This window comes from Solea solea, chromosome 6 (genome assembly GCF_958295425.1).
Source record: "Solea solea chromosome 6, fSolSol10.1, whole genome shotgun sequence".
Taxonomy (NCBI): Eukaryota; Metazoa; Chordata; class Actinopteri; order Pleuronectiformes; family Soleidae; genus Solea; species Solea solea.
Genome location: NC_081139.1, coordinates 31,181,063 through 31,253,151, shown reverse-complemented (window position 1 = coordinate 31,253,151; position 72,089 = coordinate 31,181,063). Strand labels below are relative to the sequence as shown.

Below are 72,089 nucleotides of genomic sequence, written 5' to 3'. Positions count from 1 at the left end.
AAATATATTTCCCAGAATTTCGATTAGAATCAGACATTTACTTCATTCTTCAGTGTGAGCCAAACAGGTGTAATATCAAAACAAATATATTTTGAAGAACTGCAAAAGCTGTGAATTCAAATACAAATTCTTAGTATATACATATAGAAATATATGAACATTTTGTATTAAAAACAGGAGAGCTGTGTCAGAGAGGCCATCTATGAATGGCATCTAAATTCATATTGTCATATAATATTATTTCCCTATAGCCTTTGTTAGAGGTATGAAGGCTGAGTGTGTCATTTAAAGATAAGGTGCCATTGCATTCATTTGCTATTGTAATCAGAAACACACAGTAATATCATATCATATCAATGTGATTATTATTATTATTATTATTATTATTATTATTATTATTATTGTTTATTTATCAATTTATTTTTATTATTTTTTTACTACCAAGAGGATAAACTAAAACAGCAGTAAACTCCCTTTTATTCTTTTTTTTTTTTTTTTTTTTTAAACCTGTCCTGTCCAGTACCCAGGACATGTAATATGATTGACTGCATGCCTTTTGGTGTCGGACAGATTTGATATGTGCAGGACGAGTCTGGGATACTCGGAACTGCAGTATTTTTATTTATTCGTTTTATGATTATGTGTTGCGGGCAGCCGGACCGGACAGGGGGACAGGGAGTGGACTGACAAGGGGATGGGGAGTGAGCGGGGAGGAGGAAGGGAGGGGGAGTGAGAGAGAGAGAGGGAGAAAAAAGAAGAGAGAAAGAGATCGAGAGAGAGAGAGAGCAAGGTGGACAACAGTATAATACATGGGTTAGTACCATTAAATTGAAATTATATAAAGTAGACAGAACATACCTGATAAGACAGAACCTAGACAACTTAAGGATGACATTAGTGTGTTAGTAACAGGTTAATAACATTAAACAGTTGAAGTTATTTAGCGTATACAGAACATACTTTCAGATACAGTTTATATAGTAATTGTTAACGACCACATCAAGAGAGTATGTCCGGGCTTACAACAGTTATATCAGTTAAATTTAATTTATCTTAGCGTGTGCTGCCCTCACCCAGACCGCCAGTCCCAACACGGCCGGGGGGTGAGCAGGAACCGGGCGCTCAGGAGTGCACCCACGACCACCCCCCCCACCCCAGCCCACCGGTGAGTGATTTGGAGGTGTGTGTGTGTGTGTGGTGTGTGATACGATGTATGTTGGTATCTGGGGTGCAGTTAAAATGGCGGAGGGAAATGTGGCACGGGCGTCCCACTGTTAGCAGACAGTGGAGCCGTCGACGTGTCTCTCGCCCACCAGGCCCTAATGTCTAACATGCGATAAAATTAGGGGGAGAGTGGCAGATCATCGGGGGAACGGAGAGCGGCCCCATCATGTGATGATCCCACCCCCCGCCCCCCCATCAGTTTAGCCACACCCCCCCCAGTGCCCTAGATGTGTGTGTTTAGATGTATCATCTGCGGTGGGGGGGGGGGGGGGGGGGCGTAGGGGGTGGGCAAGAGTGCCCCCCCAAGTAGGTTGCCAGCTTCCTGACTGGCAGGGCCATATGCCCCATTCCCATCCACCCCCGACCAAGAAGGGAGCAACCCGTCCAGGCCAGGGACACGCCATGGCACCCCATGAGTGCCGCCGGGGCGGAGGACCAGATACCCCCACACCCGACCAGAAGGTAGGACCCCGGTGACCAGCCCCGACGAGGCAGGACCCACACCCAGGCCACCACGGCATTACCAACGGCAGCAATCCCCAGACCCCAGCCCCGCCCACAGCCCAGGAACAGTCCAGACCAGGCCCACGCTCCACCCCATCTCCCACCCCAAGGGTCCCCAAAGCAAGGCGCCCCCCCCGCGTGCCTCCCACCATGCCCCCCCCAAGGGACGGAGGACGTACAAGTCCGCCCCAGAGCGCAGCAGGAGCACAGCAGCGTGCACCGCCCCGCCACCCCGCAGGGCAGATCCCAGGGGGGATCACCCCCCCCCGCTAGGGGCCAACTCCACCCCCCAGCACCCCGCAGGCCCCATCGCACAGAGACCCAGAGCCCCTACCCCCACCCGCAGTGCGGCGCCAGCCCAGCCCCAGTCCACGGTCCACCACCCCCAACCCCCACGGGCCCCCCAGGCCAAGGTGGCAGCCCCCCCACAAATCCACCCCGACCCCCGTAGGGCAGACCCACAGCCACCGAGGGACGGTAGACCCAGGGCCACCAACCCACACAGACCACCAGATATCCCCAGCACCCCAGATGCACGGCCCGCAACACCACGGACCGACCAGGGAAGACACAGTCACCAACCCGCCCTAGGAAATATAATCAATTAGAGGTGTCCAGGTCAAATCAAATATAGGTAATTGTTTCTTTATGGAAGCAGACATTCTCTCCATAGAGATGTGATCTAAAATTAAATTTCTGTATTGGTTTAAACTTAAGTTTTTCTTGTTTTTCCAGTTCAGGAGGATAGTTTTCTTGGCGATGCTTAGGCTATTGATTAATATGTGTGATTTTTCCATGTTTATATGTATTCCGTTTAAATCACCCAGTATGCATAGCATGGGGGAAGGTGGTATGGTGTATTCGAGACATGCTGAGAGGTCCTCGCATACCCTACACCAGAAGTTATACACCGGTGTGCATAGCCATATAGCATGCATGTAGCTATCTGCTGTGTTTTCGTTGCAGTATGTGCAGATATTTGATTGTGAGAGCCCCATTCTGAACATCCTTTGTCCTGTGTAGTGTGTTCTGTGTAAGATTTTGTATTGTATTAGTTGTAGGTCTGGATTTTTTATCAATTTGAATGTGTTAGATGATATCTGTAACCAGAAATTTTCATCTAGGCTGATGGATAGGCCGCCTCCCATTTTGTGGCTGGTAAAGAGATTATACAATCATTTTTAGTCAATAGTGCATGTGTTTTAGACACCATTTTGGGAGACATAAGGTTTAGAAATTGTTTGATCATTGGAGGTAGTTCTAGATCCAATTTACTGGTTTTAAACCTCGACTGGATTACAGATTTTATTTGTAGATAATCAAAGGACGTGTTGCTGTTAATGCCATATTGTTCCACTAAGTTATGAAATGGAATGAATTTGTTATCTTGAAGAATTTGTTCCAGGTGCCTTATACCTTTTTCTTGCCATGATTTGAGTTTTAGTGTTGTTTTATTCCGTAGTATGTCTGGATTATTCCAGATTGGGGTATATTTACATGGGATATGCGAGGACCCAGTGAGTTTGATAAATTCCCACCAGGCAGACAAGGAGGTATTTATATTTATGCTTTTAAAGCACTGATGCCGTTTGATGGTTTTGCTTATAAATGGTAGATCGGAGATTTTAATTTCATTACAGAGTGTTTGTTCGATGTCTAGCCACAGACTGTCCATTGTTGGACATAGTGAAGCCTATTTGCAAGAAAGTAGTTGTGGAAGTTTGGAAGTTCCAGACCACCATAGGCTTTTGCTTTTTGGAGTGTTTTTAAACTGATGCGTGCTGGTTTGGTTTTCCAGAGGAATTTTGTGGTGGCAGAGTCTAAGGATTTAAACCAGATTGGTGAGGGTTTAGTTGGAATCATTGAGAAGAGGTAATTGATTTTTGGTAAGATCATCATTTTCATGGTGTTAACTCTTCCCATAAGTGATATAGGTAAGGAATTCCATCGTAGGAGGTCATCCTCTATTGATTTAAGTAGTGGGGTATAGTTTAATTGTGCTAGATCTGACAGCCTGGAGGAAAAATGTACACCCAAATATCTAATGTTTCCAGATTTCAGAGGGCAGGATGGTGATGATTTGAAGTCATGGTTGATTGGTAGGATGATCGATTTTGCCCAGTTTATCGAGTAATCTGATATGGCTGAGAATTTATTAAGAAGTGTAATAGTCTCAGAAAGAGAGCTTTGTGAGTTTTGGAGGAAAAGTAATACATCATCAGCATAGAGGCTTATTTTGTGATGTAGTTTTGTTGTTTGAATACCTTTGATATTTTTGTTTGTGCGAATAGCCGCTGCGAGTGGTTCAATAAAGATGGCAAAAAGCGATTGGGAGAGTGGACAGCCTTGTCTGGTGCCTCTCTGGAGAGTGAAGCTTGGAGAAGTTTGATCATTTGTTCTGACAGAGGCAATGGGAGAACTGTATAAAATTTTGATCCAGGAGATGAGTTCTTCTACGAATCCAAATTTTTCCATTGTGGCAATTAGGAATTTCCAGTTTACTCTATCAAATGCTTTTTCTGCATCTAGTGAAACCACTGCTGCTCTAAATTTATTGATTGTGCAGTAGTCTATTATATTTACTAATCTGCGTGTATTATTAGTTGAATGTCTATCCTTAATAAATCCTGTCTGATCTGGGTGGATTATGAAGGGGGTGATTTTTTCCAGTCTCCTTGCTAAGGCTTTGCAGATGATTTTAAGATCTGCATTTATGAGTGAGATGGGGCGATAGCTGGATGGGAGTGACGGGTCTTTCTCAGGTTTGAGGTGGAGACAGATATGTGCTGTATTTATGTGTGTGGGGAGAGTGTTACTTTCCTTGATTTTTATTATCATTTTATAGAATGCTGGTGCTAGTATGGACCAGAATGTTTTGTAGAATTCCACTGGGAATCCGTCTGGTCCTGGGGCTTTCCTGTTTGGCATATGGTGTAGGGCCTCATTTAGTTCAGCTATTGTGATATGGGACTCCATAGACTTAACCTGTTCATTATTAAGTTTTGGTAGATCTATGGAGTTTAAAAATGTGTTTATGTCTGTACTTGATGAGTTATTGTTTGATGAGTATAAGTTTTTATAGAAATCTCTAAAAATGTTGTTTATTTCTTCCGGTGCATGGGTTAGTTTACCGTCTGAGTCTTTTATAGAGTGGATAGTTGTTTTTTCTTTGTTTAATTTAAGTTGGTTAGCTAGGTATTTACTGGATTTATTGTTATGTTCAAAGTTTTCCAAGCGTAATCTCTCCAGTTGGAACTGCGTTTTCCTTTCTATTATTTTGTTTAATTCAAGTTTTAATTTTCTTACATTATTCAGCAAGTTCTCATCTTGGGATGCAGCATAGGCAGTCTCTAATGTTTTTATTTTATGTTGTAGTTCTAATTCCAGTAGGTTTTCTTTCTTCTTTTTAAACGAGGAGTATGAGATTATTCTACCCCTCATAACTGCTTTTGCTGCCTCCCAGAGGACATCTGGTTGTGTTCCTGGCAGGTCGTTTGTTTCTAGAAAAATTAACCACTCTTTTTCAAAGTATTTGATGAAATTTGGATCATCTAGTAATGATGTATTAAATCTCCAGTTTCTGATTGATGGTGTGATGGCCTTTTTAGTTATCTTTAGTGAAACTGGTGCATGGTCACTAATGGTGATAGGGTGAATCAAAGTGTCTGTGACGTCTGATAGAATTGAGCTGTTGGTGAGAAAGAAGTCAATTCTAGAGTAGGAATTGTGTACAGGTGAGAAGAAGGTGTATTCTTTATCAGCTGGATGACAGGAGCGCCAAGCATCACAAAGACCATAATCACTCATGTATTGTTTAAGTGTTTCTGTTGATTGCCAGTTCCGTGTTGTTCCTGCCTTACTGAGCCTATCAAGATCTGGGTTGAGTACCATGTTGAAGTCCCCTCCTATTATCAGTGTTGTGTCTAAGTGAGTGGACAGTGAGGAGAAGAAAGTGTGAAAAAAGGAGGGGTCATCAACATTAGGACCATATATGTTAGATATACAGAAGTTTGTATTATTGATTAATAAGTGAAGTATTATAAATCTACCTTCTGGGTCTATCATAGTGTTCTTATGTATGAAGTTTAATTTTCTATTGATCATGATGGCGACTCCTCTCTGTCTAGAGTTGTAGCTTGCGGTGTATATGTAGGGAAATTGTGATGAGGTGAGCTGGCAATCTGACTTAGCTAGGTGAGTCTCTAAGACAATGTCCGCTTGGAGACTATTTAGGTGGTTGAGGACTTTATGTTTTTTATGTTTCGAGCCAATTCCACGCACATTCCAAGTGACAAGCCTGAGTGTATTCATCTTATTAACCATATTTACTTATCTAGTGTAGCCTGTGTGTGTTTTCTGTGCATGTGCACAGGCTGATGTTTAACACAGGGTGTGTGTGCTCCCATGTAAGTATGTGTGTGTGTGTGTGTGCCTGTCTGACAGCCTATGTGCGAGTGCTGTTGTCTAGGATAGGGTATGTGTGTGCGTGTAAGCATGTGTGTGTGTGCATGTGTGCTTGTCTGACAGCCTATGTGCGAAACTACAGCCTGTATGTGGATGTGTGTGTGTGTCTACGCGCTTGTAACGTGTTTGTGTGTGTATTATGTGCATGTGTGTGTGTCTGTCTGTCTGATAAACTGCAATACTACAGCTTGTATGTGGATGTACATATGTGCGTGAGTTTACGCGTTCAGCATGTATATGCATGTATATGTGCGTGTGTGAGAGAGAGAGTGCATGCGTTTGTGCTGTTATATGCAGGGGCCTCGTTTTGATGTGGTCATTAATTAAAGGATACATGCTGTAGATTGTGACATAGTATACTCTAGAAATACATGAACATGGAAAAACATAAAAACATAAACGTGAAAAGCACATAGAGGGATACAGTGACAGAAATAACCAACCAAAGTCCAACAAAATTCTTACCGTCTTCTTTTTTACCTTGGTGTACGTTACGGAGATGTGCAGTGATTGTGAATTTAGTGGGGGATTAAATGAGGGAGCGGGGGAATAATGTGAGTGTGGATTTAATTATGGTTTTATTGTATTGATTTAATGTGGGCGATATATCGGTTTACTGTGTGTTTAGTAGAGCCAGTTGGGAACTGGTCGTTTACGCTGAAGTCGTTCCTCGCAGCTCCCTGCCTCGGCTCTTGACCAACTCCTTTTGTTTAAACTGTTCGAATTTGACAACAATCGGACGTGGTCGCTGGCCTTCCTGTCGTCTCCCTCCTAGACGATGGGCCCAGTGGAATGTAATGTTTTTGACGGTGTCTGCCGGGAGTTTGAGTTGTTTTATAATGAAGTTCTTAACTGTCGCTTCTGCGTCTTCTTCGTTTTTTTCCGGGATCCCAGAGAAAACTAGATTGTCTCTCATACTGCGTGCCTGTAGATCAGTAATTGAGTTCTTTATGTGAGTATTTTCGTCTCTGAGGCGCCTCGTTTCCTCAGTGAGCGTTTTAACCGACCCTTGAAGTGTGTTGTTTTCCGCCACGAGCTGGGACACCTGTTGCTGGCTGAACTCTAGAGATTCTCGCAGCGATTGGAATTCCTTGTGCAGAATCTCTACCAGAGAAAGTCGGCCATCGAAGGTGTCCAGCTTCGTATTTATGGAGGTAAGGATCTCCGTGAATTCGCTGTCAGATGATGAGGCTGCTCCAGGGGAGTCCTCCGGGCGACTGCGTTTGGAGGAGGGGGTAACCGCTGGTTGTTTTGGTTTCCCCATTACGACTCGTTCAAAGTACTCGTCGATGTAATCCTCCAGATCCTCCAGTCTCCCGTATTTTCCCTCTTCACGTGCAGAAAAGGAGATGTGACTGACAAGTAGTTTTTCCCTTATTTTTCCCTCTTGATAGTATACTGTGTGGAAATGTTTGGGCTAGACGCGCGCCGCCATGTTTTGGTTTGGTTGCACAATCTCGCGCAGTCTCGCGATACTGCTTGAATATTTTCAACTGGTATCGGTTGGATTGTAGTGTCACATGTAGAGCTTAGTTCAGATAACACATCAACATTACATGTAATAGCTGAAATCCAGTCAGCCTTACATGCACTCTGAGCTTGCAGTCCTTCTCCAACTGCTGCAATGTCGTCTGGTTTACACTCCTCTGTACATTTTTCCATCAGTTTGTCCATTTCTGCTGGTTGGCGTGATAAGAAGTCTGCATCGTGGTTGACAGATCCTGGCCTATATTTCAGAGTAAAGCGGAAATCTGCTAACTCTGACACCCAACGATGTCCCACAGCATTTAGTTTTGCAGTCTTCATCACATATGTCAGAGGGTTATTGTCACTGTACACTGTGAAGTGAGGGGCATGGAAGAGATAGTTTCGAAATCGCTCAGTTACAGCCCACTTGAGAGCTAATAATTCCAGCTTTCCTGAGTGAAGCCTGTAGTTCTTCTCTGTTGGAGTGAGTGACCTCGATCCGTATCCTATCACTCTCAGTGCTCCACCTTGACGCTGGTACAAGACAGCCCCAAGACCTTCCTCAGATGCATCAACATGTAACACAAATGGCTTTTCCAGATCAGGGTATGCAATTACTGGGGGATCAGACAGAGTGTCTACCAGTCCCTCCAATACTTGCTGGTGCAATGCTGTCCACTCCACTGGCTGAGATGGAGGCAGCTGGGAGGAACGACCGGCTTTTCCTTTTTTTACCTGTTTCTTTTCAGTCTTTGGGTGGGACAGCAACTCATAAAGAGGCTTCGCAATACGTGAAAAGTCAGCAATAAATGATCTGTAGTAACCGAGGAAGCTAACCAGTGATCTCACTTCTCTGACAGTTTTTGGTTTTGCTTTCTTCAATGACTGAACAGCCTCTACCTCTTTTGGGTTCATCCGATATCCTTCTTCTGAGATTACACGACCAACATAACACACTTCTCTTTTAAAGAGATCACATTTTTTTGGTCTGAGTTTGATTCCACAGGCTTTTTGTCTCTGCAACACCTTCCTCATATTATCCACATGAAGGTCAAAATCCTTACTGAACACCAAGATGTCATCAAGGTAAGGTACACAAACCTCGTCTCTCAGGTCTCCAAGACATCCCTCCATGTACAGCTGGAAAGTAGCAGGAGCATTTGTCAGTCCAAAAGGAATCCTGAGCCACTTGTACAATCCTCAGGGCGTGATGAAGGCAGTGCATGCTCGGCTCTCTTCACTGACAAAACCCTGATGGTATGCTTTACCTTGATCAAGCACTGTGAACCATGAATTTCCTACAAGATTCTCCAAGATTTCCTGAATTCTTGGGATGGGGTGTCGATCAGGGTGTGTCTTTTCATTTAGCTGTTGATAATCTACACAGAGTCTAATGGAAGAGTCTTTTTTTCTCACAATCACTATCGGTGACGAATAGGAAGAGGTTGACTTTTGAATCCATCCCTTGCTGAGTAGATCTTGTATGTGTTTTTTGACTTCCTGGTACAGATGACGTGGGATGGCATGGTATGTTTTTGCAACGGGGATGTCGTCCTTCAGACGTATTGCCATCTGCAAATCAGGAATGCATCCAGTGTCCCAATCATCCCGAGCAAAGACATCACACTCTTCTCTCAGCATCTGTCTCACCCTGTTTTGCTGCTCTGGTGTTAGGTGGGAGAGATCCACTGGTGGATCCCATATTTGTTTTTCAGGTTTACTTTCATTACACTTTACCTCTGGTGTTTCCTGAAATGGCTTCAGACCACCATTTTCATTTTCTGTCTCAGCTACAACACTTGCATTTTTTTCCTCAGCATTCTTTACAGCATCCACAGCATATAACCATCCAAGTACAGTTCTGTTCTGTAATCTGATATCCTTATCTGTGTTGTTCTCAACCACAACTGAAATATTCGCTTTATCCTCACTGGGTAGCTGCACTAGCTGCTGCTTTACCTGTAGTCCAGCAGGCCACGGTGTATTTTCATTAGGCTCCAGTACTACATACTGTTCCTTGAATATATTCTTGTTGAGTTTTCCACAGACCACTTTTACCATCTTGTCTTTTGGAATGATAACATCCTGTCTTCCCAGCCTTGCTGTTTGACTCTCTGAACTGCTTGTCTGCTTTTTCAGTACTGAATATACTGCTCTTGCTTTTTTGTGTCCAACATCCAGTGCTGAATCAAGGCTGTTCACAAATTTGCTTGCTTCTGCTCTGTCAGTAGACATGTTGGTCTGTGCTAACTCTTCAATAACATTGAACCCTATTATTGGCTTTGCAAGTGGGTGGGTGCTCACCAGTATAGGTACCAATAGTTCACTGTCCTTATCTGGTGGCAGGCTGAACTTCACTCCTATCCAGCCCTCATAAGGCATCTCTGTTCCATTTGCAGCGGAAAGATCCAATACACCTTCGTCAAGGAGTTCTTTTACTGATCGAATCTCAGCATCCGGTAAGTGTGTTTTTTTCCAGGCAATATCAACAATAGACACTTGGGATCCTGTATCCCACAGCACTTTTGTCGGCATCCCACCAAGGTTGCACTGGACCAGACTTTTGCGTCCCACTAGCTTTGCTGTCTTTTCTTGTTTTCGTGACAATGGGATCTGACTTGATAACATAGCAACATCATTTAACTTATCATTGGAGATTTCAATTTTACTAGTGCTGGCAGGGGTATCTCTTCTTTTGCGACAGCCAACAGCCCAATGTTCACTGCTGCCACATTTGAAGCAGTGCGTACATCTTCCCTCTGGGTTTGATTTTTCACACTCACAACACTTTCTTGGATTTCGTCTAGCACTACCAGAGTCATTCTGCATCATTTTTGGTGTTTTTTCTTGCTCTTTATTTATCTTAGCTTGACTGAGGCTAGCAACATGTGTGGTGAGGTTCTGAAGGGCTTCACAGATGACTTTATTACCAGCATCAAGTTTCTCAAGTATTGGGTTAGGCTTAGCTGCATGGCTTTTATCTTTCCTTGTACCCCTAACCTGCTCAGATTCAGTGGTCTCTTCTTCTTGTATCATGGCCACTTTTACTCCTTTTTGCTTGATTACAGATGAAAGCTTACTTCTCCTCTCCAATTCGACACTGTAGGCGGCACTCATTTTCTCGAGTAACACCTCATCCTGGACAGATGAATCCTGCAGATAAGGCTTGATATCTACACGTACAGCATGATCTTGCAAACCTGTAATCAATGTTTGCAAGAACTGGGTCTGTATGAGTTCAGAGTTATACTTCAGCCCTACCTTGGCTCTCTCAGATGCAAACAACACTTTCTGTCTGAGGTCCATGGTGCGGATTAGAAACTGGACAGGGGTTTCTTTTGGCTCTTGAACAGCACAGGCGAGTGAATGGTATAGCTCTGTTGCATCTTTCTCTATGAAGTGAGTCCTGAGAACTTGTCTTAAAGAGCTTAGTGATAATTCTTGTCTGCTCTCCAAGTAACTTTTTAACTTCACTTCAGGTGCAATCGACTGTATTACTGCTTCCACAATCTCACCTTCATCGTAGCCTTTTTTTAGTCCACGTTCAATTTGTCTTTCAAGGCTGGTAAAATTCAATTTGTCCTTTTGTCCCACTTCACCAATTTGACCAATTATCCTGAAATCTTTTCTGTACATGGGATGCAGATTCGTCTCGCTTCTTGCTTGTGCTGAGTGTCTTTCTGAGCCCAGTAAGCTGCTTGGTCTCTGTGGTGACAAAACCGGTGGAGGCGTAGTACCATCTTGTGCCAGCAGAGGACCCGGCGCACCCTTCTCTGGCTGCGCACGCATCTCCTCTTGGCACGCTGATTCATTAACGTCATCATTCTCTTTTCTCAAAGTGTCGATAAAATCATTTGTTGCCAAAAGCACTGATAATCCTGAATCCTCTAGACCTGTCACTTCTTCATTTTCCAGGTGACACAGGATTATTCTTCTCAGTAAACGACATGAGGATTTTACCTCCTCACTTGGCTGAAGTCCAAGCTCGTCACTTACAGCGCTGAGATCAGTGAGTAATAGAGTTAAGAGTTTCTTTTCAACCTCTGCCAGTATTGATTCCCACTCTTCGTCCATGTTCTCTAAGCTCTTGTGTTACTCACAGCTTTATAGAGAAATAACTTGTGCTCAGTTTACTTGTATTCCTTACGCACCTTTTCATCACGGAGCTGGTTGCTGCGGTTAGCTTAACGAGCTAGCTTGCTTTCTCTCGTTGTGCACAGCATGAAGTCCGCTTTGCAAAACAAACAGGCTTTTTCTGGCTTGAAACTTGCTTGGACCGGGCAGAAACACCAAAATTTATGTTGCACCCTCAAAATGAACGGCCAAAAACCACGTCCATCTTTGTTTTAGCAACTTTTAATAAAAGAAAAATCGTCCACGGTTTTACACAAGCACACTTTCCGTCTTTTTTTTCAGCCTGTTCCCAGAACACCTCACTCATTCTCTTAAAGAGACAGTACTCCTTTTTTTAAAGAGCAAGTACAGACATTTCCAATCTTCCAGGATATAGAGCCAAATAAAAATATTTTCACCTTAAAATAATAATCATATTAATTAACCGTAACACATATAAGGCAAATTGCTTCCACTGGACACTGATATTCCAAAATTAACAAATATGAAATTACTGTTCCAGTGTGCCACACATTGTTGTTCTGTGTTAAGGTCTGTTCTGTTAATTTTTGACTCCAGTAGATGCAGAGATAAGAGCTGGCACTTGGTTTCCTGTTCAAAGCAGCAGTCATTTTGTGCTCAAATCAAATGTAGCAAAATAAACAAACACAAAACAACCATGTGGATATTAACGCTCTCTCACTTGCACATGAACAAGAAGTTGTCTGTTGACGTCTTCTTCATGTGTTGTTTGGGTAACTCTGTGCTAACACCTGATACAAAGGTGGCACTGGAATGTTAAGGCGATTTAGGATTTAAGGAGTTGTTTGAAGATGGAGTGACAGATTCAGAAATGTCCTCCACGCTGCAGCAGGTCTTTACTTCGGTCTTCGGTTGTGTGGACACAGAAGTCTGATGATTGTTTTTGCTACCAAGGTTTTATAGAACAGTGAATAAAGACTGAGATTTGTAAAGTTTCAGGAATTTATTTGAATTACATAAACCTCGGAGACACAGGCAACATCAAGACAGGCAAATACACAACCTGACGCTAGCTCCAATTCTGACGCTCAGTCGTCCAGATGAGGCTGTTAATCATCCGTCTAACAAACATGTTTCATTAGAATCAGGAAAAACACCAACTCTCTCTGGAATAACGTGCTCTCAGTTCCATCATTATCTGTAGCCATGTTTCCATCACGGTACAGCTCAGTCTGGTACAGTACGGTATGGTTTGGAACAGTAAAGCCCTGGGTCAGGCTTGGGTTTCCAGTACTTTTACTTGGTAGGCGGGGTGTGCGCTGTGCCTGATGGCCACGCCAGTGAGATACGTAGTGTTACGCAACAACAACAATGGAGGACATCCTTTTTTGCTCACTTTGTATGAGAAAAGACTTGAGGTGTTGAAGAAACACCGGTTGAGTGACGCTTTTCTGTTGCTGACTTTTGTGGGTCGAGCTCCACCCGTACTGTACCATTACTCCCCCAGGGGAAGGGTACCGAAAAAGGTAATGGTTGGGACGGGTTATTTTGGTACTATTCCTGATGGAAATGGAAAAAAAACCTGTACCATACCAAACCATTCCACTCGGTGGAAACACACCACGTTTTGGTTTACACCAGGCTCTGATTGGCTTCTTACTGTCAAGAAGTGAACACACTGTTTTGCTCTTGGAGCTCAGTCTGTACAATAACATGTTCTAACAACTGGTCTTTCCATTAGCAATGGCTCTATGTTAACAATAAATCTTAATTACTAATGCTAAAGACTGACCAAGGATTAGGAATGTTCTAAAATGAGTGTAAAAATGCAGCTGAATCAAGTTGCAACAGTTATCAAGACTTTAATAGAAGACACTGATTAAACCATCTTCCACCGCTGCAGTGTCAGTGTTTCACTGCTGACACAGAGACACTGAACCGAACCACACCCTAAAGCCAGGGTACAGTAGGTCAGAGAATTTGAAGTTGAAGGTGTAAAGTTGGATAGGTGAGCTGTCAGAGGACAAGATACCAGAGAGACAGTCCACATACACTCCTACTCTGTGAGAGATGGAGGGCGAGCGGATGCGTGTCTCTTTGTTGTCGTGCCACACGGAGTAAAAGTCATCACAGCAGCTCAGACACCAGGACTGATCATTTCCTCCAAACCTGCAGGCTTTCCTGTATCCTTTCTTTCTGATTCCTCTCAGGGTCACTGCTACGTCGACTCGTCCGTACCACTCAACCTCCCAGTGACAGTGACCACTCAGACCATTTCTACACAACAGCTGACAGAAGATGCCGAACCTCTCTGGATCGTCGAGGTACGGCCGCGGCTTGGTCACCAGATCCACCTTCCTGTGGCAGTCGGACAGTCTGAGGCTTTATGCGCTGATTTCGGGTCCAGTGTGAGTTCACAGGAAACTGGAAGAAAAAGCAGTTTTTCATCAAACATAATGGTGTCTGGTGATGTTGCCTACCTTGGATTGGGAGCCTGGCCCAATAACCTCAGATCTGACCACCTCTCATCCACTTTTACCAACATAAACTGAAATTGTTTTCCTTAACCTTACCAAAGATCAGGGTGTTGAGATTGTGGCCAAATCTCCAACCGTCATCTATGTTTAGCAACCTCAGGATTCTGTCACTGAACCTTCCCTGACATCAGCCAGAATCAGACCTCATGGTCATACCCTGTCATTTCATCATCAATTCCTTAATCCTTCTTTCAGCAAACGACTGCGGTTAGCCTCTGCTTGTCCAGGTACTTCTCAAACAGCAACTTGTCAACCCCAGAGCATCTGCTACCTCTACCACAGGCTAAGCTTCCAGCTAAAATTATTGCATTAAAGAGACTTTCTTTGGAGGTGCTGAGAGATTTCCATAGTTCAGGCGGCAAAGCATCTCAGAACTCTCTAATGATGGGAGTGGTTCACAAATCGTTAACAAAGTATAGAAGTTGTTGCTGATGCTTTCTAATATCTGAAACACCTTCACTATGACATCACAGGAGTTCTTACCATCAACACCTTACTGGCTAAAGATGATTGGTGATAAACTTTGCACTGTTTAACATAAGGACTGTCTAAAGAACTTTGGAGGTTTCTGTCAGAACTGAAGAAGCTTCTTCAATAACAAGTGAAATGTCTTCAACTTAATTCAATAAAGTCCACTTTATCTACTATATCTACTCTCCAGAAGATACTATGACCTGGATTCCTGAGCTTCTTCACAGATTCGTCACATCCTTCATTATTCTAATGTCTGTACAGTCACATGTTTGACTTATATCTACTTCACATCTTTCTTTAACCTTGTGACTTTTTCCATCCAGCTCAAGAAAAGGTAGTTTAGAAAGAATGTATGTTATATTTCTTTGGACTAATCCGATTCAACCATTCTTACCAAAACAACAACTCAGCGCTGGATTTATTAAAGGCTTTGCTAATTCACTCACGAGGCTGACCACCAGGATTTGTCCTGACTCTGCCAATGTCCAGTTAGGACCTCGGTGTATGAAAATCACTGTTCGGATTGACGTCAGTGACACAAAGTGACCACACGAGGCAGCAGAGGCCCAGCAGCTCCTGTGTCCCCATGAGCTAAAATCACTGATTTTCTCTGTGGTCTCCCCTCAACAAAAAAACCCCAGCTGGAATAAAGTAAGCTAATGTGGATTTTATGAGGGAAGCATTTAAAATGGTGGCTCCAGAAAACAAATTGTACAATCAGCATTATTCGTCATTTCCTGTTTTATTTTTGTGACTCACACTCACATTCATTCACTTCCTGAGTTTTCCCGCCAATGAAGTCACCTGCTCTTGGGTCTTGATGAGTTGCACCTGTGTCTCATTAACTCCCCTCTGTATAAAAACCACTCCCACGTGGTTCAGTCGCAGACCAGAGTTCAAAGGTCTGTGTTTCCTGGTCTTGCTCGTGTTTGTGTGTCTTATAATCACCAGAACTTATTTTATTTCATGTCCTGCATTTGAACTGTGTTTCTGAATGTTTGCACCTTTTTTATTGTCATTCTATGAACCTGCAGTGACATTCACGTTCATTTGTGATTGTACTTTTGCCTCTCGACTCAGTGACTTTGATAAATTTGCCCTTTCTTTTGATTCTGTTAAACTTTTCACATCAACCCTCTGTGTGTGTGTGTGTGAGTGTGTGTGTGTGCGTGTGCGTGAGTGAGTGCCCAGCATGGGCTTGAACCGGGCAAATTGTGTGGGCCCCATATGGGGATATAAGTGGGCAGAGTGGGCATGGGGTGGAACTGGGTATCATTTATTGGACCCCATGTGGTTCCTTACACATGGGTCCCATATAGTCAGCCCATGTGGACTGACCATATGGGTCTCATAAGGGATATGAGTAGGCAAAGTGGGCATGGGGTGGAAGTAGGCAAGTTATATGAGCCCCATATGGGTTACCTAACATGAGACCCACATGGAAAGCCCATATGGCCCTAATTTATGGGCCACTTTGGGGATATAAGTGGGCAAAGGAGGCACGGGGTGGAACCTTGTAATATTATCTGGGAACCATGTTGTTTCAGTAACATGGGTCTCACATGGGAAGCCCATGTGGGCCTACTCTATGGGCCCCATAAGAGATATAATTGAGCAAAGTAGGCCAGGATGGAACTGGGTAACATTATCTGGGACTCATGTTGCTTCACTAACATGGGCCCCACATGTAAGCCTATGTTGGGTCTCACATGGGAAGCCCATGTGGGCCTACTCTATGGGCCCCATAAGAGATATAATTGAGCAAAGTAGGCCAGGATGGAACTGGGTAACATTATCTGGGACTCATGTTGCTTCACTAACATGGGCCCCACATGTAAGCCTATGTGGGCATACACTATGGGCCCCATAAGGGATATATTTGTGCGAAATAGGCATGGGGTGGAACTTGGCAACAATAACTGGGACCCATGCTGCTTCAGCAATATGGGCCCCTCATGGTAAGCCCATGTTGGTGGACTCTACAGGGATATAAGTAGCAGAGTGGGAATGGGATGGAACTGGGTAAAATTATCTACATTGCATGTCATTACATTACATTACATTAGGTTCAGTGCAGTACATATCTAGGTTCAGTAAAGTGCTTAAGTTTTCTTTTTGTACAATAGTATCCCTGAATGTAAATTAAAAACTAAACTAAAGTTGTATATGCACAGGACCAACTCACAACCTCTCAGGTGTTACCTGGTGCAAGTTTAAATTGCTTTGGCAAATTAAATGTTTCCAAAAAACAAATGGAAAAGCCTGCTTTTTGAGGCCTACTTTGCTTAGGAGCATGTTGGAGGGATGGGATCTATGTAGACTCTGAGGACACCTGCATTGGGACCTGTGTTTGCTTGGTAAGACCCCCAAACTGCCAGAAACCTTGTACACCCTGTTCATTTCCACTCCAAAAACATGTAAAATTAAATTTACCTCCCGCTGGGCCTACTGAGATACTAAAGTGCTCAAATTTTTTTTCACGTGGTCCTGGGGTACAGATTTGGCATTTAAATGTTGAACACTTGTGTGCTTCACAGCAAAGTTATGCTCACACCAAATTTGCAGTAATTTTGTCAAATTTTAAAGGGCTGCAGTTCGGGCCCCTGAGCATATGGCACCAAATTTTGGGATTTAGCAAAACAAATTTGATGCATGTACGTATTCGGGAAAAATGTTCCTCACACAAAGCACAAAGGATCTTGCACTTAGACACTTACAAGATGCAGCCTCAGAAGTGAGTTTTGTGGCATACTTCAATCCACACTTGCTTTAGGGCAGGTGATAAATATATTAGGTTGTGTGAAATTCACAGGAACACCCCATCTTGACCCCCTGATCCATAGCCGCAGAACATATTCTCAGCAGGGGGTGCTGAGAAAAAAACCTCAGCACTGTACTTAACTCGCAAGTCACTACATTGATTAACAAATATAGGATATATACTGCAGCCTGAGTGGGGAAAAGGCTAAACCAGACACCGTTTACAATTCAAGCTGCTTTCCCTTCAGCAGCCACGCACAGATGTCCAGTAGCAGTGTTTTGATCCTGGACCAGGCTGCATCAAATGCCTCAGTTCTTTATAAAAAAAACGTGTGATGACATGGAGAAACTTCATCGTACACCTCGCAACTGAACTGCGTTCTGTCCACATGAGCGCAAAAGCCTGAAACGTCATGGTGGAGAATAGCAGGAGCGGTGGAGAAGAGAAAGCAGTGAAATGCTTTGATATAAATAATTAATTTCTATTGAGCTATAAATGAAAAATAACAAAATAAAAGGGGCTTTTATCTTTAATTTCAAGAGCGAACACATTTTCTCCCTTGGTAGAATTCACATTTTTCATCCTCATATTTACTATATTCACATTACACATCTATATATTTTCACATTGTACTTTGATCATTGAAATTATATCCAAATTAATTATGAACTGTCAAAATGGCCGCTATGGAATTAATTAATTAATTAATTAATTAATTAATTAATTAATTAATTAATTAAATAAATAAAAACAATATTATAATCTATTTTTAAATAAAAATTTGTTATTATATTTCAGGGCACAAGTTTGTTGTGCTTTAAATGTAATTATGTTTATTAAAAACATACTTCTTGATCCGAGATCAGCTGCCTATAATTTTTTGTGAATTATTCATCTGTTGTTGTTGACATGTGCTGGCATATTCATTGCTCCATAGTTTATGTGCAGGAACATTGTGTTTGACAAATGGTGTGATGGATTCTAAAAAGGCAGTTGCTGTGGCCTCCTAAAAATTAGGAGTTTAAGTGCGCAAAACTGGTCAAAACATCTCAATATTCTATTACGTAATATATACAGTTTCATATGTATATGTATGTTAAATGTGAATTTTAAAATTGCAAATGTTTGAGTGGAAATATTTTGCTGCCAGGAAATGTCGTTTTGCACTTTTGTAAAGCCTCCTGCAGCTGCTGAGAATGCACATGCAATTTAGTATTGCACACTGTCCAGTAATACAGTTCTGCATAATATACAGTATAGTTTAGGGAAAATATTTTGTTTAGGACAATAAGGCATTTTAAGGTAGTTTTTGAGTGTGTGAAAAATAGTCTGGTGTGTGTTTGTTTGTTTAGATCATGGTACTGCCTTTATAACTTATTCATGTGCATAATTATTTATCTTCCTCTTTGCAGTCTGCAGTTATTATTATTACTGTTGTTATTATAATAATAATGCTTCATATGTTACTTATTACTTTATATATAGCTTATGGTTTTGCTGTTGTTCTATAACCTTAATGTATACATTTTTATATGTATATTTAATGTCAATTTTAAAATGAAGAGTAAAGATTTGAGTGGAACTTCGAGGCATTATAAACAATTTCATATAAAAAATGCAAGCTGAATTAGCTCAGCAGCCACGTTCAGTGACTTTGTTTTGTTTGTTTCCTTTTAATTTTGTGTGAATGAGTTAAAAGACATTTGGTTATTGTTCAAAACAAGCTATGTAAGCAGTGATGAAGCTAGTGTTACATTAAATTAATTGTTCAAGCTATATCTGTTTCATCTGATTCTAGGCTTTATGGTATTTGTTTTTCCCGAGAGTTTTAAGAAAATGCTGTCATTCCCAGTGCAAACACAAGTTGGATTCGGCTCCATTTTATTACTGGGATCTTGTTTGTGTACTTCATAATGTGTGTGGCAGGTCCAGCTGTGGAGCAATGACAATGTTTGTTCATCATGAACATTTAAAAAAAAAAAAACCTTTAAGGTAATTGTATGTATAATATTTAATGTAATATAATTATATTACATTAAATATTATACATACAATTATCAGAACAATACAAACATTAAGAGCATCTACCTTAAAGGTTTTTTTTTTTTTTTAAATGTTCATATTTATACTAGCCTATAATTATAGGCTAGTAAAATGCATTTATTTTATCTGTTTTTATTTTATTTAATCATTAAAAACGTGTTTAAATTATATTTCTAGGCTGGCGATATAGTTTTCATCTACAAGTGCATTAAATTTGTGAATTTCACCTGAAATTTTATTTTTGGTGGGTGAATGTTAACCACACACCTGTGCAAAAACATAAATTATAAAAAATTGCCTCCTGTTGACTTCTCTCAACCATTGTCTTCCTGTCACATTTAGTATTTTTTGCCTCACTCCACATCAAAAGGTTTACAGCTGCTCGTCAGAATGCTATTACGAACAAATTGGTACGCTTTATTTACAGAGACATGATAGAGAGTTCCAGTCTTAAAGACTTAATTCAGGAGCTTGAGCCAAGGTACACTGTTCTTAGCCACCACACACACAGCAGGGCTTATTATATTAACGCCGTCGCGAGTCACTTGCAGTCTGCCAGTGTCCCATGCATGGCCCAGTGGACAGAATGTACAACAACCACATATTAAATTAAAATGTATTAACTTTTTAATTGAAAATTCTAATACAATTTGAATATTAAAAATAATAAAGAATGGAATTCTAATGAGATTATAGAGAGAAACTAACAGCCCGAGTGTGTACGATGAGGAAGGAAAGACTTCATTTTAAAAACACAAAATATTTCAGGCACTGAGTAGTGGGTAGTTTTCTTTTAAATTTAAATTGAACCACCTCAAAGAATTGGATTTGATTTTAGATTAGACCTACAGTTTACAGTCTATTTTTGTTTAGAGGGCTTTATTTACATGGGAGGTCTACCAGTTACCTCACACCAATCGAACAAAATGATAATGTAGTATTTTATGTGTATTTTAGTGAAATGGATTATTTCCATGGCAATTCAAGGACAAGGAGGAGGAGAATCAAAGTAAGAGTGCAGCAGCATTTAATGACCCTTGCCATGGAGGCTGTGGACCAGGCAGATCAGGCTGTGGACCAGGCAGATCAGGCTGTGGAACAGGCAGATCAGGTGGTGGACCAGGCAGTGCAGCCAGTGGATCAAGTAGTGCAGGCAGTGGACCAAGAAATGCAGGCAGTGGATCCTGAAGTGCACGTTGTAGAATATATGGAGAACAATGCTGATGAGGCTGTAAATCTGCAGTTGGACTTTGACCTTGATGTTGATGAGTTGTACATGTGTAGTGACTGTGATGAAGATCCTGCCTGTGATTTTACTGAAGAGGAACCCCATTCTGATGCGAAGAGGAAACTAGCTGAGTGGGCAGCTAACTGCCAGGTGTCTCATTCTGCATTGTCAGAGTTACTAGCAATACTCTCGGAGCTAGGTCTAGATGTACCCAAGGATCCCAGAACTCTCCTCGGTACAGTGAAAAATTGTGAGGTCAAAGAGATGGGACAGGGAAGTTACTACCACTTTGACTATTTGTGTGAATGTTGATGGGCTGCCTCTTTCAAGGAGCTCTAATATCCAGCTGTGGCCTATTTTAGGTCAAATAGTTGAACTACCAAAAGCAAAAGTGTTTATCATAGGTGTATATGCAGGTCCCTGTAAACCTGAATCTGTGAACAACTACCTGGATGATTTTATTGAAGATTTAAAAGCCATCACTACAACTGGTGTAATGTTAAGTGGGAAACAGTACAATGTCGCACTTCCAGATGCTTTTATTTGTGACACTCCAGCAAGAGCTTTTTTAAAATGTATCAAAGGTCATGGTGGCTATAGTTCTTGTGAGCGTTGCACACAGTATGGCATTTATGTTGACAATAGAGTTGTGTTTCCAGACATGGATTCCAGCTTGAGGACAGACACTCAGTTTGAACAAATGTCTGATGAAGACCACCATCGCTCTAAATCACCTCTGCAGGGGCTAGGCATTGGTATGGATTCTGCCTTTCCTCTGGACTACATGCATTTAGTTTGTTTGGGCATTGTGCGTAAATTGATCGCTCTGTGGTTTAAGGGGCCATTGCAATGTCGGGTTCCATCTCCTGTCCTTTCTGCCATCTCCGATCACTTGAAACTGTGTAGACAAAGCTTACCCCGTAGCTTCTCCAGAAAGCCAAGATCTTTGTCCGAGTACAGCTAGTGGAAGGCTACAGAATTCAGGCAGTTCTTATTATATACAGGACCAGCTGTGCTTTTTCAAAGATTGCCTAATTAACATTACAGAAGCATCCTGGTTTTGTCATGTGCTATGAGAATACTTCTGTCTCCTCTGTGTAAGGAATTCTGTGGTTTTGCCAGAAAATTATTAAGATTCTTTGTTACCAACTTTACTAAGATATATGGGACTAAATTTCTGGTTAACAATACACACAATCTTATACATTTAGCAGATGATGCTGAAAAATAGGGCCCCCTGGATTCAGTTTCATGTTTTCCTTTTGAGAATTATTTGGGACAGTTGAAAAAAATGGTGAGAAGACCACAGGGTCCTGTGCAACAAATTGTCAGACGTGTCTATGAAAGGCAATTATTTCCTCACATGTCGAAAGACATGCCTGATGGTGTTGAACTGAAACAGCCCCATGCATCTGGACCACTGCCAACAGATTTTCCCATGCATCAGGGTGTTCAATATAAGATGTATAAACTCAAAGACACAATAATCTCAAACTCCAGTGGTTCCAATTGTTTTGAATTGGGGGGCAGAGTTGCAATTGTGAGGAACATTGTGCATTCCAATGCAGAAACACATGTAGTGTATGAACTTTTTGAGACAGGGGCATGTTTTTTCAACTACCCCATTGATTCGACATGTCTTAGAGTTTGTTTACTATCAAAACTGTCTGGTCAACTTGCCAGTGCTCCAGTAACCGACTTCACAAAACCACTGCTGTTATTTCCTCTTCGGGAAACGTTTGTGGCTTTGCCTCAGCTACACAGCACATAACATGATGAACTTTGCAGGATGTCCTCATTCAGTGTGGTGGAGTTTGTGGACGAAATTGACCCTGGTGGCTACAAGAAGGTGGACATCATTCCATCAGAGTAGTTCGAGGGTCCTGACAGAAAATGATGCTGGTGGCCACCAGCCATATTGCTCAATGTGACCAAGGCCGTGAAAGAGGGCACGCCACCAGCTCAAAACTGGATTCTGTGTAATGTGCGTGTGATGGGAAATGCAGGTAACTTTGATTTTCCTCATTAACTACTGCTCTATTTCCTTTACTTACTTTAAACTCCTGTGATCCCCAACTTATTTTTTGTGTTGATTTTTTCTATGGTTCTCTGAGCTAATTGGTCAGGGGCTGGTGTAGCCGCAGATCGTCATTCCAAACAAGCAATATCACACCAAACTTGATTCATTCAATTCAATGATAGTTGTAAGTTTGCTCTTTTTTGTTTGGTTGGATACCTGCAACCATACTATCCCTCTGCAGATTAGACATCTGCTTCATATTAATTATATTACCTGAGTTTTAATCGCAGCTGTCAAAAAATTAATTGTTAAGAGGAAAAAAAAAAAATATCGCATTGTCGCATTTATTTCTGAAATTTGTGAAATCCTTTGTGAAACGTCAAAGGAATGCGGTTAGGATGGCGCACTCACCCCCAACTGGGCAGGAGTGGTAATTACAATCTGTCAAAGTGATAGATGGCCTTCAGATTTTTTCATCATCATAAAAAAAAACAAAAAAACGGTCAATGACGGATAATATTCTATTAACATGTTACAAGTAAGTTACAAGATCCCTGCTTTGAATTTTGTGATCCATGACACCTACTTAAAATGCTTATGGAAATCTAGTTCTATTTTAATATCTGCTTCACTCCTTTTATTTTGTGTCATCGATTTTACAGCTACTTATGCAGAGGCCAGGGTAAAGTTACATCAGGCCGAGTATACATCAGACCTGACAGACACCGAAGATGGCTTGATAAAGAGAAAGTAAGTGTTTGGGGGGGTACAGGTTAATGGTAATTTCCATAGAGGCTGTAGGTATGGTTTACCTTATATTAACCTCTCTAGGGCAAGGGCAAAGCAGCTCCGTCAGAGCAAGCAACTAGAATCAAGTGAGGATTCTGATACAGAGGGTGAAATTCCACCCACTCCCCCAGAAAAACTCCTTAGGCTAGCAGCAAATAAAAGGACTAGCCAGATCACCAGCCCCACTGCCCAGCGAGTTGCCAGTTCCACTGTCCAGCAGGTCACCAGCCCCACTGCCCAGCGAGTCGCCAGTTCCACTGCCCAGCGAGTCGCCAGTTCCACTGTCCAGCAGGTTGCCAGCCCCACTGTCCAGCAGGTCACCAGCCCCACTGCCCAGCAAGTCGCCAGTTCCACTGTCCAGCAGGTCACCAGCCCCACTGCCCAGCGAGTCGCCAGTTTCACTGTCCAGCAGGTCGCCAGCCCCACTGCCCAGCGAGTTGCCAGTTCCACTGTCCAGCAGTTCGCCAGCCCCACTGCCCAGCAAATCGCCAGCCCCATTGCCCACAGGGTTGCAAGCCCCAGTTGTGAAGCCATGTTCTCTAAACTTCTTACAATTGTAGAAGAAATTAAGGAGACCCAGAAGGTTCATGGTAAGATGCTAAATGTCCTCCTGAAGAAGGAAGATGCATCAGTCATGGAGGTTCCTGATGGAGTGGTCTTCCCGCTGCAAACTCAAGCAGATGTTGAGGCTCTCGAGGAGAAACTAGGGGAGCGCAGTCTTATGTCTGCTGTTGTAAGTTTTCCTAATTGATTTGTATTAGCCTACGAAATAAAAATATGTATTACATTACAGTACATAATTACATAAAGGCTACAACTTTAAATGTTTAGTTGACTTCATGGCCTTGACAGTTAATGTAAGCCTTTTTTTCTCCTTTTGGCCCTCTCTCTCTCATCTCTAGGTTGCCATGGTTGCAGATATAGGGGGCACAAGTGTGGATGATGCAACAAGGAGAATGATGAAATACGTTGTCAAACCAGCTGGCATTGGACTATAACATGTTTGGCCGTCACAGGAAAAAGAAGTTTAAGGACTTGCGTCTTTTCAACGTTGTGTATGGTAAGTAAATTAGAGAAGTTAGAAATAACAAATAGAAATAATGTTTTGAAGAAAATTCCATCTCTGTGTGCGGTCCTCCCTTCAATTTATGGACTCACATTTTTGACTTCGCACCAGTAAGTGATTAAGCACAATGGCATTTTCAAATGTAAGTAAATTGGAGGAAAAATGTCTCACGAGATGAAAATGCAAGGAATGTCATTTCAAATCTGAAGCCTACATTGTACCATGGAAGCCTCCAGTAATGTGCATCAGTTATTGCTTTTAGTGCTATTGGGCCTTTTAATGTGAAAGAATGTGCATCGTTTTATATTATGATTATTTGTACACACCTCACAAAGCTATTATATATTAATTATGATTATGAGTGAACTCAATCATACTGGAGAAAACAGGCTCCAGTGACCTGTACACCATCCTCCGCCAATACCATCTCAGATGGTCTGGGCACATCTATCTATAAATTGCCTGTCTGTGTGTTACTCTAATATCTCTCAAACCGAGATTTCAAACTTGACAGGTGTCTCGCTACGAGCACGAGTTAGTGCAGTGGCAAGTTTGACGTTGTTTGGATAAGTAATGCAAAGATATCTTTAAATATATTGCTAAATGAAGCACATGTTGGCTTTCGCCACTCTACTTTTAGCCACTCCCCCTCTCACTCGCACAACACTATGAGTGAGACAAGGCACTGTCAAGCTGAGTCAGCCGACAAATGCAGAGGATAAGCAGGCTGCACACGCCAACAAACAACACGCCATCAAGCTGAGGCAGATGAAGAACGCAGTGCACCCAACCACAGACTGTTCACCCCACTTCCCTCTGGGAGGTGTTACAGGTCTCTCCGCACCTGAACCAGCAGGTTAAGAGGAAGCTTCTTTCCTGCAGCTGTCACCCCACTGAACTCTATCTCTGCATCCCAGTGAAAACCAACCAACTGTTATGCAACCATGTAGTTCAATTTTCCACATTTATTGTATGACATTATGACAGTATCGATATTTGCTTTCTACCATACACAAATAAAAATGTCACTGAACGTTTGCTGTGCAATAGTAACAATGAGCATTCAAACACACCAAACCAACAATTACAAAAAACACACATCAAAACAGATTTTGGATTACCTTCATTTTTAATGACATCATTAAGAGGGATCTTACACATCTTTCCATCAACCTGGACAACTGGGAGGCAATTGCAAGTGAGAGATCCAACTGGCATGCAGCTTTTAACAACGGCTGCAGAGCCTCTCAGGAGCCCTACAAGTTATCTCTGGAAGAGAGACCCTCAAAACAGGAAGCAGTTTGTTGCACGTGACAGGAATGGCCATAGTAGTAGTACTATTATAATAAATGTTTTAAATTCAAGTACTTCAGAAATATTTTCTTGTGCTAAAAATCCATGACGATTATCCATCATATCCTTCATACTTTTGCCAATATGGCCCTGAAGTTGGCCATTGTCTAATTCTAAATGGTGTTTAAAGAGAATATGTTTTTAATTTTAGCTTATACTGTCAACCAAATTTGTTTTACAGAGGCTCTTAAGAAGAATTCTTTGACGGCAAAGGTGAACCAGCAGGAAGCAGAGAAGGCACTGTCCAAATGGTTCACTGGGGCAAGAGACAGAGGAGGACGAAGAGCAGCCAGACAGCCAGTGCAAAATTAAAGCATACTGAGCAGTCGTGGAATGAGTGAGTGCTGAGACTAACTTTTTATATTTTTTTTTACATTGTTTTCTTGCCAATGTTGGCTAAAAGGTTTGCAAAATGTTGACACTGTTAGATTGTTTTTCTTGAACCATTATTTTTTTTGACCAATAAATCTGTTGATTTACAATATTCCGGAATAAAAAGTTGAAATCAGAGAATCTGGCCATTTTTTAAATTCAATCCTTACTTATATATCAATACCTTAGTTATAATCCTAACGTATATTATCCAACAGATTATCATTTGATGGCACACGTCAGTTCATGTATTGCGGTATTATCCTGTAAACTGTCTAAAGCAGCTCATCTGCCTGGGGTTTTGTGTGTAAATGTATAAAATTACTGTGTTCCATGTTAACATAGAGGTTTGTGAATGAGGGAGGTAGGTATCATTTTATTTGAACATTATTTAAATCCTTTCATCTGGTCAGTGTGGTAGAATAGACTGAGATCCAACTGGATCTTAAAGCTTGTGTATTTACCCCAGTTGGGGCCCACTTAACACCTAGTGTAATCCTGCCTTAAACCCACATGGGCAAGCATGTTGGTCGCATGCTGGATATGACAATCCCACTTGCAACCCATGTTTCAGCTCATGTTGTCCCAATTTAGGACCCACATAGGACTAAAAGCTGGGACCAAGATGGGTTTTGTCTGTTTTACCCCGGTGGAGCCCACCTAACACCTAGTGTAATCCTGCATTAAACCAACATGGTCAGTTAGCATGGGGCCAACATGGAACCCACTCATATTTTAAAACATGTTGTCCCCATGTAGGACCCACGTAGGACTTAAAGCTGGGACCAAGATGGGTTTTGTCTGTTTTACCCAGCTGTGGCCTACCTAAGATCTAGTGTTATCCTGCCTTAAATTCACATGGGCAATTGGATTGGGGCCAACATGGAACCCATGGACAATCCCACTTGTAACCCATATATCAGCCCAATACTGTCCCCTTGTAGGACCCACATAGGACTTAAAGCTGGGACCAAGATGGGTGTTGTCTGTTTTACCCAGCTGGGGTCTATGTAAGATCTAGTGTAATCCTGCCTTAAATTCACATGGGCAATTGGATTTGGGCCAACATGAAACCCGTGGACAATCCCATATGGGTGCGATCTGACTATCCATATGGGGCCCATTATTCATCCCACTTTGTACCCACATGGGCCCCACATAAAAATGTTGGCTGGGTGTGTGTGTGCGTGTGTGTGTGTGTGTGTGCGTGCGTGCGTGCGTGCGTGCGTGTGTGTGTGCGCACACACTCTACAGTCAGTGGGTCCTCATATTGTTTAGCTGTGAAAGACTTGAGTGACAGACAGACAGACAGACAGACAGACAGACGACTTTATTAATCCCTTTGGGAGGTTCCCTCGGGGAAATTAACAGCTCCAGCATCCATACACAGCACTGTTAAAAATAGAGAATAGAATAAAATAAGATAAGAATAAAAATAAAAATATAAAAATAAAAATGAAAGTGACCCATGCTATATATATGTATGTATACCTACATACACACAACCAATGTATATATATATATACATACACATATACATATATATGCATACATACACATACATACACATACATATACACACATATATACATATATATATATATATATATATACACACACACATAGGTATAGGTACACACACACCTAGAGTTACCCCGTAATGCCCAGGGTTTTATTGCACATGTCTATGGTTTTATTGCACATTATGTTATTGTTGTGGTTGTTGTTTGTTTAGTTCGTACCGGTTTTTTTATTTTTTGTTTGCTTGTTTGCCCTCCTCCCCCCAGTGAGGAGTTGTACAGTTTAATGGCCCGGGGGACAAACGAGTCCCCCAGCCTGTTGGTCCTTTATTTTGGGAGGAGCAGCCTGTTGCTGAGGCTTCTGTGGCTCCTCTGGCTGCTGATGACAGTGTGCAGAGGGTGGCTGGCATTGTCCAGGATGCTCAGCAGTTTGTCCACAGTTTTTCTCTCTGCCACTGTCACCAGAGGGTCCAGCCTCATTCCTACCACCGAGCCGGCCCGCCTGATGAGTTTTTCCAGTCTGTGGAAGTCTGCCTTAGTTGTGCTCCCGCCCCAGCACACCACGGCGTAGGAGAGAACACTGGCAACCACAGACTGGTAGAACATCCACAGGAGCTTTTTGCAGATGTTAAAGGATCGTAGCCTCCTCAGGAAGTACAACCTGCTCTGGGCCTTCTTGTACAGATGCCTTGTGTTGCTTGTCCAGTCCAGCTTGTTGTCCAGCCACAGCCCAAGATATTTGTAGGTCTGAACGACCTCCACCTCCTCTGCTCCTATTAGAACTGGTTTCGAACTGGGTCTGTCCCTCCTGAAGTCGATGACCAGTTCCTTGGTCTTAGAGGTGTTGAGCTGCAGGTTATTGATGTGGCACCAGACAACAAAGTTCCTCACCAGGCTCCTATATTCCTCTTCCTCTTCATTGTCTCTGATACACCCCATGATGGCCGTGTCGTCTGCGAACTTCTGGATGTGACACGTTTCCGAGTTGTAGCAGAAGTCTGCAGTGTACAGAGTGAAGAGGATGGGAGACAGCACAGTCCCCTGAGGAGCTCCGATGTTGCTGACCACCGTGTCAGACGTGATGTCCTTCAGCCTGACATACTGTGGTCTGTCTGTGAGGTAGCTGGAAATCCAAGCAACCAGGCAGGGGTACACTCGCATTCTGGTGAGTTTTTCTTTTAGTACAAGGGGCTGGATGGTGTTGAAGGCACTCGAAAAGTCCAAAAAGAGGATCCTGACTGTGCCACTTCCCTTGTCCAGATGCGAGTGGGCTCGGTGTAGGAGGTAGAGAATGGCATCATCTACACTGACCTCTGCCCGATAGGCAAACTGTAGGGTGTCCTCAGCGTGCTGTACCTGAGGCCTGAGGAGGTTGAGGAAGAGCCGCTCCAGAGTCTTCATCAGATGTGAAGTAAGTGCCACCGGTCTGAAGTCATTCAGCTCGCTGGGCCGGTTCTTTTTTGGAACTGGAACGATGCATGATGTCTTCCAGAGGGTGGGCACTCTCCCGAGTTGTAGGCTTAGGTTGAAAACCCGTTGGAGTGGCTCCCCGAGTTCTGCAGCACAGGTTTTGAGGAGCCGTGGACACACCTGGTCTGGTCCTGCTGCTTTCCGGGGCCGGAGCTTCCTTAGTTCTCCCCTCACCTGATCAGCTGTGAAGCAGGGAGGTGGCTGAGAGGAGGGAAGGGGGGGGGGGATGGCTGGTGTCAGAGAGAGGTGGGAGTGGGAGGGCAGGTTGGGGGGTGGCTGTGGTCGCAGGAGGGGAGGAGGAGGGGAAGGTTCCGCTGTGCCACCTGGGTGGGGATGTGCTGGGAGGGGGAGGGGAGCAGGCTTCTGTGAGGGCCGCAGTGAGGGTGGGAGGTGGGGTGGAGTGGCTGAATCTATTGAAGAAGGTATTCAGATTGTTTGCCCTCTCCACTCCTCCCCCCTCTGTCCTGGGTTTGGCTTTGTGGCCTGTGATGGTTTTGACACCTTCCCAGACCTCCCTCATGTTGTTATCCCTCAGTTTCTGCTCCACTTTCCTCCTGTAGGAATTCTTTGCCTCCCTCAGGCAGAGTTTCACCTCCCGCTGTGCTGCTTTCATCTCCTCTCTGTCATTAGTCCTGAAGGCCTTCTTCTTCTTGTTGAGGACGGCCTTGACTTCCTGTGTTACCCATGGTTTGTTATTAGGATAACACCGAACAGTCTTGGTGGGGGCGACCACGTCTGCACAGAAGTTGAGATAGTCTGTGAGACAGTGAGTCATCCCCTCAATGTCCTCAACATGCTCACCCAGCAACACATCCCAGTCCGTGATATCAAAACAGTCTCTCAGTGCCTCCTCAGCTTCAGGAGTCCATCTCCTGATGGAGCGAGTGGTGACAGCCTGCCTTTTGACCAGGGGGGTGTATTGGGGCTGTATGTACACCAGGTTGTGGTCTGACTTTCCCAGTGGGGGTAGGGCGGTGACTCTGTATGCTTCCTTAACGTTGGTATACAGTAAGTCAATCATCCTATTCTTCCTGGTCGGGCAGTTAACAACCTGGTGAAAAGCAGCCAGGGTAGAGTCCAGGGTGACATTATTAAAGTCTCCAGAAATAATTATGAAGGCTTCAGGATGTTGCCTCTGCAGCCGTGCTGTGACTTTAAGAATCTCATCACAAGCAGCGTCTGCTTTAGTCTGCGCCTTGACCTCCGGAGGAATGTAAACACACAGGGCGATCACGTGACTGAACTCCCTCGGCAGATAGTATGGCCGCAGGCTAACGGCAAGCAGCTCCAGATTCGGGTCACACAAAGCCGCCTTCACGGTGACATGGCCGGGGTTACACCATCGGTTGTTGACGTAAATGATGAGCCCCCCACCTCTGCATTTGCCGCATGCCTCCGCGTTCCTGTCGGCTCTCACCGCAGTAAATCCCCGCAGGTCCACGTTAGCATCCGGTATGCTGTTGGTTAGCCATGTCTCCGTCAGGATGAACAAGCTGCACTCCCGATAGATCCGCTGGTTCTCCAAAGCGGCCAGCTCGTCCATCTTATTCGGCAGCGAATTGACGTTCCCCATAATCACGGAGGGAAGCGATGGTTTGAAGCGCCTCCGGTTCTCCGCTAGCCTAGCCTTTAGCTTGGCCCCAGCCTTACAGCCCCGGTAGCTCCTCCGCAGCTCCGCTGGGATGTTGTGCCTCAGTCCGTCTGTTGTCCTCCTGAGAGCCAGTAACTTCTCTCGAGAATAAGTGAGAGAGCTGGCTCCTGTGTGTGTTTTAAAGTTCAGTGTATCCATGGGATACATGTTAAATCCTTCACAAAGAAGTTTAAAGGTACTTAAAAGAGTAAAAAAGAGGTAAAAGTGTAGAAAAGAAGAAACTGCTTCGGAGCGACTGGAAAAGCTGCCGTCTCCTACAGCGCAACCACTACCCACTGTAGAGACACACACGCACGCACGCACACACACTCTACAGTCAGTGGGTCAGACCATATGAGGACGTGAAACCAAACACACACTCAAGTCTTTCACAGCTAAACAATATGAGGACGTCAAACCAAACGCACACTCAAGTCTTTCACAGCTAAACAATATGAGGACCTGACGACTGAACACATGTATGACTCATGTCAATAACTACCAGCATCTTCTATTGTAGGGTAACAACAAACTGTTGACAGCATTTTAGACAACTTTCTCTGTAGATAAAACTTTAAAGAAAAACGTTTGTTTGGCGTGTCCATCACCTTAATTGTTAGCCAATTAGCTAAGTTAAGCTCACATGGGGATTGTTAAAACTTACATCTTGTATATGCAACCATCTTGTATATGCCAAGATGGATATCTCCACAGTACTGAAGTTCCTGGATGGGACAATCGTCAAGAGTGCCAGTGCGGTCTACGTTTCAGAAGATTTAAAATCAAGCCATGAACCGTTCTGTACCATGGCAGACTTTATAAAATACATTCACAATGATAGATCCTACACTGTGGATTATTTAGCAACTTTAGCAACTCAGCCATCTTTGTGAGCCTCAGCTCAGTCTATTGGCCAATCACAGGCTGCCTTGCCGACTTGCTAACCAATCAGAGGCTGTGTTATTGACTGCTGAGTAACCAAACATGCAGTGTGTGGCAGCATTCTTCTCAAATGTCTTTAATACCTGAGTGAATTAAGTGGATTAAATATATATGTGTGTGTATATGTATATATATATATATATATATACACATATTTATGAACATTGTATCTATAAATATATATGTATGCATTTATGTATGTATGCATATATACAGTGGGTACGGAAAGTATTCAGACCCCTTTAAATTTTTCACTCTTTGTTTCATTGCAGCCATTTGCTAAAATCAAAAAAGTTCATTTTATTTCTCATTAAGGTACAATCAGTAGCCCATCTTGACAGAAAAAAAACAAATGTAGGAATTTTTGCAAATTTATTAAATAAGAAAAACTGAAATATCACATGGTCATAAGTATTCAGACCCTTTGCTCAGTATTGAGTAGAAGATCCTTTTGAGCTAGTACAGCCATGAGTCTTCTTGGGAATGATGCAACAAGTTTTTCACACCTGGATTTTGGGGATCCTCTGCCATTCTTCCTTGCAGATCCTCTCCAGTTCTGTCAGGTTGGATGGTGAACGTTGTTGGACAGCCATTTTCAGGTCTCTCCAGAGATGCTCAATGGGTTTAGGTCAGGGCTCTGGCTGGGCCAGTCAAGAATGGTCACAGAGTTGTTCTGAAGCCACTCCTTCGTTATTTTAGCTGTGTGCTTCGGGTCATTGTCCTGTTAGAAAGTGAACCTGTCTTCTTATATGTCTTGCACTGAGGAGAGGCTTCCGTCAGGCCACTCTGCCATAAAGCCCCGACTGGTGGAGGGCTACAGTCATAGCTGACTTTGTGGAACTTTCTCCCATCTCCCTACTGCATCTCTGGAGCTCAGCCACAGTGATCTTTGGGTTCTTCTTTACCTCTCTCACCAAGGCTCTTCTCCCTCGATTGTTCAGCTTGTTTGTTTGTTTAGCTGGACGGCCAGGTCTAGGGAGAGTTCTGGTCGTCCCAAACGTCTTCCATTTAAGGATTATGGAGGCCACTGTGCTCTTAGGAACCTTGAGTGCTGCAGAAATTCTTTTGTAACCTTGGCCAGATCTGTGCCTTGCCACAATTCTGTCTCTGAGCTCCTTGGGCAGTTCCTTCGACCTCATGATTCTCATTTGCTCTGACATGCACTGTGAGCTGTAAGGTCTTATATAGACAGGTGTGTGCCTTTCCTAATCAAGTCCAATCAGTTTAATTAAACACAGCTGAACTCCAATGAAGGAGCAGAACCATCTCAAGGAGGATCAGAAGAAATGGACAGCAAGTGAGTTAAATATGAGTGTCACAGCAAAGGCTCTGAATACTTATGACCATGTGATATTTCATTTTTTTTTTTGTCAAGATGGGGTGCTGAGTGTACATTAATGAGAAATAAAATGAACTTTTTTGATTTTAGCAAATGGCTGCAATGAAACAAAGAGTGAAAAATTTAAAGGGGTCTGAATACTTTCCGTACCCACTGTATATACATATACACACACACACACACTCTCACTCCCACACACGTACTCACACACACTCACACACTCACGCACTCACACACACACACACACATTCTTGTACTTGCTGCGAACTGAGGACAGGGTTAAAGTGCTCACAGAGTGAGGACCAGTATTTCCACTTTATACATCAAGACAAAAATACCATTTCTGGACAGTAGGTGTCACCCCAAACCTATACATCCCTTGAGATTCAGTAAAAAATAAAGATTCAGAATAAAGAGTTCCAAAGGCAATGTGAGGACCAGATTGTAAACATAGTCTCAAAGTGTTTCAGAGGGCAATATTAACCAGTATTATATTTAATCTGGGATTATTGAGGGCAGATTTGAAATAATAGCAAAATAGCTGCTAAATATTCTGACACTTCCTTATTTAGTGATAAATTAAGAGCCATATTATGCAACTATGCAATGTTAAATTTTCAAACAATAGACCACCATTTTTTGTTATGAATTAAATTGGATGCGGAGTCTTTGATGTTTGATTGTTAAATCTCAAACTGCAGTGTCATGATATGCTGGTCAAAGAAGAACATTTAAACCAGACTCATTTGGAACAAGAAGCCCCACATGCAACATTATTGCAAAATGTTATAATATTCATAAAAAAGAAAGACAAGTTGAGTTTACCCACCAGCATACACGGAGAACATGTAAACTCTACATAGAAAATGTGAACAGCAATCGTAATGCTGCGAGGCAAGTTTTAGCCACAGAACAACAAAAAATGTAAAAAATGATTTGATGTGTTGCCATTTCCTGTAGTCCAGAACAGGAGACTCTTTACCGATGCATCTCAGACGGTCTTTCTTTCCTGGTACTTTCCTGGCAGTTATATACTTTGCCATCCTTCGGAGGATTGCAGTCCTTTCCTCGTCAGTCCAGGGTCTTGTGGACACTTTTGTAACTAGAAATGAGAGATAGATCAGAATATAGGAAAATCTGTTGATAAGTTGAGTGTTTTCAGAAATGTTTTGGATATAATGATAAAGAATTTAAGGCTGGGATATAAAAGCTCTATAATCTGGCACCTCAGGTAAATTCTGTAATCATTAATTCTACATGTATTTTTTTTAAAAAGGTTGGAGGAGTTTATCTTATTGACTTCGTGGGAAGCTCAGCGGAGCAGTGAATCTGTCATTGGTTGCTGCCGTTTTACACATTTTTAGCAGCATTATTATTGTTGAGATGATTGTGTCTAATAGTAATTTATTGTTATTTCAGACTGACAGCTGGAATGTGAAGCTTTTCTGACACAGAATATTTCGTGTCCTGATGAGACACATTTTACTGCTAAAGTCTATTCCTGTCCTTTTACCTCAGACAGAAAAAAGCACATTACACCAGGTGTTCCTGTCATATATAAAACCAGGACTTACCCACATCATCATCATCATCATCATCACTCTCCTGATCATTGCGTGTTTGTTTACACGCAGGTCTCCTCCTGCGCTGCTTAGGAGAATTTGGAGTTGGACAGGGCAGCCCACTTTCTCAACTGTGTGGCCCCGCCTCCAACTTATGGTTACAAAATGTCAACATGGCACTGAACAAAACATGAAATCTTAATGCTTCAGATTCAGATTCAGTCATGATTGGTTGCCACTTTGTTAGTAAAGAAATATTAATCTTATGAGATAATTTGCCATTTTTTTCTTGCTTGTTTTTAACTGTAATTTCTGGTGTCTTTCCGATATCATTCTTTCAGTTGCTCAAAATGATGGCATGACCTATGTGTGGTTGCTTGGTGCTTCTTGGACCTCATACTCATACATACTTGATAATGGTGGTGAGCAGCAGGCTGTCTCTGACAGGGGCATCTCATGATCAATGTAGGGTGGCTTTGAAGAGTTGTGGTAGTTGAATGATGTCAATGAAAACATGTCATACATAATTTGTAATGATGTCTTAAAGCAATGATTACAAGGTTAGTATGAATAAGAAATCACTGTCAAAAATAATTTATAAGGCTTTCTTACCTCTAACCCTTCATGGAGCACATCCCGTTTAGGTGAGTGGTGGTCTCTGGATCCAGGGTGGTCCATTGTATTATACATCTCAGTCTCGGAGGCCTGTTTAGCAGTGCAGAAAAACAGGGTTATGTGGTGAGTCATGTAATTCGACTTTGCTGACATCTTAAAATGCCCATATAGTGATATTTTAAAGCAATGATGACAGTCAAGCCACTAAATCTAAGAGTGAATAAACTGATATTAAAATGTTTTGGCTTTGTTTGTTGACATCACTATTATATTAGTGTGGTCTATGAGAAATAATTTGGTACTCAATTTAAATATTAACATTTCCTTTACTGTTATTACTGCTGTAAATGTATGTTATGTTAATTCCATGATGAGTCACAAATGGTGAAACTCTGAACTACAGTTGGAGTTGCTGTGATTACTAGCTAAGCTAAAGTTTCACCAATGCTAAGTTAGTTTAGCTCATCGGGGATAACAATAAACACTCTAGCATCTCTGTGGTGCAAAACAACTGGAGAACAGAACATCATTTTTCTGCTCTCCTACCTCCTACCCATATACAATGTAAATATAATATTTAAAATATTAAAAAGCATAATTTATTTGTGGTAAAAAAAAAAAAACTTGTTCTGACACTTTCAGTATTTTACAGTTTATTCTGCAGTTAAATCTGAGGAAGCCTATCCATGCTGTTAGCTGTGTTAGCTGTGTTAGCTGTGTTAGCTAAAAGTGTGGCCTGGCCTACAAGAGAAAGACGGGAAAAAAATAAAACAAAAAACAGCCAGTGCATGCTAACAAACTGTCAGAAAGGTGAAAATAACTTACATGTGCTTCTGATGGAGAACAGCCACAGCTGAAGTGGTGAATCCACAGATGAGCGATCCTCTGTCTGACCCTTTCCATGAGCAGTGCAGGTGCAGCATGACTGTGATCTGACCTGAAGTTCCCTCCTTGCGCTCTGATTGGATAATTGTTAATGGGCCATTAATGTGGTGGGGGGAGGGGAGCAAAGCAGACTTTCTGACTTCTGTTCAGTGAGAGAAACTTAGCTGAAAGTATTTTCTCCATTTTTCTCAAGTATTATATTACATTAATTATTAATTATTAAAAAGTATTAATAAAATGTTCCCAATGCTTGAACTAGATAAAATTATCTTAATTTAAAATGAGACCTAAACATTTATTGATAATTTATTTGTTTAATGTAATGAATTTTTATGTATACATATATGTGTATATATACACACATATATGTATATATATATATATATATATATATATATATATACACACACATATATATATACACACATATGTATGTATATATATATATATATTCATATATATATATATATATATATCTGAATATAATACTTTGCTTATTTATTTATACTAAACCAGAAACAGACTTCAGAGCCAAGCAGAAACATTACTGCACTGAGTCACAGAGCAGACATGAGAGAGCACAGGTGATGTTCTGACAACACAGCACTGAGTTTGAGGTCCAGACCTAAAGCGTCTTCAGTCATATAATAAATTAAAAAATAAGTTGAGTCTTTGATATTTGATTATTAAATTTTCATGAAAAGGTAAATCTGAAAAGGTGTCATGACATGCTGGTCAAAGAAGGACATTCAGCCTGACTTATATTTGGAACAGAAAAGCCCCACATGCAATTTTATTGCAAAATATAAAATAAAACAAATCAGTATAAAATAAAATGCCATCACACACTTGGCCTTCTGATTTTGTTTTTCTGTCAGATTCAGTTATTTTACAAAAAAGATAGTTGTGCAGCAGCTTTATGTCCATTTAAAAATAAAATAAAATAAAATAAAAAGGGATTGGACCTCGAGAGTGAGTAAACTGACACCACTGTCAGACTGGACTCCATAAACTGCAGGTCAGTTTTAAAACTGTTTTAAAACATTTGTATACACTGTACTTTTATTTTTTAGTCGTCATTTCTGACTAGCAACAGTTGCAGTTGCAAATATGAAAAGAAAAAAACTGAATTTAATTCAAAATTGTGGGTGACAACAATAGAAACAGACTGTCACTTCTGATGAGCAACAGCAAAAAACAAAGACACTGTCTGTGAACATGTAAAACTAGCACAGAAAGGAACAGAAACAGCAATTGCCATGCCTTTAAAATGCAAGCTTTTTCTTTACTTTGGCAATTTCATTATGGACGTAGTATTTTACGTCTTTCCATGTTCTCTTGTTGAGGACCGGAGACTCTTTACAGATGCACATCTGACAGTCATTCTTCCCTGGTACCTTCCTTAGAGCAACAAACTTTCCCATCCTTCTAAGCACCACAGTCCTCTCCTCAGCAGTCCAGGGTCTCTTTCTGGACACTTGTGGAGCATCTAGAAATCAAAAATAGATCAGAATATAGACTGGATAACTAATATTTTATAGAACACAACTCACAAAATAAATAAATAAATAAATAAACTATTTCAATTGAGTTGAGTGTTTTCTTAAAAATGTTGGATATAATGATAAAGAGTTTAAGAACAGAATATAAAGATTCTATGATCTGGCAAGTCCTTTAAAGAAAAACTGGAACTTATTTGTTGAGTTTGTGAGTAAGAAAGTAACCCTATTTTCTTTGAAATAATTTGGGGGAATATTATCTAATTGACTTCAAGAGAAGTTCAGTGTCTCTGGGAGTTTCTTTCTGTCTCAGTCCCATGCACAGTTTGCAAGTGAAGTACAGAAATGAATATCAGCCTGTTGCGTGTTATTTGCTCATCGATATAGCCCATTTTCCTTTAAAAACACTTTGATAGCGTACTCTGGTTTTGTCAGGGGGACAGAGCAGAGGGCAGATTTAATGTATAAATAACTGGGTCTGATTAGCTTCCTCTGTTTCAAAGTCCAATTTGTACTGATTTAATGACTTTTGGATAACTAGTGTCTCCTTCAGTGTCTTCTGAGAACGTCCAGATATTCTTTAGCTTGTTAAAAAAAATGAGACATACCATCATCATCATGATGTTTCTGACGTTCTTACTTTTGTCCACAATGTCAGGATCATCACCGGCATCACGTCTGTAATTAGTTCTGACTATTTTGCGGCTGTGAGCAGGTGGATTTGTGGTGGATGTGCATGGCAGATCTTCATCTGACGGGACAACATATGTTACTACAAACATATCTTCATGTATGTTAAACATGCTTTAAAATGTTTTGTGTTTAACTGGCTAGATATGTGGATTTTATTTTCATTCTAGATTCAAGCTTGGTGTAAAGAGCACTTTTACAGTTCGAGCACAAGGTACTTACCCTATTGAAATGCAATAGGGTAAGTGATGATGCCTTCCTTCTTGATGCTCCAGCCCCAGTATTAAGTAAATAATTGCACGTATGTGTTGGTCATTCTGTTACACTAGGTTATAGTTAAGTGTGTACAGTGTGATTTGAGATAAACTTAGCTGGAAAAGCCTTCTTACACAAAATCTATTCTTCTCTTTATTCTTGTGTCCTGATGAAACACATTTTTACTGCTAAAGCCTAAAAACCTGTCCTATCCTTTTACATCAGAAACACCTGGTGTAATGTGATTCTGTCTAATGGTCACAATATCAGGACTTACCCACATCAACATCATCATCATCCCCACCACTCTCCTGATCACCATGTCTTTTAGGAGCATTTGTAGAGGTTCCATCTATTGAACGGATATCCACATTAAGTCCAGTCCACTCCCCATTTACAATGACTATACTTTCTTGCCCACTTACCACTTAACAGGTATATATATATATATATATATATATATATGTGTGTGTATAGAATAGAATAGAATAGAATAGAATAGAATAGAATAGAATAGAATAGAAATACTTTATTCATCCCCAAGGGGAAATTGTTTTGACATAGCAGCAATACAAACAAATATTATAAACAAAAAATGTAAAATGTGCAACAGTGAGAAAAAAAGTGCAATAATAAAGGAGTGGCATAATGGAGTGCAATGTCATACTGTAGGAAATGTGCATTGTGCAAATGAGCAGTATTTTTTTTTTGTACTATTACAGAGAGTTATTGTAAGTTTTGATGGCTGATGGCAGGAATGACTTCCTGAATCTGTCCTTGTGACAGCGGAGCTGTCTGAATCTCTTGGAGAATGTGCTCTCCTGGGCCTGGAGGATGTGGTGGAGAGGATGATCGGTGTTATCCATGATGGAAAAAAGTTTATTCAGCATCCTCCTCTCCACCACCGTTTCCACGGTGTCCTGTTTGCAGCCGATGATGGAGCCGGCCTTCTTTATCAGTTTGTTGAGTTTGTTAGTTTCACCGGCTCCAATGCTGCTCCCCCAGCACACCACAGCAAAGAACAGTGCGCTCGCCACAACAGACTGGTAAAATAACTCCAACATCTTGCTGCATACATCAAACGATCGCAACCTCCTCAGAAAGAAGAGCCTGCTCATCCCCTTCCTGTACACAGCACCGGTGTTAGCCTTCCAGTCCAGTCTGTTGTTCAGCTTCACACCAAGGAATTTGTATTCCTCCACCATCTCAATGTCCTCCCCCAGTACCCTCAAAGGTTGTGGAGCTGTCCTCTTCCTCCTGAAGTCCACCACCATCTCCTTGGTCTTGGTCACATTCAGAATCAGGTGGTTCTCACTGGCTCACTTCACAAAGTCAGATACCACTGTCCTGTACTCCCCCTCCTGTCCATATATGTATGTATATATATATATATATATGTATATATATATATATATATATACATATATATGTATATTATGCTATATATATATATATATATACATATATATATACACATATATGTATATATATATATATATAAGGAATCAGATTTGTATCAATAAAATCAAGTAAAACTTATATGTCATACAGACGTCGGAATTTAAGAAAGAATTAAACTTGCTGAAGCAAAAAAATATAAGTAGCACTCAAAATTTGTGAATTATGTTTTGCATTTCTAATTTTTTTTTGCTTCAGTAAGTTTTATTTATTCTCAAATTTACATTGAAGGTTTTGCTTGAGTTTACTGTCAAATCTGATTCCATATATATATATATATATGCAAGAGAATTATATAAATAAATAATATTTTTAAAAATATAAACATTTTGTGTAAATTACCCATGAATACACATATTTTTATACATTGAAGTTAAGTTGAAGATTAATTGTTCATGTCATGTCATAACATACCAAAAACCACAGAGTCCAGAGTCATCAGACTTTTTCCTGTGAGTGCCTGTCCTCCCTGCTCCATCGCAAAAAGGAGCTTTCCGATATTAGCCACCTGAAAAGTTTTGTCTGTCTGGCGATAGTAATCGCAGTGGACTCTTATGTCATGTCCCATAAAATGGGCAACTTGCTCCAGTTCCTGATTGTCAAGGTGGAGTAGTTGACATAACGTAGCCACATGCTTTCTCAACTTTGTTGACCGCAGGAGCTCTGGATTGCTTGCCTTACACTCTTGTGCATATTTCCGGAGGCAGTCACACCCTCGAACATTTGTCATCGTACCAATCCTAGCAAATAGGAACGGGTTTTCATGAAGTATGCCAACTTTACTCCGCATTTTAATCATAAAATCAATGGATGACTTAGTGCAGTCAAGTAGGAGAATTGGCACTTTTCTTCCTCTTTTTCCACGGGTCACAATCCGGGTAAGTTTTCGGCTAAGTTGTTTCTCCACTGGTGAGAGGGTTTCAAAAATTTCCTTATTTACAGCACCAGTGTCCGCATTCAGATATATCTCTAACGTTAACGTTCTCGACGCTTCTCCTTGACGTTTCTTGTTGAAAACAATGATCTGTGAAAGAAGACACTCGCTTAAGGTTTTGTAGGCTGTGGTGGTCACATGTCTTCCCAATTCTGCCTTTGCTTCATTCTCGAGTTTCCTCAAATGGTTCTGAAGACAAACAATGTCCTCTGTCAAAGGTATGCAGTCTTCCTTGTTCCACCTTCGTTGTTCCATGGTACTATGAGCATTAGCCGACACATAACTTGACCAAGAGGTATCAAGTAGCTCTTTAAATTTTTTGGCTTTCTTCTCAACATCTCCACTCATCAAACAATGGCCAATTCATGTCTCGGTTGCTCCCTTTAAAGAAAATCCTATTTTAACTGCTGTTGATGGCTTTCCATATTCACTCTTCTCTGTGTTGTAATCTGACACACTACTTGCTGCTTTGATAGCCAGATGAAATTTGGTGGGATCACATAAGTCTTTGAGACCGGAGACACATTTGTCAATCTCCTTTGCAGCCAACACAAATCGTCCTAGTTCTCTCATTTTCTGCGCTATGTATCGATGTTGCGATTGTTCACGTCCTTTTTTTGCAAACAGTGCATATCCATATGTACAAATCATTTTGTCGGTCCTGATATGTGAAGTGACATGATCTTGCATCATACTATGAATAATGTTTTGAATTTCCTGTGATGAGTCCTTGATTGGAATGAGTTGTGAGGAAGCTTTTTGTACCCGTCTTTTACCCCGCACTGTCTCCTCTTTCCTATTTTTCCTATTCCTACAAGTCTTTCGGTGTCTCCAGAGTTCAGTGCGCTTGAACATAGCAAAACAATTTTGGCATGGAAGGAAGTCCTTTGGAGATGCACCTTTATGTGGCTGCTTCCATGTTACAATCTCCCCCTGGCCATCTTGTAAAACTTTCACATTATGCTGCCAGTTTCCCTTATTCCGAAGGGATTCTAGAAGTATCCTCCTTTGCTTGGACCATGCTGGGAAACTGAAGGCATGGGCAACATCAGTTTCTTCACTGTGTTTTCTTTCCAAATGTCTTGCTATCTTCATATTAGCCTTTTCACAATACACACAGTAATGTGCCTTGTCCCAGGCTCTTCTGCCATTTTTCTCCTGGCTCGTTTTGACTGTTATTTGTGGTCTCTGTTTCTTACTTCTTTTTTTTTTATTTCTCAGAAGGACATTCCAGGACCTCATCCTCAGTAGGGATGGGTATTGATAAGATTTTTGCGATTCCGATTCCATTTTCGATTCTGCTAAACGATTCGGTTCTTTATCGATTCTCTTATCGATTCTCATTTGGAAAAAAGGAGAACAAACAGGTCAATTAGAATCAACTTTAGTTCAGTTAGAAGTAACATGACTTTACAAACTGTCTTGAGGTATAATAATAATAAAATAAATATTCTTGTATGTAGAAATTAACAACATACAATACAAGATAAGTTATTCTGTGGCAAATACAAGAATGGCCAGTAACATCCAGTAACATTTTTCTAATAGCCAGTGACGAATTCAGTCAAACTCAATGGAACTGTGCATTATTACAGCTATGACGTACAACAAACTTTGTCACTGTTCGGTGACATTCATCTACCCTCGCCTGGGTCATAGCTTTCCCTGCCTCCGTGAAAAGAGGGGCTACAGGTAGACATGCACTGCCAGCCTCTGAGCCAGTCAGCCCCTTGTCACGGTCATTTTCTAAATTAAATGCAGAAGGCATTCATTTAATGTTAACTGTTAGTAATAGCAGGTTTTACAACGAGGCAAATGGCGCTAACATGATAGGCAGTGTTGTTACCTGCGGTATTAACAGCAGAGGAGGACATGCTAACGTTGCTGCTGCTGCTGCTGCTGGGTTGAGAATCACTCCGGAGCGTATCGAAAACGCGACATTCATTCAAAGTTATCGCATGCTGTGTGCGCAAATGTTTCTGCATATTGGTAGTATTTCCTCCCGTTGATGAAATCTCCACTTTGCAAATATTGCAAGTTACCCTGTTGTCACCCTTTCTCGTGAAATGTAACCACACTTTCGAGCGTTTGTACCGCTTGGGTGCCATGTTGCCGGCTGCACTGCACTGGACGTCGCTACGCACGTTGCGTACCTATCTTGCGTAAGCTACGCAACGTGCGTGGTGACGTCATTCGCGCCCGCTCGGAATCGATAAGGGAATCGTTTGCAAAACTGGCAAACGATTCCAAGGAATCAAAACAGTCGGAACCGGTTCTCAACAAGAACCGGTTTTCGATACCCATCCCTAATCCTCAGTGGATGATGGTGTTGATGATGGGTGGTCAGAGTGGTCGAATGAATCCATCAAATTGGACACTTCCACCTGGGGGGAGAGTAAAGTTTTTCACTCAACAGCTCAAACCTTAAAGACATCTGTTTAGAAGTGAAACAATTAACCGATTACTAAATTAATTGACAACTTTTGATAATCGATTAATCGCTTTAAAGCTTTATTCATGATTAAAACAAGATTTCTGATCTTAAATTTAATTAGTTTAGTTTAAGCTTTCATCACTCCTTTGCTCTGGATAGCAAAAAAATCATTTAAATTGCATCAGTTTGGTTTGTGGACAAAACAAGACATTTGACAACATCATCATTTCCAGGTTTGACGAACACTGATCAACATTTTTTTAAGGCTTTCTGAGATTTTATGGACCAAACAATGAATCGAGAAAATAATGGACAGCGTAATCGATTATGAAAATAATCGATTACGCTGTCCATTATTTTCCTGATTAATTGAGAAAATAATGGACAGATTCATCGATTATGAAAATAATCGTTAGTTGCAGGTCTGGCATTGTCAGTGCTACCTGCTTTGAAGAGTGGCGGTCTCTCGCTGGCAGTGGTCTTTTAGGAACACTGAGGCTGGAAGCCTGAGATCCGAGGGGCATCTCATCCTCAGTGGATGATGGTGCCTTGTCCAAGGCCCTTCTGCCATTTTTCTTCTTTGATTGGTGCTTATTTTTCAGGGCCTCATCCTCAGTGGATGATGGTGTTGATGGGTGGTTGTCTGAGGAATCTGACTTCACTGGTTCAAACGTAGTCTCTGTGTTTTGCATCTTGTCCGAATCAGAGCTGTAGAATAAATCAATCAAATTGGACACTTCCACCTGGGGGGAGAGTAAAGTTTTTCACTCAACAGCTCAAACCTTAAAGACATCTGTTTAGAAGTGAAACAATTAATCACAATAACAATAAACACTCTATATCTCTATGGTGCAGAATAACTCAGACACACCATTATTCTGCTCTCCTAGCTTTGGATAATTAACTATCGATTTTCAATTAATCATTAATATATTTATCTTAAAAATCCAGCCGCCAAAGTTATTATAAGTATAAGCCCAGGGAATCACAACTTTAATGACTGCTATTGACATTATTGTCAGTCTGTTAGAAAAACATTTAATTTTATTAAAATCGAAAAATAATATTTATAGTCATTATTGTGAAAATTATAATTACTATTAGTAGTAGTAGCAGTTATAATGACAATAATAATATAGTATTATTATTATTATCATTATTATAATAATATAATTGTGGGCTATATGGCCGGCAGCCAGTGCTTGTAGAAGGCCCTGTGTTCACTTCACCAATGAAGTCCAACCAAGTTCAAAATACTGTGACTTTAATTTTGGAAAGAAAATCCCTGCGCAAATAATGATTTTCTTGTTTTTTTAAAGTCAGTGTTGCATTTTAATAGCCACAGGCAGTATATGTTGTGATTAAATAGTGTACATAATGTAATATAATATCCAAAGTATTAATGTAAAAACATCACAGTCACTTGTTCTGACACTGTTTTAGTGTTTTACAGTTTATTCTGTGGTGAAATCAGAGGAAACCTCTCCATGCTGTTAGCTTAGCTAAACATGTGGCCTGGCCTACAACTGCTGCACGACCTTGTTGAATGCTAAAACATTTATATAATACATTACCAGTATACTACTAACAAACACTGAAAAAAGTTACCAAAATAACTTACCTGTGCTGTCTCATGAGCCGTCTCAGTATTTCCTTGCTTATTTCTGTGCTTTTCCATCCTTATGGAATGTTCCCAATTCTTGAACTAGATAAAATTATCTTAATTTAAAATGAGACCTAAACATTTATTGATTATTTATTTTTTTAACGTAATGAATTTTTATGTATATATACACACACACATGTATATATATATACATATATATACAGTCATGTGAAAAAATTAGGACACCCCATAAAATAGTTAGTTATTCATTAAGAAATGTTCACATATCAATGTCTAATCTTGTTTTTATTTATCTCTGGAAAAGAAAGTGATATAATTGCAGGTAAACAGCAAAAAATAACATTGTTTTACTCATTAAACAAAAGACATCAACATAAATGCATATTCTAGCTGAGGACACCCTACCCCCTAATACCTAGTGTTACCCCCTTTGGCTGAAATAACTTCAGTGAGACACTTCTTGTAACCCTCTACCAGTCTCTGACATCGGTCTGAGGAAAGTCCCCCACTCCTCAATGCAGAATGCTTTAACCTGTGTGATGTTTGAGGGGTTTCTTGCATGTACAGCCCGTTTCAGGTCACCCCACAGCATCTCAATGGGATTAAGATCTGGGCTTTGACTGGGCCATTCCAGGACTCTCCATTTCTTAGTTTTCAGCCAATTCTTTGTGGATTTACTGGTATGTTTAGGGTCATTGTCATGTTGCAGGGTCCAGTTCCACTTCAGCTTTAATTTTCTTACAGATGGTCTCACATGTTGCTCAAGCACCCTCTGATACACTGTAGAATTCATGATGGATTCTATGATGGTGAGCTGGCCAGGTCCTGCTGCAGCAAAGCATCCCCAAACCATGACACTTCCACCTCCATGCTTCACAGTTGGTATGAGGTTCTTTTCCAGGAACACTGTATTTGGTGTGTGCCAAACATGTCCTATGTTCTGTTGTCCAAATAATTCAATTTTAGACTCATCTGTCCAAAGAACATTATTCCAGTCCTGTTCTTTGTCTACGTTCTCTCTGGCAAACTTCAGTCTGGCCTTAATGTGTCTCTTGGAGAGTAAAGGTTTCCTCCTTGCACACCTCCCGTGAAAATGAAACTTGTGCAGTCTCTTTCTGATTGTAGAGGCATGCACTTTCACATCAACAGTCGCCAGAGCCTGCTGTAGGTCCTGTGATGACATTTTAGGGGTTTTGGAGACTTCTTTTAGCATCTTGCGGTCTACTCTCGGGGTGAACTTGCTTGGACGGCCAGACCTGGGCATGTTGGCAGTTGTTTTGAATGTCCTCCACTTGTACACTATTTTCCGGACAGTGGAATGGCTGATTTCAAACTCTTTTGAGATCTTTTTAAATCCCTTACCAGACTCATAAGCTGCAACAATCTTCTTTCTGAAGGCCTCAGACAGGTCTTTTGATCTCACCATGGTGTTCACGCTCATGTCAACAGTCAGGAGCACACCAAACTGAATGTTTGAGGTTTAAATAGGGCAAGCCTCCTTCAAAATGTTGAGTAACAATGTTCTAATCATGTGCACTTGATGTGATACACCTATGTGTGATATCAGCCATTTTGGGGATAATGTGGGGGTGTCCTAATTTATTCCTCACCAGAAATTGCATGTTTATTTTATTACATTTTACAGAAAGTTTTAAAAAGTATTTTCTTCAGTTTTACTTGTTTAGTTATATTACTTGAATATCTCAGTATTGTTAAAATTGATATTAAATATCCATATGTCTAAATATGTTAAAAAACACACATGTTTTCATAGGGTGTCCTATTTTTTTCACATGACTGTATATATATATATTTATATATATATACAGTATATTCATATATATATATATCTGAATATAATACTTTGCTTATTTATTTATACTAAACCAGATACAGACTTCAGAGCCAAGCAGAAACATTCCACATTAGTCACAGAGCAGACATGAGAGAGCACAGGTGATGTTCTGACAACACAGCACTGAGTTTTAAGTCCAGACCTAAAACAATCTTCGGCAGACCAAGCCCACTGTGGCCCACTGTAGCCAGGGGTCATGACCCCTCCTTCCATGACATTGTTTCCCCCAAAATAACATAGTAAATATACATAGTATTGAAAGCATAATACATCCTGTATTATGTAGATCAGAGGTCAGACAGTTTTTTCGAGGTATGAAGCTATGAGTAAGTGCATTAAAACCATTATGAATAAACAATAAGTCATGTATCACTCCACTTGTTCAATAAGTATGTGCAGAACATGAAAAGTGATATTTCAGCTGCTTTGACTGAAGTTGGGCATTTGTTTTTTTCTTACATAACCAGAGTTAGTTGCTAATAATTGCTAACAAGCAAACAAGGAAAACAGGGAAATTCTGTTCATATTCTGGTCATATATTATGTATCATTGGCACTTTTGTTGTTGTAAATTCCTTATTATTTGTGCAGGTAGCTGCCTGTTGAAAAATGTTAAAAATGTTATTTTGTTCAGGCATTATTGTGGGCAGTCTAGTTTGCACTGTGGGGTCCTGGTGCTCTCTCACAGAGCAAGTGAGAAGGGTCCAGCTGCAGACCCAAGTAGGTCCAGCTGCAGACCCGCAGACCACTCAACGAAACGCCCCTTTACTCAACGAAACGCCCCTTTACTCAACGAAACACCGCTTTACTCAACGAAACACCCCCTCACACTTATCGAAACACCCCTTCACACTACACGACACTCTGATTGGCTGTCAAGAGACTGCGTCTGAAACGTGATGACGTTTACGTTGACCGAGTATGAAGAGAGAACCCGAAAAAGTAACACGGGAAAAACACGGGAAAATGACGGAGGAAAAGGTAAGAATGGATAAAAATCACATTTAGATATTGAACACTGGATGAATAGTCATTATTTGTATCCATTAAATCAATTAAGTGCGGTTTATTAACCAGTAATGTCTGCATGCTGTAACGATAGCGATTGTAACAGCAAGCAAGACGCAGCGATTTTCTCCCTTTTTTTCTTTTCTCCCTTTTTTTCTTTTATTTATATGTACATGTGGCGACACGAGGTATGGGGGAATGCCTTTTTAAGGCAGCATCGATAGATTTAATTGTTGCCAGACAACGCCACCCTGGGAATTTCACCCAGGGATTTCTTTTAAGTGAACTAACCCCAAATAAAGGGAGGCACTGAGGTTCGTTATGCAACGAGACAGAGACGGCAGTTCAATAATACAAAAACACTTTTATTTACACAAATTTCTATTTTAAAAGTAATATAAAAGAATTACTCACGTAAGGGGGCATATAAGGGAAACCAATCAGTGCTGAGACCTACAGCGATAAACCGTATCCAAAAGAAAAGGGGATCCCAGGAACACCACACGTGAAGCAAATAAAAGTAAACAAAACGAAGAAGCTACAAAGTGCTAACACAACAAAAAGGGGACACCGTGACCAGGACACCAATCCACCACCGTAGGCTCAGCACCTGAATGGGGGCGACCAGAAAGCAACAAATTAGACTACAACAAATAATGAAACAAAACAATAACTAATAACAAAAGAGAAATCAAAGAATTAATTGTACAGGAATTATAATAATTAAATCCAATGACAAATAAACAAAATTCTATATAAAAGCAACTGGAAAGCAACCCATAATAACCCAAAACTAACAGAATAATTGTAATTATGGGTTACAGCAAAACAAATTACAAATGAAATCAAAGAAATAACCAGAAAGGAACAAAATCAAATGTATATTCCCACACTGTCCTCTCATGCAATTACACACACACACACACACACACAGTTTAAGATGAAGCTGCGCCAACTATAGGCGACGCGTTACCAAGCGACCGGCGGAGCGGCAAATGCCGATGCAAGCGAGGCGATCAGTTCTTCAAACACACAGTTCCAATGAGGCACAGCAATCAGTCCAAATAATCTCTTTAAATGAGGGAAAGAAGTGAAGAGACAAAGCGGAAGCAAAGCAGCAGCGGTTCTAGGAGCAGATTAGTCGGCGCTGCGCCGTTACGGTCAGTCGTCGTACGATGAAGTGAACAAACAATGAGAAACTTATGAATGGCTGGAGGAGGAAGCTAAGACCACTGCACTACATACCGATCAGGCGATCCCGGCCAACACAGCGTGGGACGGAGGAATCACGCTCCCCGAGAGCGACCAGCGGCGGACAGTGAGCGGCACACAGCGCGGCACACAGCGCGGCACACAGCGCGCAGCAACACCCAGGTGGACCTTTATAAAACAATAACATTAGCACTGGATGGGCGACATACGTGAGAAGTGCAGCCGGCAGCCCACCTGTAACCACACGAACGCGGAAATGGAGGAAGCACAGGAGTGACGCGACCCAGCCTCCAGCAAGCAAGGGGCTGACAGGTGCTTTACGCCCGCCTTTATGTGGCAGTCTCCCACGGTGATTGTGTGGAACTGCAGCACACCTGACAGTTACCAGGACAATGAACTACGTATTGCCACATACAGGTTATAACATTGACAATATAACATTGTCTCATTTTCAACCAAGAAACGTATAAGATAAACTATATGATCTCTATATATTAGTATTTATCTGTTTTTTAATCTTTAAATGACTCTGACAAGTTGCACACAGCTTTGCTCATTTGAAAACGTGTGACCTCAGTTGTACAATTGTTAAGATAAAAGATTTAATGATGAATAATATTTTTCATGTTTAGAAATTAGAAGTTCTGTTGAATCACAGTCAACAGTGACATTTGATTTGATTTATTTCAGTTAGCCTGCATATATTTTAGGACAGGGAAAGTCTTAAAGGCAAATGCGAGACTCGGACTCGGACACTTATCAGTGTCCGATCTGCACAAAAAAGGGGAGCTATGCAAAGCTTGTGTCCCATCTGCAGGGACACCAAAGGTCAATGGTGGAGTACGGTGGTAAGTCCTAAATTATCAAATATTTTTTCATTTCAACGCTGAAAGGCTTTAATTTCCCCATGAGCCTTATGTATTATGAAATGTGATGTTATTTCTGTTTGTCCTGACCATGGATAACTGTGACCATCAAACTATTCAACTCATCCATTTGAGTATCAGAAACTCAAAATAAGTAAAGTAAAGTAAACTAATGCTGGAGCCATTTCATCTATGTGTACTGTACTTCATGTGTGTAGAATCTTAAGTCAATGTGTATTTTATTTTCACTCTTGTTGAGAATTTAGATATTGAGAAAAAGTTTCAAGATTCCTGCATTTTTATAGATGCCCCTGATAATAATGATTGTTCTCAGAAGTAATGTAACAATTTGCCTCTCAGACAGGCTTATCTGTATATCCATTTAGGGCAGTGATGTTACTGTGGCCAAACAAGTTGCCAGCCAGGATGACACCTCTTATCAGAGGAAGTGCAAATAATCAGGGAAAGAAAATGTCTTATTCAAAGTTCTTAATCACATGTATTCAGTGTTGCATATTATGTGTAATTTAATTTTAGGAAAGGGCCCAACAAGCCCAACAGAAGCGACGCGAGGCATGTTGTCTGTTAACCAGTGTAATCACAGAGGATCAGGGCATGCTGCAACACCTTAAAGTGAGTGACAATGGCATTTAGTGTGGTGTTTGTGTATTTGTATATGAATACCCAAACTAAAATCCTTAACAATTTTTATAGAACATCATCACAGGCAACACGGTGTCTCCTTGGGCCAAGAAACAGGACAGGGTCATCCTTCTTTTTGAAGATGATGAACAAGTGGACAAAGTCATGCACTTCTTGTCTGAAGTACTCGAACGTACTGAGACAGACAAGAGGTTTGCAGATCCAGTGGCATTCGTAATGGATGTACTTTTGCCAGAGGTGAGATCTCAGACACTGACACTGATTTGTAGACTACATGTTTTATATGACTGCATATGTCTGTCTCCTTTTAACACATGGTCACTGTCTAACACCATCTTAAATCTTAATCTTCATGCCACAGGCAACAGTATACGCCCTCGGAGCTGTTCACTCCATCTCCCTGGACAAAGCCAAGGAGATGTACATGCGTGGCACAGAGTTTGACTCAAGGTAAGCCGGATAGTTTAGGTTTTCAGTTTATATCTTATTATGTATTTGAGTGTCTTTAACGACTTCATTATTTTGCTATATCATTTTGTCTTGTCAGCGAGATAACCCAGCTTGGGGAACAGCTTCAGAGCCACATTTCCTCAAAAGCGAGGCAGAAACTGGATAGCTTCCTGAGCAGTTACAAGAAAGCCTTGGAGTGTGAGGAATTCCTCAGGCGCCTGTAATCCCTGGGTAGTGAATGTGTCTGCTGGATAGTCTGTTGTGTATAAAATAAAGAAAATATATCATTCATCACTTGTATTCATTACATGGATTTGAAAGTTATACAACTTTCTGTGCAGAATCAAGGGTTTCAGTGCATTTGTTTTACTTTCATCAAAAGACCTACTGATGTCCAACTGGCTGGGTTTGATTCAGATACCAATGTTTCACATATCTTCCTGGAAATAGGTAACATCTCCTTAATGACATACTCAGCAGATCTTGTCTACTTAACTTCTGTCTACCACCACCACCTGGACCACACCAGCACAGAATTTTAGGAGGGTTTCTTTCAGGTTAAAAACCTGATCAAGTAGACTTTTATTAGTTCTAATTGTTGTTCTGTCCAGTTGAACAACATGTCAAACTACAGACTAATAAGACATTCAATAAATGTAGGCCTATATTAAACACACCTTTTTGTAACATACAGGTTGCCATGATGTTGGAAGTTTGCAAAAACAAATGAAATTATTCAAAGTGTGTGTTCAAAGTGGAATTTGTGATATTATATTGTATAAACGTGATATTATATTGTATAAACGTGATAATTATATCACATAAACGTGATATTATATTGTATAAACGTGATAATTATATCACAAAAACGTGATACTATATTGTGTAAACGTGATGTTCAAAGAACTTTTCCAATCGGCATTTATATATTTTAGCAGTTTGGCTATAACATTTCATACTTTACAGAGTGACATTAATTATTCACAAATTTCACAGAAAGTACATTTCTGTGTTCATAAAAGTCAACACGAGTATTTATTCTTCTCTATTCCTGTCGCACACCGGGATAAAAGTCTCTTGTCAACAAGTGTCTATGAGATACGCGTGTGTAAATAAAGTTTTAATAAAAGAAGACGTTATCACGTTAGTAAACGTCATCACGTTAGTAAACGTCATCACGTTTCAGACGCAGTCTCTTGAGAGCCAATCAGAGTGTCGGGTAGTGTGAGGGGGTGTTTCGTTGAGTGTGAGGGGGTGTTTCGTTGAGTAAAGGGGTGTTTCGTTGAGTAAAGGGGTGTTTCGTTGAGTAAAGGGGCGTTTCGTTGAGTGGTCTGCGGGTCTGCAGCTGGACCTACTTGTTTGAAACACAACATTGAGCGGGTGGGCGGTGTTCTTCCTGTTCACAACGACAAGCAGCGTGATGTGCGGTGAACCAGGCGGTGGGAATCTAACGCACCTACAGTAGAAAGACGTGAGTGTCGGATAAAAGACGTTTGGCTCGGCTGCTAGACGAAAGACAGAGTAGTGCCTGGCAGACTCGTCACGTAGCCGGCTACACTCTAGTATTGTCTCCTAGAAAACGGACAAGGAGAAAGAAGGACGTTTCTACATTTTTTTTTTTACAAAATAATCGGAACTACGCAACTACGATTTTCCTTCATTCTCCGAGTCAGACGTGTATTCGAAGGCTTGCCCTGCGCAGGCAGACGGAAATCGGTTGAAAATGCCTCCTGTTGAAAATGACACCGGGAAGAATGAACTCAAATCCCGGATTCAGCAGCTTATTGACTCAAATCAAGTGATGGTTTTCAGCAAAAGCTACTGCCCGTATTGTACGAAGGTAAGGTGTTTGTTTTGTAATAGGGACGAAGAGTGACCCACTTCACGGCGCTCAGAAACTTCCGTCTTATTCCGCCAAGTATCGGGCTTGGTCTAATTACTGGATTGTCCCTGCTAAGCTAATGGTCTCGTCTTATTGCTACAAAGTGTTCAGCGCTGTTCACCGCGCATTATAACGTCCCAGCTCGTTCGGGAGTTTATGTTGAGTCCACATATGGTTTAGTTACAGTGTTGTAATGCTACAACATTTACGTATCTGTACTTGATTTCTACCCGTAGCAAAAAGTAGTATACTTGAAGTTTATTTTAAGTATGCTTGAGTATAAGTATAGCAAGTAAACTACGGACCATGCACTTGTAGTGTACTAGAAAGTATACTAAATCTAAACTTCTTCGGACTAAATTGGAAATTTTTTAAGTTTATAAAAGTATACTTTAAGTAAACTTTTATAAACCTCGTTTTTGAGAACGTAACTTAAAAGCTCAAAAACGTAGGTGCTGTTCGAAGAGTAGACCTGTGTATCTGCGCTCGATTGCTCTTCCTTTACTGAATTTGAATTGTGAGAACTGAATGTGAAAATATATAGAATTGTTCCAATGCAATGACTCAAATTAAGCAATACAAATTGAAAAAAAAAACTGAATTCAAATTAATTTTTTTAATGCAATTATCAAGTTTAGCAATTTAAATTAAAATATAAATGATTCAAATTCAGTTTCTGGGGGCACATATTACAGCCCATATTAATGTCTTGACCTTATTTAGTACTTGGATCAAGATATACTAAGTATTAGTACTTTGGTCAAGTAAAAGCTTTAGTATTAAAGAGGCCACAGCCCGGAAGTGCCAATTAACGCTGCATTTGGATGTGTATCTGCGTCATTACCTCGTCTATGAAGCCCTAAATGTCCATAACAATCAGTTCAGCCACTGCTGAGAGCGCAGGGTTTCATTGTTTTCCGGAGCGCTACAAAGCAGCAAGGCACTATGTTGACTAAATACGTCACTGGCGAATTTCACCACTCCTGTAAACAGCAGTGTCTCCTAGTCCGGGCACTAGAGTCCGGGCACATCGGTGACATACTTTCAACCGTAGAAGAACAAGAAGAAGAACCACTCTCGTTGTCGGTAGAGAACATGTGGAAAAAAGGTTCAGCGAGTGTTTGCTCTGTTCTGGGTTGTGATAAACAAAACCAGACGCTCCACAAGCTCCCTGCCAATGTGCAAAGAAAAGCTCAGTTGATATTTTTTATATTTGATGGGAATATCCCTGCTACATTTCCCAAATACCTCCATGTGCAGCAACCACTTCACGGAGGATTGTTACACAAACTTGGGGCAATATAAAGCAGGACACAGCACCAAACTTCACCTAAAACAATACGTATATTACAATATGGTGTGGTTGACTTGTCACAGTGTCTTCTGATTCTGGGTCAGACTCCGGAACGAATGAGTAAGGGATTACGGTGAGGGGTCGGAACAACGGCATTATTAGTTCATTGTTAGTGTAACAATCAAATCAAATTTTTATTGAAATTACAATACAGCTTACTGCAATTTTCAAATCGCAGGAGATGCAATATTTGTTCAAAATGCCAAAATGTGTGTCAAAATATCATTTTAGATGAAATATTATTATACATCTTTTTCTACAGACTGAAGAGAACATCTTGGTTTCTCACAGAGCTGCACAAATATCACACATTAGTCCTTTTAAATGAGAATAATGGTGTAAAAATGACCATTTCCTCTGATGTCGCGAATCATATTGCAATCACATTTCCTGTCAAAATAATTGCAATTAGGTATTTATTCAAAATTGTTCAGCCCTAATTCCAGTTGAAATACAGCTCGTCCACCATTGTGCAATCCTTCACTTTTTTAATAGTTTTAATTCTAAAACCTAAGTACCTTTTACATCATACAATTACTTGATACTCAAGTACATTAAATGTCATATACTTTAAAAAACCTTTACTGGAGTAATATTATAAAAAAAACTGACTTCAACTTCTACTAAAGTCATTTTCTGGTAAGATACTTTTAGCTAAGTATCCCCTTTAGGTACTTAATAGAAGACTGTTTATTTATCTCAGGCAATTTATTGGCCACATACAGCGAGTCCAAAAAGGCTCTTGACTGACAAGGTAAAAGTTAGGCAAATGAATAGAATAGCAACAAATAAAATATTTACAATTTTCTAGTATCCACTCTGTTTTGTTAGCTATTACGTTTAAAACATTTGTGTCAAAATCAAATGTCCTATAATTGCTATAAGGTGTCAAAATTGTTACCTCCACAGTAACACTGTTTACTCTTATGCCACTAGACGTTGCAGAATATGGAATGACAAAAGCCACTTGCCAAATGATGAAATTTATATATCAACATACAGTGTATTGCAGGTAATTTACTGGCCACTTTCACAATTATCTTGATTGACAAAGTTAAAGTTAAGCAAGTGACATATATGTTGCTCACAAAATGTACTGCTTTTCTTCCCCTTGCTGCAGTGCCACATTGTTTTCTTAGTAATGTCAAATTATGAGGCACAACTGAACTTGTCTTATTTGAAAGCCAAATGGACATATTGGAAGAATATTTATATTTATGTCAAAAAAAGTCAACAGTGTAATTTACAGACCAGCTTTTGAAAAAGTTTCATGGTACTGTCAGGCTTGCGTTTCGACTGAGAAATGTACCTTTTACTTGGTAGGCGTTGTGTAACTTGACACGGCAGAGAACAACACAACAGCCAAAATTAAGGACATTTGTCAAGCTTTGTATGAGAATAGACGCAAGAAACGCAAAAAAAAAAGCTGTCCAACTTGGTGGATCTACAGTTTTACGTACTGTTTCTGAAGCAGAAAAAGTGCTTGCTTTGCAATGCATTTATGTGATATTCAGGGTTTGTGGGTTATGTTGGATTTTATGTTTCTTTTCTGATATCCGATCCAGTGATTCTGATCAGTATCTGACTAGTCCTGATACTGAGTATATCGGCTCACCTCTAGTAATGATTACCATATTGTGTCTTCCAGGTGAAAGACCTGTTCACAGAGTTGAATGTCAAGTGTAACGTGGAGGAGTTGGACCTCATAGGTAAGACTTGGATGTCTCATCATGTTTGCAGAAGAGCTCAACAATTATTCTTATTCAAATCATAAAAGTGAACTGAGACAACACAGATAGCAAATTGCAAAGGCTGCACTTTTGTGTATTATGAATGAATGATGTTTTAACAGAAAGATTCTATTATTTCATTTTTATTACTTCATTTAATAGTTGCAGCATTTTTGGTGATTTTTCTATTAGTTCAAATAATGTAACTGACTAGTTTACAGTTGAAGTAAAATTGGTATGCTGTTTCTCTTTTGCCTGGTTTATAAATGTTCCTTAAATTAATATTTAAAGAAAACTATTTATTATACTTCATATATTTATTATATAATGTTTTAGAGTTTGAGTCCACACAGACCAAAACAGTAATCGTAGTAGCGGGGATGTTTCGCCAGACTCTGGTCTTCCAAATCCTTTCGAGTCACTCTTCAATTTAATCTTGGCCCCAGGCCAGATCTCGATACTCCAACCGTTCTGCTTTGAGTAATTTACGCCCCGCCTCAGCTGTTGAGTGACCCTAGTGTGTAGGGATGTATGAAGTGGTAAATGAATTAACCATTTAGAATATAATGTATTGGGAAAAACAATCAAATGGGATGTTTGTGGGAGAGATTTTCCGTTCAAATCACTACTGACCATGTTACATTACATGTAAACAGCAGAGTCTGAATGATTTGTGGAAGTTATCCTGACAGACACCTGAGACATCATCAACATATTAACTTTTATAATGTAATACAAGCGTAAGAGTTTTAAAGACATAAACAATCACACATTTATTTATTTTTTCAGATTTAATAACGATTAAATGTTCAGCCCTAATAAAAACAACATTGATTCTTCCAGAGGATGGAACCAGTTACCAGGAGATGCTGCTTGAGATGACTGGACAGAAAACGGTTCCTTATGTCTTCATCAACAAGACACACCTTGGTGGCTGTGACAACACAATGCAGGTAAAGAGCAAATGGGTGTAACTGTTTCCTCAGAATACTAATGGGTTACTCATCAGCAGTGCTGGGTGTTACTGTGTTACCTACAAATAAAATAAAATAAATTAAGACCTACATTTAAAGTGATTCGGAGTAATATAAACAACTGTATGGGTTTAAACTGAATGTTAAATAAGAATAGCCTTTTCTTCTTATAGAGTCTATTTGTATGTTGCATATCTGACATAGAAGTGATTTGTAAGCATGTTAATTTATGTGTGGTCAGCCAAAATGACAAACCAAAAAGTCATCGAAAATGGGATCGTTTTCCCCTGGGACTCATCTAAAAGACCACCCTTGGGTCCCGGGTCACATTACATTGAGAACATCACTGTCTCGGTTTCTGTCAGGCTCATAAAAATGGCAGCCTGCAGCAGCTACTGGGTTGTGACAGTGAATCATACGACTACGACCTTATCGTCATCGGAGGAGGATCTGGAGGCCTGGCCTGCTCAAAGGTGACAAGATAAGCTGTAACACATTCACTATGGTACCTGTTAAAACCTGCATGGCTGTTGATCTGTGGTGCTATTTTGTTGTTTTGTCAGAGAATCCGAGTGAGCTTGTGATGAGTAACTGGTTCAAATTTACTGATTTTAAAAGAAAAAAACATAAGAACTGTGATGCGGATCAAACAAATCCTTTCACATAGGCACAGAAAAGTAGGTACGGAAGCTGCTGGTACACCCCCTAGTAATGAGCTCCTAACACCATCATGTCCACTTTGCATGTGTTTTTTTTTTTATTCTTTGGGCTATCATTAACATCAAGCTCTATAGGGCTCCAGTAGCTGATGTCACACCCTCTGGCATTACCATGATTGCAATGTGGTTTTAATTGTCTGAGTTATAACTCCTTGATTGCTTACAGATGATATCAATAGATGCATTATTAAAGGAAACAACTCTTATTTAATATTCTCTTATTTATATGAATTGTTTTAAAATATAGAAAGAGTTTGACACAAATGTCATTAATAAATAGACATAGAAAAGAATACTATTATTATACTGTATAGACATATTAGGACTATCAGCTTTTTCCAAAATTAATTTGGAACTAATTTATAATGACCTGTAAATCATGAAATAAATTCTAACCCGCCCCCACCACCGTCACCACTCAAATGTAATGTTACATCCAGTAGCTGTAAATAAACAAATAATTATATTTCTTATATTTCTGATCTTATTTGATAGAAACACAAGTCAAGTGACGTATTTGTAGACCAGTGTTTATATTATGCAACACTTTTCTTCTGAATGATACAGTGTGGGTTTGAAGAGTGTGCGGTGCAGGTTTACCGGCTGCCCTGAGTGGAAAGTGCTTGCAAGTCTTCTAGTGGTCATGTGACCCTAGCGCTCACTGCTGCAGCGAGGCGGACTTTTCTGCACACATTACGTGTCTTTCAGTCATTTACATACTAGATATTGTTAATTTGCACATTGTTAAAACTGAAATGATGATACTATCGCGGACGATATATATATTAACCACCTCTACTAGACGGCACGTAAATCAGGCGGCTGTCTTTATCATAAATGTCAAGATGGTGGATAGCGGTTGAGCCCTAGGATGCTAAAACAAACGGAGACAGGCTAATGGGAGAGAATTTTACCAGATCCCCAAAGATCCAGAGGTAACTGTGAACATGTTTTAAGTCACTGAATTTGGTGCATTAACACAAGTTAGTCTTTTGAACACTGATCTTTTCAGAAAATAAAGGAAACGCAGCTTCATTTATTTTTTATAATTTGTTAAATATTTGAAAGACTAAAAAACACATTAGTAACCACAGTTGTTTGTACTTATTTTACGTACTGGATTACAGAGATAGGATTGTTGCAGTAACTCTGGTTCTGTTGAAAACAGGAAGCTGCCCTGTTGGGGAAGAAGGTCATGGTGCTGGACTTTGTCGTGCCCACACCTAAAGGGACTACCTGGGGTAAGATGCTTCCACATTGGGCATAAATGAACATAGAGTTGAAGCAGTATTTGTTTGCTGACAGTTTTCTTGTGGTGGTACTGATCAGGCCTTGGAGGAACTTGTGTGAATGTGGGCTGCATTCCCAAGAAGCTGATGCACCAGACGGCTCTGTTGGGCACAGCCATGCAGGACGCACGCAAGTATGGCTGGGAGTTCGATCAGACAGGTGAGATCATGAATCCAATGCTGACTTGCTATCAGTGTTCGTGTATCCTTCTCAGTAGTCACGTGTGCATGTGTGTCTTCAGAGAAACACAACTGGGAGACAATGAGGACGGCAGTGAACGACTACATTGGCTCATTGAACTGGGGTTACAGGTTGTCGCTGAGAGACAAGCAAGTCAACTATGTCAATGCCTACGCAGAGTTCATTGAACCACACAAAATCAAGGTAAGTGAGTAGTTTTGATATGAGAAGGTCTGTGTGGTTCAACACTTAAATGTGTAGCATTAAGAACAATTTATTTTGCAGAAATTGAACATGATGTTTTTTGTACACGTGTGTAATTGCTTTTATTTGAGTGCGCAGATGGTGTAGACGTGCTTTGCGAGTGCTACCGTGAACACTTAACTTTTTCAATCATTCAGCCTTTCAACTTCCACGCCAAAACAAATCCCCTTTCCCTTTATTGTTCTCTCTCTTTTTATTTCCTGTCGCTGTTATGTCTTCGAAAGGTGTGTGGGGGGGGGGGGTGGCAGATGCTAACGAGAGCTTAACACAATTGTGTTTTTATTTTGTTCGATTGATATTATTGTTATCTATTCATTTTTTTTTTTCTTTTCCTTTTGCATCCTTGTCATTTTTCTGCCACCCTCCATCTTAACTTGTACCCATTAACTCCATGTTTGGTACATAGATTCATGCTGGAATTGATATATTCACATGTTCATTTCATATCTTTATAATGACCATTCAGCTAAAAAAAAAATCAATGAAAAGATCTTGAATTCAAAAATTGTAATGTTTTCATAGCCTTAGAATAAGCCTTTTTTATGAATTTAAAGTAAAGGCCTTGCTTTATGGAGGCTGAAATATTGCATCATAATGCTCTACAGTCCTCATCAGTTACAATCTGCTGTCTTAACACACATTTCTAAACACTTAACCTAAAAATGGTTAGTGTGTCAAAACGGAAGTGAAAGGTTGTGGTATTATTACGAAGGGTCAAAAGCTCATGTGTTATTCGCACATTTCAAACTTGACAGGTGTCTTGATACAGGCACGAGTAAGTGCAGTGCCAAGTTTCACATTGTTTGGATAAGTAATGCAAAAGATATTGTTAAATGTATCGCTAAAAGAAGCACACAGTGACTTTCGCCACTGTAGCCTCCTCCCCTCCGGGATGCGTTACAGGTCTCTCTGCACCCGAACCAGCAGGTTCAGAGGAAGCTTCTTTCCTGCAGCTGTCACCCTACTGAACTCGGTGACAACCAACCCATTTTCCATATTTATTGTATGCCTTTATGTCACGTTTCCACTTAAGGTCACATTATCGCAACCAAATTATACAAATGTTTCACAACATCCTGCACATCTGTGACATCAATCCTAACGTTAATGTTTCTGTTTGAAATGCATGTTTTATCTCTGCTTCAACAGTGTCTGAGAGCTTCTCTTTGTGTTTTTTAACAGGCGACAAACAAACGAGGGAAGGAGACATTTTACACCGCAGCTAATTTTGTCTTGGCTACGGGCGAGAGACCCCGCTACCTGGGTGTTCCTGGAGACAAGGAGTACTGCATCACCAGGTGAGAGCCGACATGGTGAATTCACAGTAAAAGCCAATTCTGCAAAATGTCTCTAGTCTCAATCACTGATTAATATAAGGCTACTGACTGCTATGCTAATAAATAAAATAAAAAAAAATCTCTCTGTTTCATGTCTGTTTCTTATTCCACAAGTGACGACCTTTTCTCGTTGCCTTACTGCCCTGGAAAGACCCTGGTGATCGGGGCGTCGTATGTGGCTTTGGAGTGTGGTGGCTTCCTAGCTGGCTTGGGTCTTGATGTCACCATAATGGTCCGATCCATCCTGCTGAGGGGCTTTGACCAAGAAATGGCCAACCGTGCCGGAGAGCACATGGAGGAACATGGTGTTAAATTCCTCCGGAGATTCGTCCCTGTCAAAGTGAGTCTTCACTAGACTGAACACAGCCTCTAATGGGAATGATGTCCATTAAAATCAATGTGTGTTTCAGTATGACTACTCTATGTGCAGTGGAAATGAATATTGACAAACAGTGTGATTACAGTAATTGTGACAGATGTGTATTTTAAACAAGTGTTGTGACTAAATGTATTGCTTCATAAATGTTATCATACAACTCATTTAATTCGTTAAACATATGATAAAAAGTCAAAGATTTGTTCCTCCCTTCTGACTCTCTTGTGTCTGTATGCGTCAGATAGAGGAGCTGGAAGCAGGTGCTCCTGGAAAGCTGAAGGTGACGGCTAAGTCCACAGAAACTGATGAGATCATCGAGGGAGAATACAACACTGTATGTACTCCTCATTCCTCTCTTTATGCCCACGCTTTACTGTTGACAAATTGTTTGACGGTTCTCTCTGGGCCCATTTTGTATGTATGACCTAAGTTTCAATGTATTTAATCATAAATAAATGAGGTATGACAACATCAGTAAGTCGAAGTGTGGTTGTGTGAGGTACTCATGAACAATCAGTGCTGACTGAGGCGTGCCAACAAATAATGCAAAAACATATGTTCTAGTTAAGAAGTTATTGAGAAACACTGATGGTCTAATTTTATCTTTGTACTGCGGTGTATTTATATACTTTCAATAAAAATAATGTATAAACTAAATATTAAATTTAAAACAAAGCATTCATGATTCTTAATCAAAAAACTACTTTTGGATGAAAAAAGTTTTTGTCACTTGGCATGATTTATCAAATCTCTATGAACAAATGTGCAATAATTGGACAATATATAAATAAACAATGGTCATTTTATTTTAAAAACTACTGAAAATATATTTTTAGGAAAGATTAGATAAAAGAACAGTGCATGTTTTTCTCCACTGAAACACTGCTTTGTTTTATAAATATATATTTATGAATGACATTAATATGTGTAATGTTATTTTTTTTGTTTGTTTTTTTTTCTTTCGATCTTGAGTAATCTGAAGTACAAAAACACCACTGTCTTTACTGACTTTTTCCCTTTTTATACTAATAAAAAGCTACTGCTTTGCTCCTCAGGTGTTGATAGCTGTGGGCCGTGACGCATGCACTGACAAGCTTGGTCTGGACAAGACAGGGGTCATGGTCAACCCTAAGTAAGTGTATTTTGTTTCTCTATAGAGTCTTCCTGATTAGTCATGGTGGCCTGTCCCTTTAAGACTTATGGTTGAGTCACAGTGATTCAGCAGTTATTGCCGCCCTGTAGATCTCTGCAGGGGAGGCATGTTGGAGCACTGTGGGAATTGAACAAGATATGGTACAGCTTTCTTAGTAACGGGAACGCCCGTGTACTGTCTCACCAGCTTTTCAGTTTGAAAGAATATGATGACTCCAGTAATGTATAAATGATGGATATTAACATGTAAACATTAAAATAATGTTTTGAAATACTGCAGTTAATGATTTGTTTCCCCCATAATATTGTAGTTGTTGCATGTAATCACGTCTTTAAGAATGACTTTCCACTCGTCGCAAATGAAAATGAAATGAAGGTTCAGACTGAGGCCAGCAGGGATTAAGACAGCATGAGTTCACTTTAAGAGTGCAGCGAGTCATATGATCCCCCCTCCCCATGCTGCCCAACACAAGCTTAGACCCAATTACTTTGAACTCTGTCAGAGTTCAAAGGTCAAGTTAATTTAACCAGATCACAACACAAGACACAGAAAACAGCCCAAGTACCTTTCTCTTGCCCAAGTGCTTTTAAGCTCCTAAATGATTAATCTGATTTTGATTTAGTGTGTTTTATTCTTCCACTAAATTCTCAATATCTATCCTCAGGAATGGCAAGATTCCAGTGAACGATGAAGAGCAGACCAATGTGCCTCACATCTACGCCATTGGAGACATTCTGGAGGGCAAGTGGGAGCTGACACCTGTTGCCATCCAGGCTGGCAAACTGTTGGCACGACGCCTCTATGCAGGATCAAGCCTCAAGGTACACCTGAATTAAATCTTTTCTTATTAAAGCGGTTTCTTGAAAACCATCATATCCTATATCCAACAAAAGTTGCTGTGCGTGCGTGCGCGCGTGTGTGTGTGCGTGCGCGTGCGTGCGCGTGTGTGTGTGCGCGTGCAGTCCTGTATTTGTGTTTTGACTGTGAGGCTTTGAGAACAGAGTAGACTGGATCAGATGTAATGTGTCTGTTGCATCAGTTCCACTGTATTCTGCTATTGTAACCTTTTCCAGACTTTTAATTTAATTTTTTAAATATATTTTTATCTGGATGTGAAGAGGATTTCAGAAACAATTTACTCGTTCAAGTTTAAATTTGCTGACACAAAAAACCTGATCGATGTTTGATTGACAGTTGCCATTTACTATGAATTACTAAAAAAAGTCCCAGACACGTATTGTAATCACATTTATAGCCTGCTTGAAATGTTCTCCCAAGTACACGAATACAATGTCTGTGAACTTCCATCTCGCTTCTCGTGGAGGTTGATGTGACCAAAACGTGTTCGGAAACAACAAACATACTGTACAACTTGGAAGATAACATGTCACTCATGCATGTGACCCTTCAAGGACTACAACACTCCCAAGTTGTGTAGTCATGTGGTGACTGATGCGCATCATATAACTGTGTCAACAGTTATCACTTGTAAAAGTCGCATAGTGTGAAATTGGCTTTAGGGACCCTTATATTGGAAATCTGCTGACATCACTGACCGATCCTCCGCTGCTGTAATGGTCAACTCGTAGGAAGGATTTATTCCCCCCCCCCCCCCAAGTACACATAATGATTAATTGTCCATGTTTTTAGTGTGACTACATCAATGTGCCCACAACTGTTTTCACTCCACTGGAGTATGGTGCCTGCGGTCTGTCGGAGGAGAAAGCTACGGAGCTCTACGGACAGGGCAACATTGAGGTAACACACCTACACGGTCAGACACCGTAAATCGGTATAATTTATATTGTAAAGAGCCTAAGTCAAGTTTTTATTTTGTTAGTGGGTTTTCCTTACAACAGAAATGATGATAACATAGCAAATGGAAATGTAGAAACAAAAGTATAAAACCAAATGGCTCAAACAGGACACAACCACTAAAAGTAAAAAAACAAAACAAATGGAATACATGAGAAACTACACAGAATACTCCACTCTGCAGAGCAGGTCACATATTTAATACTAAAGTCATACACTCAAGGTAAGAGAAGCAATTAAGTGTTTTATTCTTGTTTATTATCATTATTATTATTATTATTATTAATAATAATAATAATAATAATAATTATACATTTTATTTGTTAATAATAATAATAATAATAATAATAATAATAATAATAATACATTTTATTTGTAAGCACCTTTCAAAACACTCAAGGTCACTTTACATATAAGAAAATAAATCAAACACACAAAAGTTAAGATTAAAGTTCAACACGGTAGAAGTCTGCTCACAGTAACTCATCTAACATGATTGCCCATTTAAGCCAACATCACACAGGCATTTCCTGGACTCTGTCTGTTCACTTTCCCACAAATTCAGACACAACACAAAGAAATAACAAAAAAGTGTTGGGCTGTTCAAAGATTTAAGGAGATTAGTAGAGTTGCAATTTCATATACAGATCCAAGTAAAGCCATTAAAGACGGAAATGCACAGCGAATTGTGAAAAATGTTTCCATACTGGAAGTATTTTGTTTGGTATGAATCAATGTGGCTTTTATTTGCATGTAATGCCACTACTGGCTGTATTTGTTGAGCTCTTTTTGTTTTGAAATCTGGAAGTATTCCTCGTCATCATGGCTGAATTCAACATGTTGTTTTTATACAAAACAAAATACTGAACATTTCAAATGTTTTTCTTCTCCTTGTATACAAGAAATAAAAACTGACCTGAAAACTGTGACCCAGAATGACAATACAAGCTGAACCATGGGTTTGTGACTGGTTGTGCTCTTCATTCAGGTGTTCCACACTCTGTTCTGGCCTCTGGAGTTCACTGTGCCCGGCAGGGACAACAACAAGTGCTATGCCAAGATCATCTGCAACAAACTTGACAATGTGAGATTAGTACTATGACACATTTGTAACAACTGCACTCATAACATTCAATGAATGTGTCACATGAACAGTAATGGTTTTGTTTTTTGTAGGATCGAGTCATTGGGTTTCACTACTTGGGTCCCAATGCAGGAGAGGTGACGCAGGGTTTCGGTGTAGCCATGAAATGTCGTGTCACCAAAGAACAGCTGGACGGCACCATCGGCATCCACCCAACCTGTGCTGAGGTAACAGAGTGGGCAACGTTTATCTGTCTGATGAACCCAACGGTTTTTAACAACCGATTTGTTTTCTCATATTTCTCTTATTTTGCAAGTTACTGAACAGTGAACAGACCAAACTATTTCCCTATGTAAAAACATAGCCCTGAGAATATACTGTATATCTCTATAACAGAGCGTTTAAGCCACGGGTGCCCAACCTTATTTGACCCAAGATCTACTTTTCAAGTAGCCAACCTTTTTTTTATTTATTCCAACACCCTCGCCTTGGGATCAGTCCGCGATTGACTGGTTGGGCCCTCCTGGCTTAAGCCAAAGAATATTCCTGAACAGATTGGAATCAGTTGCCGACATGTATCATGCGTGGCTGTGCTCTATTGATCAGTTCTGCTTTATTAACTCTTTTTGATCTGTAACCACTGATAACTGTTTACATCATCCCACCATTGTTGTGGAGGAAAAGGATAACATCCACCGGGGATGGCTTGAATGGCCTTTGTGTTGCGTTCAGTGAGCTGTCGGAAATTGGAGGCGTAGGTCTGAACAGACAGGACGAATCACTTATCAGTTTCTATTTATTAGGATGCAAGCCAACACAGTGTGAGGACGTTACAGTGTAACGGTACGGTTCATAGTTACGGGGGAAAATAAGAAATCTGCTTGTTTGTAGTTAAACAGTTTTAGCTGTCAGTATGAAACATACAAATAAAATGTATAATGTGCTGCACTTCAGAGTTCTGCCTTTTCATACCATTTATTTTCCGTTATGTAATGTTTAAATAATCAGAATTTGAACATTTGTGAATTAATTCAGAATCGTCCACATCTGAATGTTTTTCCCCTCCCCTACTACACGTGCATAAAAATAGTTTACACGCTGTGGTTTTCTTGTCGACAACGAGAACGTTGTTGACAAACAATTTGCCCCCCAGGGATTAATAAAGTATTCTGATTCTGACATTGTACGGTTCCCTGACAGTAGCCTTTCCCGTGACGTCACATGGCCGCGCTTTGCTGTGACGTCACTCTTGGATATAAGATTGTTCTGGGCTTTTTATGGTCTTTAGCAAGTTTTTACAAACGCCACAAAATAAAAATATAGAATATAATGAATGTCTTGAGGTGTCCTGTGGACACTTTTACAGGCGTCTCTTTTACTATTGTTTTGGATGAATTGAGACAGGGATCGATTGCTTCTCCCTGGTGTCCCGGATGTTGACTCTACTGAATTTTTTGACACTGAATTTATTTATTTATTTTTTTTTGAGATATTTGATTCCAGTATTGTTACTTGTGTGTTTGTGGACGTTGCAGAAGGCATGACAAAGCTGCTCTGCCTGCCTAACTGATGTGTGTGTCCTCATCCTTCCAGGTCTTCACCACTTTGGAAGTGACCAAGAGATCTGGTGGAGACATCACCACTGCAGGCTGCTGAGGTTAAACCCTGCTAGTTTAGCAGGCTGCTCTCATCCAGATCCTCACTTTACTCCGCACTTGTTTCTCAGGACAAACCAAACAACACAGCAAGTGTCTGAAGCAGTGATCGTGAAGAATGTAGAGCCCAGACTGTGGAAGTCTGCAGCTCAGGCTCTGTAACTGTGACATGAGAGCAGCCCGCTGAACAGTGGGGTTACTTCGCTGCTGTTTTTTTGTTTTGTTTTTTCCCCACTGGCCACCTGTGTGATGTTCTCAGAGGAGCTCCAACACCAGTCTGTGTGTGTTTGGGCTGTTTGTGACGTCCTGGCCCGTAACCACTAATGAGGTGGGCAAGGATCGATGTCCCTCTGCAGCAGCAGCAACACCTGATGGCTAACGCCCCTCTACCCCCCCCCCCCCCCCCCCCCCGCCCACGCACGCCGCCCCTTTGTCCTACCCCCAAATGTAAAACACTTGGGCTTAAATTGACTTAAATAAAACATGTAAATGAACACACAGAGGGTTTGAATGGATGCTTGGCTCTGAAGTTATTGTAACCTCATTATTTAAGTGGGTGGGTGTGTTTGTTTGTGTATAGATTAAATGTAGGGATGAATTGATACCAATATCACAAACTTGAGTATCTACTGATATGGGATATCAGTCTGATAGTCTTTATCTCAAACATGAAGCTTCAACAGCAGACACGTTCAGCTCACTCTTATTCTGGTCACATGGTGGCGCATGTCTCTGCCTCGGCCTCCATACTCACTTACTCACTTTTGCCATCCCCAGCTGACAAAGGCCCATTAGGTCTGAGCAATTTATCTAAACTATCGATTTTTCTGCCCTATTTGAATTGCTTCAAGTCTATAATGTGTTATTATAGATTTAAAACAAGATGAAGCCTTATCACATCAAATTATTAACAGCTAATGCAAGAATGAGAACTCATGTTTCTAACGTGTATGTATTGTTAAAAAAAAACTAATTGTAGTTCTGATTTGAAAATGAGAAATTGTTCAGTTCCGATGTTCTCTGTGCTCAGTGAAGCATTTTTGTGATAATTGTGCTTTCATCTCAGATCCAGTGATTTTTGACCAGTACCAGGCAGATACTAATATTTAATATTGGATCCACTCGTCCCTAATTATATGCCATCTTCTCTCATTATTTCACACATTCCTCTTCCTGGGTCTTTATATAAAGCTTTGCTGTCTTCATGTGTCAATATCCAAGTCATGGAGAATATATCTTTTGATTTAAAAAAAAAAAAATAAATAAATAAATAAATAATCTGCACAGATTAGGAGCCAGCACATACAACACCTCAAACCCTCTGCTGTATCACAATCATAAGAAGATAAACCTAAATTATACTGTTTGAACAAAAACATATGCCTTCATTAAAAAGCTTGTTTGTTGAATCTTGCTGTCTGCCTCTGCACTATCTGTATGTTAATGATGTATTCAGTCTTCTAGAGGACACTATTCTGATGGGTCATCTGTATAAACAACTTGTTTGTTGGTGTGGAGCCACTGGAGCTTATGTTTCTCTCAAGATTTAATAAAGGAATAGTTCACCTTCACTTCTCTCAGGCTTTTTATCTGTAGAAAAATGTCACATATGAACTCAAAGCCGCAAATCTAATACTGACCCACAGTTCTCAATGTGTTTCACAAAGTAGAAACACACATGCAGACATGTCCTCACTGTATGATCACTCACCACACACACACACACATGCAGACATGTCCTCACTGTATGATCACTCACCACACACACACATGCAGACATGTCCTCACTGTATGATCACTCACCACACACACAAGTGCAGACACGTCCTCACTGTATGATCACTCACCACACACACACACACATGCAGACACGTCCTCACTGTATGATCACTCACCACACACACACACACATGCAGACATGTCCTCACTGTATGATCACTCACCACACACACACATACATGCAGACATGTCCTCACTGTATGATCACTCACCACACACACACATGCAGACACGTCCTCACTGTATGATCACTCACCACACACACACACACATGCAGACATGTCCTCACTGTATGATCACTCACCACACACACACATGCAGACATGTCCTCACTGTATGATCACTCACCACACACACATACATGCAGACACGTCCTCACTGTATGATCACTCACCACACACACACACATGCAGACACGTCCTCACTGTATGATCACTCACCACACACACACACATGCAGACATGTCCTCACTGTATGATCACTCACCACACACACACATGCAGACACGTCCTCACTGTATGATCACTCACCACACACACACACACATGCAGACATGTCCTCACTGTATGATCACTCACCACACACACACATGCAGACACGTCCTCACTGTATGATCACTCACCACACACACACACATGCAGACACGTCCTCACTGTATGATCACTCACCACACACACACATGCAGACATGTCCTCACTGTATGATCACTCACCACACACACACATGCAGACACGTCCTCACTGTATGATCACTCACCACACACACACACATGCAGACACGTCCTCACTGTATGATCACTCACCACACACACACACATGCAGACATGTCCTCACTGTATGATCACTCACCACACACACACACATGCAGACATGTCCTCACTGTATGATCACTCACCATACACACACACACATGCAGACATGTCCTCACTGTATGATCACTCACCACACACACACATGCAGACATGTCCTCACTGTATGATCACTCACCACACACACACACACATGCAGACATGTCCTCACTGTATGATCACTCACCACACACACACACACATGCAGACATGTCCTCACTGTATGATCACTCACCACACACACACATGCAGACATGTCCTCACTGTATGATCACTCACCACACACACACACACATGCAGACATGTCCTCACTGTATGATCACTCACCATACACACACACACATGCAGACATGTCCTCACTGTATGATCACTCACCACACACACACACATGCAGACATGTCCTCACTGTATGATCACTCACCACACACACACACATGCAGACATGTCCTCACTGTATGATCACTCACCACACACACACACACATGCAGACATGTCCTCACTGTATGATCACTCACCACACACACACACATGCAGACATGTCCTCACTGTATGATCACTCACCACACACACACACATGCAGACACGTCCTCACTGTATGATCACTCACCACACACACACATACATGCAGACACGTCCTCACTGTATGATCACTCACCACACACACACACATGCAGACACGTCCTCACTGTATGATCACTCACCACACACACACACATGCAGACACGTCCTCACTGTATGATCACTCACCACACACACACACACATGCAGACACGTCCTCACTGTATGATCACTCACCACACACACACACATGCAGACATGTCCTCACTGTATGATCACTCACCACACACACACACATGCAGACACGTCCTCACTGTATGATCACTCACCACACACACACACATGCAGACACGTCCTCACTGTATGATCACTCACCACACACACACACACATGCAGACACGTCCTCACTGTATGATCACTCACCACACACACACACATGCAGACATGTCCTCACTGTATGATCACTCACCACACACACACACACATGCAGACATGTCCTCACTGTATGATCACTCACCACACACACACACACATGCAGACACGTCCTCACTGTATGATCACTCACCACACACACACACATGCAGACACGTCCTCACTGTATGATCACTCACCACACACACACACATGCAGACACGTCCTCACTGTATGATCACTCACCACACACACACACACATGCAGACATGTCCTCACTGTATGATCACTCACCATACACACACACACATGCAGACATGTCCTCACTGTATGATCACTCACCACACACACACATGCAGACATGTCCTCACTGTATGATCACTCACCACACACACACACACATGCAGACATGTCCTCACTGTATGATCACTCACCACACACACACACACATGCAGACATGTCCTCACTGTATGATCACTCACCACACACACACACACATGCAGACATGTCCTCACTGTATGATCACTCACCACACACACACACATGCAGACATGTCCTCACTGTATGATCACTCACCACACACACACACATGCAGACATGTCCTCACTGTATGATCACTCACCACACACACACACATGCAGACATGTCCTCTTGAAGTTTTTCTTTTATGCTTCTGCCTCTGCAGCTGTCACGCCCCATTCACAGCTGTGCATTTTGTTAAGTGTCAAATCTGTCGCACACATTGAAGTCGGCCTGGAAAACCTCAACTCACTTTGAAGACTGAATTTGAATTTGAGCCGCCTTGACCCGCCTCTCATCTCCTCAATCTCAACTGCACTTCACCAGGCCATAGGTGGTGACGGGCTATATTGTGTTGTTTCCTAAATTCTACTCAAACGGTCCAAACCAAGCAGTCCTATTTCCGGTTTTCAAAATAAAGTTCAAGCGAAACCGAACACAACGTCCTGAAAAGAAAGAGGTTCAATTACATGTCAGAAATAATTATGTCAAATAAGACATTGGCTGTATTGTATATAGTGGAGCTATAGTCTTTCATCGTGTTTTAATATTTTCTATATTCATGTTACATTAACGAATACCTCGGTTACCTCTGTAGGTTAATATAGTTTTGAATGAGGAAAACACAGTGATTAAATATTAAGAGAGAAATAAATTGTCAAATCAGGACATCTTTAAATAATGAGTGAATTAAAACTTCTAATTTAATGATGGCACTTGTCACCACCTCCTCCCCTCACAGCCAATCACAACTCCTCACATTTTAAATATAGAATGACAGTGAAAAAGGAGCATTGTGAAGTTGTATCATTAGATAAGGAAATGAATTTTCTTCATTGCTTATGTATTTGG

The 72,089-nt window shown here is 40.8% G+C and overlaps 4 protein-coding genes across 7 annotated transcripts; 3 read left to right on the top strand and 1 right to left on the bottom strand.

Moving 5' to 3' along the window:
• The first annotated feature begins 1,563 nt into the window (after positions 1 to 1,563).
• On the top strand, positions 1,564 to 2,336 carry LOC131460620 (uncharacterized). The gene is made up of 2 exons (XM_058631252.1): positions 1,564 to 1,686; positions 1,758 to 2,336. Exons 1-2 carry the CDS (start codon positions 1,564 to 1,566, stop codon positions 2,334 to 2,336), a joined length of 702 nt encoding a protein of 233 aa, XP_058487235.1.
• Positions 2,337 to 42,844: 40,508 nt separating this feature from the next.
• Positions 42,845 to 49,874, bottom strand: LOC131461551 (dentin sialophosphoprotein-like). 3 transcript variants are annotated; one of them, XR_009240489.1, is made up of 5 exons: positions 49,566 to 49,874; positions 49,365 to 49,499; positions 48,534 to 48,729; positions 44,074 to 44,373; positions 42,845 to 43,580 (listed from the first exon to the last, which is right to left on the bottom strand). XR_009240489.1 is itself a non-coding variant. In XM_058632895.1 (4 exons), the coding sequence occupies exons 2-4, from the start codon at positions 48,543 to 48,545 to the stop codon at positions 43,503 to 43,505; spliced, it is 390 nt and encodes a 129-aa protein (XP_058488878.1). In that variant the 5' UTR covers positions 48,546 to 48,729; positions 49,365 to 49,874; the 3' UTR covers positions 42,845 to 43,502. The 3 variants fall into 3 exon arrangements, 2 of the variants coding, with proteins under 2 accessions (XP_058488878.1, XP_058488879.1); XM_058632895.1 differs by having other exon boundaries at positions 49,365 to 49,874; XM_058632896.1 differs by lacking the exons at positions 49,365 to 49,499; positions 49,566 to 49,874 and adding an exon at positions 49,093 to 49,307.
• Positions 47,960 to 51,601, top strand: LOC131461550 (PWWP domain-containing DNA repair factor 3A-like). Of its 2 annotated transcripts, none has more exons than XM_058632892.1 (5): positions 47,960 to 48,092; positions 50,735 to 50,830; positions 50,912 to 51,097; positions 51,222 to 51,310; positions 51,408 to 51,601. In XM_058632892.1, exons 1-5 carry the CDS (start codon positions 48,033 to 48,035, stop codon positions 51,532 to 51,534), a joined length of 558 nt encoding a protein of 185 aa, XP_058488875.1. In that variant the 5' UTR covers positions 47,960 to 48,032; the 3' UTR covers positions 51,535 to 51,601. The 2 variants fall into 2 exon arrangements, with proteins under 2 accessions (XP_058488875.1, XP_058488877.1); XM_058632894.1 differs by lacking the exon at positions 47,960 to 48,092 and adding an exon at positions 50,085 to 50,179.
• A 1,093-nt stretch (positions 51,602 to 52,694) lies between these two features.
• txnrd3 (thioredoxin reductase 3) lies at positions 52,695 to 68,694 on the top strand. The gene is made up of 16 exons (XM_058631862.1): positions 52,695 to 53,150; positions 56,195 to 56,255; positions 57,120 to 57,229; positions 57,616 to 57,723; positions 59,138 to 59,210; positions 59,299 to 59,418; positions 59,501 to 59,643; positions 60,886 to 61,001; positions 61,155 to 61,380; positions 61,658 to 61,750; positions 62,472 to 62,548; positions 63,234 to 63,390; positions 64,220 to 64,327; positions 65,373 to 65,468; positions 65,561 to 65,695; positions 67,062 to 68,694. Exons 1-16 carry the CDS (start codon positions 53,034 to 53,036, stop codon positions 67,122 to 67,124), a joined length of 1,803 nt encoding a protein of 600 aa, XP_058487845.1. The 5' UTR covers positions 52,695 to 53,033; the 3' UTR covers positions 67,125 to 68,694.
• The last annotated feature ends 3,395 nt before the right edge of the window (positions 68,695 to 72,089 follow it).

Excerpts from the sequence above, each read along its gene's own strand:
- LOC131460620 (XM_058631252.1), top strand. The coding sequence starts at position 1,564 with ATGCCCCATTCCCATCCACCCCCGACCAAGAAGGGAGCAACCCGTCCA. Across the intron at positions 1,687-1,757 it reads CCCCCACACCCGACCAGAAG|CAATCCCCAGACCCCAGCCC; the intron begins GTAGGACCCCGG and ends TACCAACGGCAG.
- LOC131461550 (XM_058632892.1), top strand. The coding sequence starts at position 48,033 with ATGAAGAGAGAACCCGAAAAAGTAACACGGGAAAAACACGGGAAAATG. Across the intron at positions 48,093-50,734 it reads GGAAAATGACGGAGGAAAAG|GAAAGGGCCCAACAAGCCCA; the intron begins GTAAGAATGGAT and ends ATTTAATTTTAG. Across the intron at positions 51,098-51,221 it reads TGGATGTACTTTTGCCAGAG|GCAACAGTATACGCCCTCGG; the intron begins GTGAGATCTCAG and ends TTCATGCCACAG.
- LOC131461551 (XM_058632895.1), bottom strand. Across the intron at positions 43,581-44,073 it reads ACCGCCACTCTTCAAAGCAG|GTGGAAGTGTCCAATTTGAT; the intron begins GTAGCACTGACA and ends CTCTCCCCCCAG.
- txnrd3 (XM_058631862.1), top strand. The coding sequence starts at position 53,034 with ATGCCTCCTGTTGAAAATGACACCGGGAAGAATGAACTCAAATCCCGG. Across the intron at positions 59,211-59,298 it reads ACCTAAAGGGACTACCTGGG|GCCTTGGAGGAACTTGTGTG; the intron begins GTAAGATGCTTC and ends GGTACTGATCAG. Across the intron at positions 59,419-59,500 it reads CTGGGAGTTCGATCAGACAG|AGAAACACAACTGGGAGACA; the intron begins GTGAGATCATGA and ends GTGTGTCTTCAG.